The sequence below is a fragment of the Heterodontus francisci genome, chromosome 21, assembly GCF_036365525.1.
Source record: "Heterodontus francisci isolate sHetFra1 chromosome 21, sHetFra1.hap1, whole genome shotgun sequence".
NCBI lineage: Eukaryota > Metazoa > Chordata > Chondrichthyes > Heterodontiformes > Heterodontidae > Heterodontus > Heterodontus francisci.
Genome location: NC_090391.1, coordinates 42604056 through 42676144, shown reverse-complemented (window position 1 = coordinate 42676144; position 72089 = coordinate 42604056).

Genomic DNA, 72089 nt, shown 5'->3' with positions numbered 1-72089 from the left:
TTTTGGAAGGTTGAATACTGGTGGGAAGTATACAGTAAATGGCAGAACCCTTAGGAGTATTGACAGGCAGATAAATCTGGGCGTACAGCTCCACAGATCAGTGAAAATGGCAACACAGATGGATAAGGTAGTCAGGTAGGCATACGGCATGCTTGCCTTCATCGATCAGTGCATTGAGAATAAAAATTGGCAAGTTATGCTCCAGCTGTAGATAACCTTACTTCGGCCTCACTGGAATATTGTATACAATTCTGGTCGCCACACTACCAGAAAGATGTGGAGGCTTTGGAGAGAGTACAGAAGAAGTTTACCAGGACGTTGCCTGGTCTGGAGGGTATTAGCTATGAGGAGAGCTTGGATAAACTCGGATTGTTTTCACTGGAACGTCGGAGGTGAAGGGGCGACATGATAGAGGTTTACAAACTTATGAGTGGCGTGGACAGAAGTCAGAAGCTTTTTCCCAGGATGGATGAGTCAGTTCATGGGGGACATAGGTTTAAGGTGCGAGGGGCAAAATTTAGAGGGGATGTGCGAGGCAAGTTTTTTACAGAGGGTGGTGAGAACCTGAAACTTGCTGCCGGGGCAGGTGGTGGAAGCAGGTACGATAGTGACGTTTAAGAGGCATTTTGACAAATACATGAATAGGATGGGACTAGAGGAATACAGACCCCGGAAGTGCAGGAGGTTTTAGTTGAGACAGACATCATGATCTGCACAAGCTTGGAGGGGCGAATGGCCTGTTCCTGTGCGGTACTGTTCTTTGTTCTTTGATTCCCAATTCATTTATCTTATCTCAAACTGTTTCACAGCATCCTTCCAGGGATGGGAGACATGAACCTTTGAACATGAGATTCACATGTTAGTTTGCCATTGTCTGATGCACTCTGTTGTATTTAAGGTAGTTCGAGGGACATTATGTTAAGTTTCTTTGAAGCAGTCATCCATGTCACAGCTCACAGTTGAGAGACATCGAGAGGTTTAATTTGTTGATCCCTTTTAAATATCTTTTGGCAAGAAATGAACAGGTTTAAAATAATCTTAACTGAAAACTGTCTTACAATCAGAGCATAGGGTTAGCATAGAGAATGTAGTGTATTGACTCGATTAATACTTGAAATGTGAGCTTCTGCATGTAATACATGAGCTAAGATTTATTATTTTAAAATCGTCTGCATGCCGACGGGATATTGTGTTGACTTTATAATTCTTGGCTTTTTAACACTGTAAGTGAGTACTTTGGATGATATAATTCTTGAAATGTGGATTGTTGTTGAAAAGAAATTGAATGAATATTATTAATTTCAAGTAATGAGCATGACGAGTATGCAATTCCAGCTGCTATTTCAAATGTGAGACATAAAACGGAGCTCAGTCTGAAAGATCTTCCGACCTGGTCTTTTGTTTGTATCTCTTTATTCCTCTTTTTTAAGGACTAAATATGAAATGTAAATGAAATATGCATATATAACCGAGAACCGGACAGTGCAGCGAGACACTATCCTGTTTAGTACTACAGAAGAAGAGTTAAGAATACATTCAGATTGATAACACAAAAATTAAGGTGTCAGCTGGCAAAACTCCTGCTGTAAGTGTCGAGCAAAGATCATTTGTACAAGACTGAGTCATTCTGTAGGTTTTTCCTTTAGAACTGACAATAAATTCAAAAAGTTTGTTGCCTCAGAAAAGATATTAATTGGACTGCTTGTTTCAAGTGTTGATTTTCTGACAGCAGAAAGTTACACTCTCCAGGCTCTTTGCTAGTTGTAGTTATAAAATGATACACTTTCACTCTACTCTGTTTGTTAAACCCACTGCCTAAACCTACCTTCATCTTTTCTTGCTATCTGTTTCTGTCTCTCAATTTTCTCTGCCTCTCTGAGTATATTTCGCTCCCTCTGTCTCTTCATCTGTGAGTTTTTCTGTCTCGTCACCAAGCGACAGCATGTAGATGAAAAACAGGAGGGGTGCAAGAATTGATCCTTGGGGTTAAGCCAAGGTTAACGGTATGGGCGCAGGAAGAGGAGCTATTGCAAGTGATACTCTGGCTACAATGTGATCGACAAGATTGAACCCATGCAATAGCAGTCCCAACCAGCTGGACAATGGTGGCGATACGCTGGAGAAGGATGGTGTGGTCAATCATGCCAAACCCCATGAGTATCATCACTTCCGATACAATTCTTTGTATGAGAGGTTCGAAGATACCAACATGTAAAAAAGACTGCAATCACCAATTAAATAAATTGCCTTGTATGCAAAAAAATGGATGTGTTTGTCCTGGTTTCTCAGCGTAAATGTTTCTCTGTTCCATTCTCCTACCCTGCGTGTGCCTCTAATTCCCTTTGCTTGACGTCTAATTCCTACAGTTCTCTGCTGTACTCTGCATCTATGTGTGATACCTTCGGGAAGAAGGCAAACGTGCAATGTTGCTAAAGTACCAAAGAGGGGCAGCAAAAGCAGATAACGAAGAATAGAAGACCACAACCACGTTCGTTTTCTCACAATTCCCGAAAAGACCCTGTGATGTTCAGTGGGTCATTTCGTCTTTTTCCGACATTTCAAGAAGGACAGCTAAATTGCTTTGCAATGTCACCTGAAGAGACCTAATACTGGAAGATTCTTTAACAGTTGGTCAGGGGTTGGATTGTGTGCTAATTTGGAGCAATACAACAGCAGTATACTGCAGATACTTGAAACCTGAATTAAAAATAGAAAAGGCGGAAAATATTCAGCAGGTCAGGCAGCAGATATGGAAAGAGAAACTGAATTGAATTACCTTTCATCAGGAGTGGAACAGATTGCTGAACTTAGTGTTTGAAAAAAATATATACATTGGCACCAAGTGACATACACAGTGAGTGTGCCCCAATATGGCTGGATCTCTGAACTACTGGTGGGCCTCTGCATATGCATTGATACTACCAATTTTCCCTTTCATGAGGTTCAGCAATAAGACTGGCATAAGCACTCAGTTCTTGACTTGGCTGTTCAGGTGAAGAGTGTGATATGATTTAATTACTACTGCTTCTCTTAATCATCGGTTGAAATGGACTTCATGTGTGAATGTCAAAAGAGACCAGGACAGACTCAGCTGTGATGTACACCATGATAAAATAGTCTTCTGCTGTTCAATGATGTGTCTCATATAAAGAATGACTACATGGACCAGATGAGAGACAACAGCTAACAACCACGGAACTGCACCACAGCATGACTAGATGTTACAAACAGAAGAATAATCCAAAACTAAAAGCTCCGTATCTGAAGGCACAGAACATGCATCACAATGTAGAAGAACTGATAGCGCACATTGAAGCAAATAAACATGATCTGCTAGCCATTATGCAGACATGGCTTCAGGATGATAAGAACTGGGTTCTGAATATCGAGGGGCATATGGCATTCAGGAAGCTAGGTAAAGGTGGAGAGGTAGCACTGTTAATCAAGGATGGCACTGGTGCTATATTTAGAGTTGGCCTTGCTTCAGGAGATCAGGATGTAGAATCGGTTTGGTTGGAGGTGGGGAACAGTAGGGGAAAGAAGCGACTCGTGGGAGTGTCCATAGGCCCCCTAACACTAGCCATAATGTCCCTAACAGTAACCATAATGTAGGATGAAGTGTACAAGAAGAAATATTGGGTGCTTGCGATAAAGGGATGACAATAATCATGGGTGATTTCAATCTACATATAAACTGCAAAAATCTGATTCACAATAATAGTCTAGATGAAGAGTTCATAGAATTCTTTCGGGGCAGTTTCTCAAAGCAGCACGTACTGGAACCACCCAGATTGCAGGTTATGTTAGACTTGGCCTTGTGTAATGTGACAGGATTAATGAATGACTTCAGATTAAAAGCGCCTCAATGTAGCAGCGAACACAATATGATTGTATTTGACTTCCAGTTTGAAAGAAAGAAGAGTGGGTCAAATACCAATATTTTCAACACAATTAATGCAATTATGTGAGCATAAAAACTGAGCTAACTGAAGTCACTCAGCTGGGAGAGCGGTCAATGGAGAAGCAGTGGCAGTCATTTCAGGGAATATTTGAGAATTGCCCCTAGTATAGGTAGGTGGCAGGGAAATATAGGGACAGGTGGGGATGTGGCAGGAATATGGGATTAGTGTAGGATTAGTATAAATGGGTGGTTGATGGTCAGCACAGACTCGGTGGGCCGAACGGCCTGTTTCAGTGCTGTATCTCTAAACTAAACTAAACTAAACATATATATTCCCACTGTTAAAAAAAATTCTAAAACAGAGACTCGATGGGCTAAAGGGCCTGTTTCAGTGCTGTATCGCCAAACTAAACTAAACTAAACATATATATTCCTACTGTTAAAAAAAAATTCTAAGACGAGTGATTAACTACAGATGTTAAGGAAAGCATCACAATTAAGGGGAACAAAAAAACGGATAACAGCGCAAAGTTGAAGGGCAGGTAAGATGATTGGTCAGAATATAAAGAACGGCAGAGAAAGAGTAAAATAGGGAGAAAGAAAGGAGAATATGAGAGGAAGCTAGCTAGAAATGTAAAAACGCATAGCAAGAGCTCGACAGGCACTTAAATAGAAAAAAAGAGTAACTAAAGTGAGCGTTGTTCCTCCAGGGATTGAGAATGGAGATCTTATAGTAGATAGGAAGGACATGTGGATGAAATGAACAAATATTTTGCTTCTGTCTTCACTACAGAGAATACAAAAATATTCCAAAAGTAGCTGGAAATCAAGAGGTGGAAGCAAGATGGGAACTCGGTGAAATTACAGTCACCAAGGAAGCGGTACAGAGCAAACTTTTGAGCTGCGGGCTGACAAGTCCCAGGTACCTGTACTACTTCATGCTAAGGTCTTAAAGGAGGTTGCTATTGAAGTAGTTGATGCACTGTTGTTAATTTTTCAAATTCGCAAGATTCTGGAAGGTTTCCATCCGACTGGAAAGTAGCACATATAACGCCATTGTTCAAGAAGGGGGTGGGGGGAAGTTCAGGGAGGCACAAAATATAGATTTGGGTTGTTTAAAATCTCTTTCTTTTCGTTTTGGTGACTGCAGCTTGACAGTAGCGGAGGTGCGAGAGCGAGCTGACAGCTGGGAAGTCAATTTCAGCGGAAGTTTAAAAGTTAATTCCCTTTTGTTTCTGGAGGACCAGGGGACTGCTGGGGAAGTAAAAACTATATATTTGGGTGGAGGCGGTACCCGAAACACGACACGTGTAGTGTCTCCTTTCCACCCTCCTCCTCTAACCAAAAAAAAGGACTCTGTTGTGTTGATAAGGTAAGCTTTTTATTTAAGAAGTTCTATCCGTTGGATTGCTAACCGAACAAGTTTTGACATTTTGTTTGTTTTTTCAGTAGATTTGTTGGGAATTTAGAATAGAGGGAATGGAAGTTAAGGCAGTTGTATGTTCCTCCTGCAGAATGTGGGAGGTAAGGGTTGCCAAGAGTGTCCCTGCTGACTGCATCTGCGGGAAGTGCACCCAACTCCAGCTCCACGAGAACCGCGCTACGGAACTGGAGCAGGAGCTGGATGAACTTCGGATCATTCGGGAGGCGGAGGGGGTTATTGAGAGGAGTTATGAGGAGGTAGTCACACCTCAGGTAAAAGAAGTAGGAAGATGGGTTACCGTCAGGGGAAGGAGAGGGAACCAGCAGGCAGTGCAGGGATCCCCTGTGGCCGTTTCCCTCAACAACAGGTATACCGTTTTGGATACTGTTGCGGGGGACGACTTACCAGGGGTAAGCAATGGGGTACAGTATCTGGCACAGAGTCTGTCCCTGTTGCTCAGAACGGAAAGGGGAAGAGGATCAGAGCATTAGTCATTGGGGACTCCATAGTTAGGGGAACAGATAGGAGGTTCTGTGGGAACGAGAGAGACTCACGGTTGGTATGTTGCCTCCCAGGTGCCAGGGTTCGTGATGTCTCGGATCGTGTTTTTGGGATCCTTAAGGGGGAGGGGGAGCAGCCCCAAGTCGTGGTCCACATAGGCACCAACGACATAGAGAGGAAGGGAGGTGGGGATTTAAGGCAGAAATTCAGGGAGCTAGGGTGGAAGCTCAGAGCGAGAACAAACAGAGTTGTTATCTCTGGGTTGTTGCCCGTGCCACGTGATAGCGAAGCGAGGAATAGGGAGAGAGAGGAGTTGAACACGTGGCTGCAGGGATGGTGCAGGAGGGAGGGTTTTGGTTTCCTGGATAATTGGGGCTCTTTCTGGGGTAGGTGGGAACTCTACAAACAGGATGGTCTTCACCTGAACCAGAGGGGTACCAATATACAGGGGGGAGATTTGCTAGTGCTCCTCGGGGGGGTTTAAACTAATTCAGCAGGGGAATGGGAACCTAAAATGCCAGTGTACAGGATGTTGAGAGTAGTGAGGTCAGGGATAAGGTTACAAGGACGCAAGAGGGCACTGGCAAGCAAGAACCTGGTTTAAAGTGTGTATACTTCAACGCCAGGAGCATCCGGAATAAGGTGGGTGAGCTTGCAGCATGGGTTGGTACCTGGGATCTCGATGTAGTGGCCATTTCGGAGACATGGGCAGAGCATGCGCAGGAATGGATGTTGCCGGTTCCGGGATTTAGATGTTTCAGTAAGAACACAGAAGATGGTAAAAGAGTGGGGGGTGTGGTATTGTTAATCAAGGAGAGTATTACAGTGACAGAAAGGACGTTTGAGGACTCGTCGACTGACGTAGTATGGGCCGAGGTTAGAAACAGGAGAGGTGAGGTCACCCTGTTGGGAGTCTTTTATAGACCTCCAAATAGTTCCAGAGATGTAGAGGAAAGGATATCGGAGATGATTCTCGACAGGGGCGAGAGTAACAGGGTCGTTGTTATGGGGGACTTTAACTTTCCAAATATCGACTGGAAATACTATAGTTCGAGTACTTCCGATGGGTCAGTTTTTGTCCAGTGTGTGCAGGAGGGTTTTCTGACACAGTATGTAGACAGGCCAACCAGGGGCGATGCCACATTGGATTTGGTACTGGGTAATGAACCCGGCCAGGTGTTAGATTTAGATGTAGGTGAGAACTTTGGTGATAGTGATCACAATTTGGTTCGGTTTACCTTAGCGATGGGCAGGGACTGGTATATACCGCAGGGCAAAAATTATAGCTGGGGGAAAGGAAATTATGATGCGATTAGGCAAGATTTCGGATGCGTAGGATGGAGAAGGAAACTGCAGGGGATGGGAACAATCGAAATGTGGAGCTTATTCAAGGAGCAGCTACTGCGTGTCCTTGATAAGTATGTACCTGTCAGGCAGGGAAGAAGTTGTCGAGCGAGGGAGCCGTGGTTTACTAAAGAAGTTGAAGCGCTTGTCAAGAGGAAGAAGAAGGCTAATGTTGGGATGAGACGTGAAGGCTCAGTTAGGGCGCTTGAGAGTTACAAGCTAGCCAGGAAGGATCTAAAGGGAGAGCGAAGAAGAGCAAGGAGAGGACACGAGAAGTCATTGGCGGAAAGGATCAGGGAAAACCCTTCGGCTATCTATAGGTATATCAGGAATAAAAGAATGACGAGAGTTAGATTCGGGTCAATCAAGGATAGTAGTGGGAAGTTGTGTGTGGAATCAGAGGAGGAAGGGGAAGCGTTAAATGAATATTTTGCGTCAGTATTTACAGTAGAGAAAGAAAATGTTGTCGAGGAGATTACTGAGATTCAGGCTGCTAGGCTTCATGGGATTGAGGTTCACAAGGAGGAGGTGTTAGCAATTTTGGAAAGTGTGAAAATAGATAAGTCCCCTGGGCCAGATGGGATTTATCCTAGGATTCTCTGGGAAGCTAGGGAGGAGATTGCAGAGCCTTTGTCCTTGCACTTTATGTCGTCTTTGTGGACAGGAATAGTGCCGGAAGACTGGAGGAGAGCAAATGTTGTCCCCTTGTTCAAGAAGGGGAGTGGAGAAAACCCTGGTAAATATAGACCTGCGAGCCTTACTTCGGTTGTGGGTAAAATGTTGGAAAAGGTTAAAAGAGACCGGATTTATAATCATCTTGAAAAGAATCGGTTCATTTGCGATAGTCAGAACGGTTTTGTGACGGGCAGGTCGTGCCTCACAAACCTTATTGAGTTTTTCGAAAAGGTGACCAAACAGGTGGATGAGGGTAAAGCAGTGGATGTGGTGTATAAGGATTTCAGTAAGGCGTTTGATAAGGTTCCTCACGGTAGGCTATTGCAGAAAATACCGAAGTATGGGGTTGAAGGTGACTTCGAGCTTTGGATCAGAAATTGGCTGGCTGAAAGAAGACAGAGGGTGGTGGTTGATGGCAAATGTTCATCCTGGAGTTTAGTTACTAGTGGTGTACCGCAAGGATCTGTTTTGGGGCCACTGCTGTTTGTCATTTTTATAAATGACCTGGAAGAGGGTGTAGAAGGGTTGGTTCGTACATTTGCGGATCACACTAAGGTCGGTGGAGTTGTGGATAGTGCCGAAGGATGTTGTAGGGTACAGAGGGAGATAGATAGGCTGCAGAGCTGGGCTGAGAGATGGCAAATGGAGTTTAATGCGGAAAAGTGCGAGGTGATTCACTTTGGAAGGAGTAACAGAAATGCAGAGTTCTGGGCTAATGGGAAGAATCTTGGTAGTGTAGATGAACAGTGAGATCTTGGTGTCCAGGTGCATAAATCCCTGAAGGTTGCTACCCAGGTTAATAGTGCTGTTAAGAAGGCATATGGTGTGTTAGCTTTTACTAATAGAGGGGTCGAGTTTCGGAGCCACGAGGTCATGCTGCAGCTGTACAAAACTCTGGTGAGACAGCACCTGGAGTATTGCGTGCAGTTCTGGTCACCGCATTATCGGAAGGATGTGGAAGCTATGGAAAGGGTGCAGAGGAGATTTACTAGGATGTTGCCTGGTATGGAGGGAAGGTCTTACGAGGAAAGGCTGAGGGACTTGAGTTTGATTTCGTTGGAGAGAAGGAGGAGGAGAGGTGACTTAATAGAGACATATAAGATAATCAGAGGGTTAGATAGGGTGGATAGTGGGAGTCTTTTTCCTCGGATGGTGATGGCAAACACGACGGGACATAGCTTTAAGTTGAGGGGTGATAGATACAGGACAGATGTCAGAGGTAGTTTCTTTACTCAGAGAGTAGTAGGGGCGTGGAACGCCCTGCCTGCAACAGTAGTAGACTCGCTAACTTTAAGGGCATTTAAGTGGTCATTGGATAGACATATGGATGAAAATGGAATAGTGTAGGTCAGATGGTTTCACAGGTCGACGCAACATCGAGGGCCGAAGGGTCTGTACTTCGCTGTAATGTTCTAAAATAAAAACAGTTAGCTTGTCATCTGTCGTGAGGAAGGTGTTATTATCGATCATTAAGGAGGTTATAACTGGGGACTTAGAAAACCTCAATGCAGTTGGGAATAGTCAGCATTGTTTTCTGAAAGGGAAAACATATTTTACGAATTTATTGGAGTTCTTTGAAGGAATAGCGTGCTTTGTGGATAAAAGAAAGCCCGTTGACGTACTATCCTTGGATTCCCAGAGGGCATTTGACAAGTTGCCATATTAAATGTTATTGCAAAAAGTAGGAGCTCATGCTGTAGGCGGTAACATATTAGCTTGGATATAAGATTAGCTGGCTGGCAGAAAGCAGATGCTATCCATAAATGGGGCTTTTTATGAGTTTCAGGATGTGATGAGTAGAGTCCCGCAGGGGTCTGTTTTGTGGACTCAACTTTTTACAATTTATATAAAAGGTTTAGATGAGGTGATGATGGCATGTCGCTAAATATAGGTAGGAATGCATGTTTTGAAGTGATAACAACGAGGTTGCAGACCGAGATAGATAGTTTGAGTGAGTGGCCTAAAATCTGGCAGACGATGTATAATGTGGGAACATGTGCAGTTGTTCACTTTGGCAAGAAGAATTAAAAAAGGAAGAGTATTAATTAAACGGAGAACGACAGCAAAATCCAGAGGTGCAGAGGTTTCTACATGTTCTGGTGGATGAGTCACAAAAACTTAGCATGCAGGGGCAGCCCTAATAAAGAAGGCGAATAGAATGCTGTCCTTTGTTGCGAGCAGAATTGGAAATAAAAGTCAGAATGTCATGCTTCAGTTATACCGGGGAAAGCTGAGACCACATCTCGAATACTGTGTGCAGATCTGGTCTCCTAACTTAAGGAAGGATGTAAATACATTTGAGGTGGTTTGGAGGATATTTGCCAGATTGATACCTGGAATGAAAGTGTTGTCTTTTGAGGACAGGTTGGGTAGACTGGGCATATTTTCAATGACGTTTAGAAGAGTGAGGAGAGACTTGATTTAACTATATAAGATCCTGAACGGTCTTGACAAGGTGGATGTGGAAACGATGTATCCCCTTGTGGGTGAGTCCAGAACTCGGCGGGACTGTTTTAAAGTTTGGGTTCGCCATTTTAGGACAGAGATGAGGAGATATTTTTTCTTTCTTTCAAAGGCTTGTGCGACTTTGGGACTCTCTGCCTCAGATGGTGGTAGACACGGGGTTATTGGTTATTAAATATTTTTAAGGCGGAGGTCGATATATTCCTGTTAGGCAACGCAATCAAAGGTTAACTGGAGTATATGGGAATGTCTAATTTGAAACAGAAACAGATCAGCTATGATCTAATTGAATGGCGCAGTAAGCTCAAAGGGCCAAATGATCGACTGCTCGTAATTCGTATGCTTGTATGTTCTCTCCCTTCGTAGCGCGTCTTTGATTGTCACTCCTAGTCCACCTCTGTTGGAATAATCTGTATTTCTCTCCCTCCCTCGTTGATTTTTTTGCCTCACTTTCACTCCATTTTCTTATTCATCCCTTCACTTCCCTGTGTATCTCGCTCACCCTCTATCAAAGCTTATGTGTACCCCTCTGTTTCTTTCTTCATCACTGTATCCCTATCAGTTGTCCCTGGCTCATACTAATATCTGCTTATTGTTTTTCTGTCCCTGTGCCTATATCCTGCTCTCCTGGAGATTCTCATTCTTTCTGCCTTTCTCTCCTTTCGTCTCGTTATGGTATATACTTCATATCTCTCCTATTCTCTCTCCCTTTCTTTCTTTCTCTCTCACTCTATGCCCCTTTATGCCTGCACAGTTCCCCTTTATGTAGTCTGTTTTTCGCCTTGTATATTTTTGAATTTCTCGTTTCTGTTTAAATCAGAATTTCCCTTTTTGCCTTGTTGCATTCTTATTTCTATATTTTACTCTCGACTGTTTTTTGCAATTTAATTTCTCCCTGTCGATTTCTGTTTCTTTATCCATCTTTTCATCTCCACCCTTTCCATGAGTTTTACTTCCTGCATCACTTTTCATCTCTCTTTCTCTCTCGCACTCTCTCCCCCTCTCTCTATATTGCCCTTTTCCCTCCTTCTCTGTCCATATTGTTATCACGTTGTCAAGGTTTTTGTTTTTTGGTATTTTGTATTTCTCAGCCTATCCTTCTGGTTGTTTTTTCTTCAGATGTCCAAATGTTAATTTTCTCCCTCAAGCATCTCCCCATGTATTGCTCCACCCGTCTCTCTGTTTTTCTATTTACCTATCTGCCATTCTTCCTATCAACATATTTTTGCAATTACATGTAAATACGTCTGGACACTTTATACAAAGAATTGTATTCGAAATGCAGGGGCCGTTATGGCGTTTGACACAGTAGACCATACCATTCTCCTCCTCCACCTTGCCACTGTCATCTAGTTGGGTGAGACTGCTCTTGCCCAGTTCCATTTTTTTTACATCTTATCACACGAAGAGTATCTCCAGTTTGAGGAATGCCCACTACGTAAATAGATAGGAAAAGTTGGGAGCTTTCCTTGGAGAAGAGAAGACTGAGAGCAGATGTGATGAAGATATTTAAAAGCAAGAGGGGTCTGGATAGAGTGGATTGGAAAAAATGGCCCAATAAGCATAAGGATTACGAAGTAAAGGGCACATAATTGTAGTAATTGACAAAAGAAGCCATGGCGACATGAAGAAAAACATTTTCATGGAGCCTGTAGCTGGGATCCGGAGTGCAGTGCTGGAGGCATGTCCAATCGCGGCACTCAAGAGGGAATTGGATGGTTATTTGAAAAGCAAAAATGTGCAGGGCTATCGGGATGAGGTGGGTCAGTGGCACAAGGTAAATTGCTCCTTCAGAGAGCCAGTACAGACAGGTCTAGCCGAATGGCTTCTTTTTGTGCTGTAATTCACTGAATTTCAGTGATTCAGTGCTGTATGTGCATGTGTGTATGTGTGTGTGTGTGTGTATATATATATCTAGGTGGCCACTGCTGAGACTGCAGCCCAGCCTACCGGGAAGGACGCAAAGTAACCGGGACAGAAAGTAAGTTTGGGCAGCCTCAGCAGGGGAATAGGTCGTTCCCTGCTGAGGCTAGAGTGGTCGTTAGGGGAAGGAGGCGTCTTGGATCCCGGGGTTGGGTTGAGATTGTCAGGCATCACCACACCATCCACTCCGTGCGAAAGGCCGGCAGCTGCAGCTGCACATTCGCTTGCCACGGGTAAAATACCCGTTGAGGATGGGCGAGGATCCTTAAGTGGCCAGACCTCTATAAACCTGGTCGGAGCTGGAAGCGGGGCGGCTAGGTATCCCGGAGCCTGCTGCTCAATTTTACGCCGTCCCTACGCCACCATCCGACCCTTTGAGGCGGCGTAAAATTCTGGCTTTGGAGGTTGACAGACGGAATGTTTGGGAAGTTGAGCAAAATGAAGCAGCAGATTAGATGGAGCAGGAGGAGAGGTTGGAATCTCGGAGACAGAAACTGCAACAGTGTGTTGGAGTAAATGTACTCTACAGATCCCATAATGGCAGCAGAATTAATATATTCAACATTGATGTCTGCTGCTATTCGTAGTAGGATTGCTCGCAGAGTGCAAAATATGCTCATTTTTTGTTTGCAAGTTGAGTTACATTGAATTTAAAACGTTATTAAAATCCTAATTAATAGTTTTGAACGGTGAATACCTACCTCATGCATATTTATTAATAAGTAAAAGGAACATCCCACAAAATATATTGAAGCCCTGACCGAGATTAAACACACAGTAAGCGAATGCAGCAGTGAAGTCCATCCAATCGAGCAACATCCTCATCATGCCTTCAACACACAGTTACTCTTATTATTGTTGTGGAAAGTGCAACAGTTCATCCTCGTGAATAATTCACCTTATGCCCTCTCTCCCTCGCTTTCTTACCTCTCTCTACCCCTATGCCTTTTCTCTCTAACAAAGAGAAAACAGAACAAAGAAAATTACAGAACAGGAACAAGCCCTTCGGCCCTCCAAGCCTGCGCCGACCCAGATCCTCTATCTAAACATGTCGCCTATTTTCTAAGGGTCTGTATCTCTTTGCTTCCTGCCCATTCATGTATCTGTCTAGATACATCTTAAAAGACGCTATCGTGCTCGCGTCTACCACCTCCACTGGCAACGCGTTCCAGGCACCCACCACCCTCTGCATTAAGAACTTTCCACGCATATCCCCCCTAAACGTTTCCCCTCTCACTTTGAACTCGTGACCCCTAGTAATTGAATCCCCCACTCTGGGAAAAAGCTTCTTGCTATCCACCATGTCTATACCTCTCATGATTTTGTACACCTCAAGCAGGTCCCCCCTCAACCTCCGTCTTTCTAATGAAAATAATCCTAATCTGCTCAACCTCTCTTCATAGCTAGCACCCTCCATACCAGGTAACATCCTGATGAACCTCCTCTGCACCCTCTCCAAAGCATCTACATCCTTTTGGTAATGTGGCGACCAGAACTGCATGCAGTATTCCAAATGTGGCCGAACCAAAGTCTTATACAACTGTAATATGACCTGCCAACTCTTATACTCAATACCCCATCCGATGAAGGAAAGTATTAGCAATACAGTGGGCAGGGAGTTACCATCAACAAGTCTCATGGCACCAGGCACCTGAAAGATCCCCTCCAAGCCACACGCCATCCTGTCTTGGAACTATATCGCCATTCCTTCAGTGTCACTGTTTCAAAATACTGGAACTCCCTTTCTAACAGTGCTATACATGTACCTGAACCTGAAGAAAACAGCTCACCACTAGCTTCCAGGGTAAGTAGGGATGGGGACTGAAAGCTGGCCTAGCCAGCGACGGCTACATCCCATGAACGAAAAAAAACTCTTTGTAAATGAGAATGTAATTGATACATTTCAGTTTCCCAATCTTTATTTCCTAAAACCAAGGCAGGTTAGAGCACTGTTTGGACTGCAGTAGATGTGAAATTGTAGAGAGAGTTAGACAGTAAAGCATATTTGACGAGAACTGACAGAGATTGGAGAAATGGGCAGATGCGTGGCAATGATATTTTACGCAGGGGAATGTGAAGTGAAGAACTTCCGGAAGACAAATGTGTAGAGAATTGATAAAGAAAATTAACAAAGCATTCAGGAACAGAGTGCACATACATCATGCCTTAAAGGTGGCAGGACAAGTTGATAAAATTGTTGAAACAACATCTTTAGCGTTAGAAATACATAGGATTATGGGAGCAGGAGTAGGCAATGATTGAGCTTCCACAGCCCTCTGGGGTAGAGAATCCAAAGATTCACTACCCTCTAAGGGAAAAAATGCCTCCTCATGTTGGTGTTAAATGATCTATCCCTTATTCTAAGACTTTGTCCCTTGGTTCTACACTAACCAACCAGGGGAATCACTCCATCAACATCCACCCTATCCTGCGTCATGCCTGTAAGAATTTTGTAAGCTTTAATGAGATCATCTCTCATTCTTCAAAAGTCTGGAGAAAACACATCCAATTTCCTCAAACTCTCCTGATAAGACAATTCCGCCATCCCAGGGATTAGTCTGATGAACCTGCTTTGCACTCGCTCTGTAGCAAGTATTTCTTCCCTAAAAAGAGGAAACCAAAACTGTACACAATAGTCCAGGTGTGCTTCCACAAGGCTCTCTGCAATTGCAGAAATAATATCCTTTACTGCTGGACTCAAAACCCCTGCAATGATGGCCAACATACCATTTGCCTTCCTAGTTGCTTGAAGCACCTGCATGCTAGCTTTTAGTGACTCATGAACGCAGCCAGGTCCCTTTGTGCATCAACAATTCCCAAGCTCTCGCCATTTAAGAAATACAGGTGGTATGTAGAAAAGGACTTCGTGCTAAACATTTGCGATCATTGGTTCAGCCTCAGCTCCAGAATTGTGTCCCGTTTTGGGCGCCACACTTTGGGAAGGGTGTTACAGTCTTGGAGAGGATGTCAGGCATAAGGAAATTAAGTTATGTAGAGAGACTAGAGAAGTTAGGAATGTTCTCCTTATGGAAGATTACCTTAAGGGACGATGTGCCATAAAAGCACCAAGGATGGAGGCGTTCCTTTATATGTGATAATTAGAAAAGGTGAGGGGGGAAAACACAGTTGTGTGTCAAACATGCTGTAGTCAGTTTTCCTTGGATTTGAAGGGCAGTTCCAGAGACAACGTTTGTTATGGGGAGAAAGAACGTTTCAGCATGACAAGGGCATTACATGTGGGAGAATGGGAGCATTTGAGAAGATTTATAATTGTTGCTTTCTCATGGCAAGTGGAAGTGAAAGAGACAGGCAGCTGGGAGTGTGAAAATGCATTGTCAGTCAATGAGGAAGAGTTTAGTCCAAAAGGCGAAAGAAGAGGTGAATTGCTTTGAAGTGATTAGGGAGATGTGTGGAAAGAGGTTGTAAGTTAAATGGTTGGATAGAGACTTTCCATTGTCCCAGACCATAGGAGTACAGATGATGTATGAGATGGCAAAGCGCGGGGAGAGAGGGTCATTGTGAATTGCAGTGTGAGGCTCAAAACCCCATTATTGCAATGATGGATGTAGAAATGGAGGGACTTGGGTTGACAATTCTGAATTGTGATTCAAGCACTGGTGATTAAAGGAGAAATGGCACAATTTCCACACCGTGTTCATGGATGGACATTAGTCTCCTATTGTGTAGATCGATCTCGCAGTGATATGTTCAACTCTAGCATTCTGAATGAGGAACTGGGAAATGAATAATGAGATTTCAATGTTGCTACAATTCACTGGAAAGCGGTATGTTTAGAATTCGTTTACTCACTGTCACAAATATCACACCGTGGGCGTTACTGGTGTTGAAGGCAGATTAGAAGTACAATACCAATAAGAAAGGAGCCTGAGGATATTTCAGATTGATGTTAGCAGTGGCATCAAATACTGACACTTTCAGCAGCACTTCACCCAGACAAACAGGAAAGTGACCCCGATGGTAATAACAGTGCTTGAGAGACAAACGTGTGCTTTAATATATTGAATTAAAAAACAGGCTGTGGAAATGTTTCGGATATGCTTTCAACAGAAGCTCATATTAATCACTACTTTGAAGACCGTTAGTATTAGAGGAGAAATACTAGAAATATTCCCAGCAATCATTTGCTAATAAAACTGAATAATGTAGATTGGGGGCGGCTGTTTGTGGGTAAATCAACATCTGACATGTGGTAGTCTTGATTAGAATCCATGACCGGCATATTCCTGTGTGGATGAAGGATAAGTTTGGCAGGTTTCAGCAACGTTGGATAACGTGGGATATTGTGAGCCTAGTCAAAAATAAAAAGGAAGCATTCACAGGGCTAGAAGACTGGGAACAGACAAAGCCCTTGAGGAATATAAAGAAAGTAGGAAGGAACTTAATCAAGGAGTCAGGCGGGCTAAAAGGGGTCATGAAAAGTCATTGGCAAACAGGACTAAGGAGAATCCCAAGGCTATTTATACGTATATAAAGAGCAAGGAAACCAGGGAAAGGGGTGGCCCACTCAAGGACAGAGGAGGAAATCTATGCGTGGAGCCAGAGGAAATGGCCGAGGTATGAAATGGGTATTTTCATCAGTATTCATCAAAGAAAAGGACTTGGTGGATGATGAGTCTAGGGAAGGGAGTGTAGATAGTCTGGTCATGTCGGTATTAAAAAGGAGGAGGTGTTGGGTGTCTTGATATGTCCCCAGGGACTGATGGGATCAAACCCAGAATATGAGGGAGGCAAAGGAGGAAATTGCTGGGCCTTGACAGAAATCTTTGTATCCTCATTGGCTACAGGTGAATTCGCAGAGGACTGTAGAATAGTCAATGTTGTTCCTTCGATTAAAAGGGTAGCAAGGATAATCCAGGAAATTACAGGCCTTACGTCAGTGGCAGGGAAATTATTGGAGGGGATTCTTCGGGACCAGATTTACTCCCATTTGGAAACAAATGGACTTATTAGCGAGAGATAGCATTGATTTGTGCAGGGGAGGTCGTGTCTCACTAAATTGATCGATTTTTTGAGGAAGTGACGAAGATAATTGATGAAGTTAGGGCAGTGAATGTTGTCTATATGGACTTCAGTAAAGCCTTTGACAAGGTCCCTCATGGCAGACTGGTACAAAAGGTGAAGTCACACGGGATCAGAGGTGATCAGACAGAATAGATACAGAACTGGTTCGTTCAAAGAATATGGAGGGGAGAAGTGGAAGGGTAACTTTCTGACTGGAGGGATGTGACTAGTGGTGTTCTGCAGGGATCAGTGCTAGGACCTTTGCTGTTTGTAGTATATATAAATGATGTGGAGGAACGTATAGCTGCTCTGATTAGTAATTTCGTGGATGACACAAAGGTTGCTGGAGTTGCGGAAAGTGATGAGGATTGTCAGAGGTTACAGCAGGATATAGATCGGTTAGAGACTTGCGCAGAGAAATTGCACATGGTGTTTAATCTGGAAAAATGTGAGGTAATGCATTTTTGAAGATCTAATACAGGTGGGAAGTATACAGTAAATGGTAGAACCCTTAGGAGTATCGACAGACAGAGAGCTCTGGGCGCACAGGTCCACAGATCACTGAAAGTGGCAACCCAGGTGGATGAGGTAGTCAAGGCGGCATATGGCATGCTTGCCTTCATTGGTCGAGGAATCGAGTATAAAAATTGGCAAGTCATGCTGCAATTGTACAGAACCGTAGTTAGGCCACACTTGGAACATTACGTACAATTCTGGTCGCCACACTACCAGAAAGATCTGGAGGCTTTGGAGAGGGCACAGAAGAGGTTGACCAGGATGTTGCCTGTTCTGGAGGGTATGAGCAATGAGTACAGGTGCATAAACTCGGATTGTTTTCACTGGAACGACGGAGGTGGAGGGGAGACATGATAGAGGATTACAAAGTTATGAGTGCCATGAACAGAGTGGAAAGTCAGATGCTTATTCCCAGGGTGGAAAAGTCAGTTACTAGGGGACATAGGTTTAAGGTGCGAGGGGCAAAGTATAGTGGGGATGTTTGAGGCATGTTTTTTCCACAGAGGGTGGTGTGCGCTTGGAACTTGCTGACGGGGAAGGTGGTGGAAGCAGGTACGAAAGCGATGTTTAAGAGGCATCTTGACAAATGCATGAATAGGAAGGGAATAGAGGGATACGGACCACGGAAGTGCAGATGGTTTTAGTTTGGACAGGCATCATGATTGGCGCTGGCTTGGAGAGCCTAATGGCCTGTTCCTGTGCTGTACTGTTCTTTGCTCTTTGTTCTTCGTCATGATCTGTTGTACTCTCTGGGCTATTGCATTCCTTAGCGCTGTTGCATTGCAAGTGGATGTTTGACAACAAAAGCTATTGCGCTACACGAGGCATTTGCAAAGGAAAATACCTTTGTATTGTAAGGCACCATCAGCATGTCAGAGGCAACATTATTGCAACATACCATATAAATGTAAGAGGCTGTTGCATTGCTAAGGGGTATCGCATTGCAAGGTTTTTTTCGAAAGTGATGTCGGTACACTAAGGGTCCAATGCACTGTATGAAGATGTTGCACTGGATCAGGATATCGCAGTGCAAACAGCTATTGCACTCCAAGTAGTTATTATCCTTAGAGGGGCAACTGTACCTCAACAAACTCTTGGCATGCCAGGGACTGTCCAGTTCAACAGACTATTGCCTTGCTTCAGGCTTTTCCATTCAAAGTGGATGTTGCATTGGAAGAGGTTGTTGCATTGCAAGGGGTTATTGTGTTGCAATATGCCTTTACTTTTTAAGGGGCTTTAACATGGCAAATGGACATTGCATTGAAAGGTGAATTTGTATCAAGGGTCATATGGATTGCAATAGGCTTTTGTTAGAATTAGAATTAGTATTAGAACATTACAGCGCAGTACAGGCCCTTCGGCCCTCGATGTTGCACCGACCTGTGAAACCATCTGACCTACACTATTCCATTTTCATCCATATGCCTATCCAATGACCACTTAAATGCCCTTAAAGTTGGCGAATCTACTACTGCTGCAGGCAGGGCGTTCCACGCCCCTACTACTCTCTGAGTAAAGAAACTACCTCTAACATCTGTCCTATATCTATCACCCCTCAACTTAAAGCTATGTCCCATCGTATTTGCCATCACCATCCGAGGAAAAAGACTCTCACTATCCACCCTATCTAACCCTCTGATTATCTTATATGTCTCTATTAAGTGACCTCTCCTCCTCCTTCTCGCCAACGAAAACAACATCAAGTCCCTCAGCTTTTCCTCGTAAGACCTTCCCTCCATACCAGGCAACATCCTAGTAAATCTCCTCTGCACCCTTTCCAAAGCTTCCACATCCTTCCTTTAATGCGGTGACCAGAACTGCACGCAATACTCCATTTGCGGTATCACCAGGGTTTTGTACAGCTGCAGCATGACCTCGTGGCTCCGAAACTCGATCCCCCTACTAATAAAAGCTAACACACCATATGCCTTCTTAACAGCCCTATTAACCTGGGTAGCAACCTTCAGGGATTTATGTACCTGGACACCAAGATCTCTCTGTTCATCTACACTACCAAGAATCTTCCCATTAGCCCAGTACTCTGCATTCCTGTTACTCCTTCCAAAGTGAATCACATCGCACTTTTCCGCATTAAACTCCATTTGCCATCTCTCAGCCCAGCTCTGCAGCCTTTCTATGTCCCTTTGTACCCTGCAACATCCTTCGGCACCTTCCACAACTCCACCGACCTTAGTGTCATCCACAAATTTACTAACCAACCCTTCTACACCCTCTTCCAGGTCATTTATAAAAATGACAAACAGCAGTGGCGCCAAAACAGATCCTTGCGGTACACCACTAGTAACTAAACTCCAGGATGAACATTTGCCATCAACCACCACCCTCTGTCTTCTTTCAGCTAGCCAATTTCTGATCCAAAGCTCGAAATCACCTTCAACCCCAAACTTCGGTATTTGCTGCAATAGCCTACCGTGGGGAACCTCATCAAACGCCTTACTGAAATCCATATACACCACATCCACTGCTTTACCCTCATCCACCTGTTTGGTCACCTTCTCGAAAGTCTCAATAAGGTTTGTGAGGCACGACCTACCCGTCACAAAACCGTGCTGAATATCGCTAATGAACTTATTCTTTTCAGGATGATTATAAATCCTGTCACTTATAACTTTTTCCAACATTTTACCCACAACCGAAGTAAGGCTCACAGGTCTATAATTACCAGGGCTGTCTCTACTCCCCTTCTTGAACAAGGGGACAACATTTGCTATCCTCCAGTCTTCCGGCACTATTCCTGTCCACAATGACGACATAAAGAGCAAGGACAAAGGCTCTGCAATCTCCTCCCTAGCTTCCCAGAGAATCCTAGGATAAATCCCATCTGGCCCAGGGGACTTATCTATTTTCACACTTTCCAAAATTGCTAACACCTCCTCCTTGTGAACCTCAATCCCATGAAGCCTAGTAGCCTGAATCTCAGTATTCTCCTCGACAACATTTTCTTTCTCTACTGTAAATACTGACGCAAAATATTCATTTAACGCTTCCCCTATCTCCTCTGATTCCACATACAACTTCCCACAACTATCCTTGATTGGCCCTAATCTAACTCTAGTCATTCTTTTATTCCTGATATACCTATAGAAAGCCTTAGGTATTTTCCCTGATCCTATCCACCAATGACTTCTCGTGTCCTCTCCTTGCTCTTCTTAGCTCTCCATTTAGATCCTTCCTGGCTAGCTTGTAACTCTCAAGCGCCCTAACTGAGCCTTCACGTCTCATCCTAACATAAGCCTTCTTCTTCCTCTTGAAAAGCGCTTCAACTTTTTTCGTAAACCACGGCTCCCTCGCCGGACAACTTCCTCCCTGCCTGACAGGTACATGCTTATCAAGGACACGCAGTAGCTGCTCCTTGAATAAGCTCCACATTTCGATTGTTCTCATCCCCTGCGGTTTCCTTCCGCATCCTACGCATCCGAAATCTTGTCTAATCGCATCATAATTTCCTTTCCCCCAGCTATAATTTTATGCCCTGCGGTATATACCTGTCCCTGCCCATCGCTAAGGTAACCCGAACCGAATTGTGATCACTATCACCAAAGTGCTCACCTTCATCTAAATCTAACACCTGGCCGGGTTCATTACCCAGTCCCAAATCCAATGTGGCATCGCCCCTGGTTGGCCTGTCTACACACTGTCAGAAAACCCTCCTGCACACACTGGACAAAAATTGACCCATCGAAAGTACTCGAACTATAGTATTTCCAGTCGATATTTGGAAAGTTAAAGTCCCCCATAACAACTACCCTGTTACTCTCGCCCCTGTCGAGAATCATCTTCGCTATCCTTTCCTCTACATCTCTGGAACTATTCGGAGGTCGAAACAGACTCCCAACAGGGTGACCTCAACTCTCCTGTTTCTAACCTCGGCCCATACCAGCTCAGCAGACGAGTCCTCAAACGTCCTTTCTGTCGCTGTAATACTCTCCCTTATTAACAATGCCACACCACCACCACCACCAACCTCTTTTACCACCTTCTCTGTTCTTACTGAAACATCTAAATCCCGGAACCTGCAACATCCATTCCTGCCCCTGCTCTCCCCATGTCTCCGAAATGGCCACTATATCGAGATCCCAGGTACCAACCCATGCTGCAAGCTCACCCACCTTATTCCGGATGCTCCTGGTGTTGCAGTAGACGCACTTTAAACCAGATTCTTGCTTGCCAGTGCCCTCTTGCGTCCTTGTAACCTTATCCCTTCCCTCACTACTCTCAACATCCTGTGCACTGGCACTACAATTTAGGTTCCCATTCCCCTGCTGAATTAGTTTAATCCCCCCCCGAAGAGTACTGGCAAATTTCGACCCCCAGGATATTTGTACCCCTCTGGTTCAGGTGAAGACCATCCTGTTTGTAGAGGTCCTAACTACCCCAGAAAGAGCCCCAATTACCCTGGAAACCAAAACTCTCCCTCCTGCACCATCCCTGCAGCCACGTGTTCAACTCATCTCTCTCCCTATTTCTCGCTTCACCATCACGTGGCACGGGCAACAACCCAGAGATAACAACTCTGTTTGTTCTCGCTCTAAACTTCCACCCTAGCTCCCTGAATTTCTGTCTTAACTCCCCATCTTTCTTCCTACCTATGTCGTTGGTGCCTATGTGGACCACGACTTGGGGCTGCTCCGCCTCCCCCTTAAGGATCCCAAAAACACGATCCGAGACATCACGAACCCTGGCACCTGGGAGGCAACACACCAACCGTGAGTCTCTCTCGTTCCCACAGAACCTCCTATCTGTTCCCCTAACTATGGAGTCCCCAGTGACTAATGCTCTGCTCCTCTTCCCCCTTCCCTTCTGAGCAACAGGGACAGAATCTGCACCAGATAACTGCACACCATTGCTTACCCCTGGTAAGTCGTCCCCCGCAACAGTATCCAAAACAGTATACCTGTTGTTGAGGGAAACGGCCACAGGGGATCCCTGCACTGCCTGCTGGTTCCCTCTCCTTCCCCTGACGGTAACCCATCTACCTCGTTCTTTTACCTGAGGTGTGACTACCCCTCCATAACTCTTCTCAATAACCCCCTACGCACCCCGAATGATCCGAAGTTCATCCGGCTCCAGCTCCAGTTCCCGAACGCGGTTTTCGAGGAGCTGGAGTTGGGTGCAGTTCCCGCAGATGCAGTCAGCAGGGACACTCTTGGCGATCCTTACCTCCCACATTCTGCAGGAGGAACATTCAACTGCCTTAACCTCCATTCCCTCTATTCTAAATTCCCAACAAATCTACTGAAAAACCAAAAAAAATAAAAGTCAAAACTTGTTAGGTTAGCAATCCAACAGACAGAACTTCTTAAATAAAAAGCTGACCATATCAACACAACAGAGTCCTTTTTTTTGGTTAGAGGAGAAGGATGGGTGGAAGACACTACACGTGTAGTTTCTCGGGTACAGCAACCACCCAAATATATGGTTTTTACTTCCCCAGCGGTCCCCTGGTCCTCCGAAAACAAAAGGGAATTAACTTCTAAACTTCCACTGAAATTGACTTCCCAGCTGCAAGTTCACTCCCGCACCTCCGCTACTGTCAAGCTGCAGTAACCAAAACTGAAAGAAAGAGATTTTAAACCACACAAATATATAGTTTTTACTTACCCAGCAGTCCCCAGTTCCTTCGAAAACAAAAGGGAATTAACTTTTAAACTTACACTGAAATTGACTTCCCAGCTGCAAGTTCGCTCCCGCACCTCCGCTACTGCCAAAGCTGCAGTCACCAAAACTAAAAGAAAGACATTTTAAACCACAGAAATATATAGTATTTCTGACCCAGCAGTCCCCTGGTCCTTCGAAAACAAAAGGGAATTAACTTTTAAACTTACACTGAAATTGACTTCCCAGCTGCAAGTTCGCTCACGCACCTCCGCTACTGTCAAAGCTGCAATCACCAAAACCAAAAGAAAGAGATTTTAAACCACCCAAATATATAGTTTTTACTTACCCAGCAGTCCCCTGGTCCTTCGAAAACAAAAGGGAATTAACTTTTAAACTTACACTGAAATTGACTTCCCAGCTGCAAGTTCGCTACCGCACCTCCGCTACTGTCAAAGCTGCTGCCACCAATACTAAAAGAAAGAGATTTTAAACCACCCAAATATATAGTTTTTACTTACCCAGCAGTCCCCTGGTCCTCCGAAAACAAAAGGGAATTAACTTTTAACTTACACTGAAATTCACTACCCAGCTGTAAGTTCGATCTGCACCTCTGCTACTGTCAAAGCTGCTGCCACCAAAACTAAAAGAAAGAGATTTAAAACCAGTCAAACATACAGTTTTTACTTACCCAGCATTCCCCTGGTCCACCGAAAACAAAAAGGAATTAACTTTTAACTTACACTGAAATTGACTTCCCAGTGCAAGTTCGCTCTGCACCTCTGCCACTGTCAAAGCTGCTGCCACCAAAACTAAAAGAAATAGATTTTAAACCACCCAAATATATAGTTTTTACTTACCCGCAGTCCCCAGTTCCTTCGAAAACAAAAGGGAATTAACTTTTAAACTTGCACTGAAATTGACTTCCCAGCTGCAAATTCGCTCCCGCACCTCCGCTACTGTCAAAGCTGCTGCCACCAATACTAAAAGAAAGACATTTTAAACCACCCAAATATATAGGTTTAACTTACCCAGCATTCCCTTGGTCCTCCGAAAACAAAAGGGAATTTACTTTGAACTTACACTGAAATTGACTTCCCAGTTGCAAGTTCGCTCCTGCACCTCCACCCCTGTCAAAGCTGCTGCCACCAAAACTAAAAGAAGGAGATTTTAAACCACAGAAATATATATAATTTGTACTTACCCAGCAGTTCCCTGGTCCTCCGAAAACAAAAGGGAATTGACTTTGAACTTACACTGACATTGACCTCTCAGCAGCAAGTTCGCTTCCACACCTCCGCTACTGTCAAAGCTGCTGCCACCAAAACTAAAAGAAAGTGATTTCAAACCACCCAAATATATAGTTTTTACTTCCACAGCAGTCCTCTGGTCCTCCGAAAACAAAAGGGAATTAACTTTTAACTTACACTGAAATTGACTTCCCAGCTGTAAGTTCGCTCCCGCACCTCGGCTACTGTCAAAGCTGCAGTCACCAAAACTGAAAGAAAGACATTTTAAACCACAGAAATATATAGTTTTACTGACCCAGCAGTCCCCAGTTCCTTCGAAAACAAAAGGGAATTAACTTTTAAACTAACACTGAAATTGACTTCCCAGCTGCAAGTTCGCTCCCGCACCTCCGTTACTGTCAAAGCTGCAGTCACCAAAACCAAAAGAAAGAGATTTTCGACCACCCAAATATATAGTTTTTACTTACCCAGCAGTCCCCTGGTCCTCCGAAAACAAAAGGGAATTAACTTTTAACTTACACTGAAATTGACCTCTCAGCTGCAAGTTCGCTTCCGCACCTCCACCCCTGTCAAAGCTGCTGCCACCAAAACTAAAATAAAGAGATTTTAAACCACCTAAATATACAGTTTTTACTTACCCAGCAGTCCACTGGTCCTCCGAAAACAAAAGGGAATTAACTTTTAACTGACACTGAAATTGACTTCCCAGCTGTAAGTTTGTTCCTGCCCCTCCGCTACTGTCAAAGCTGCTGCCAGCAATACTGAAAGAAAGAGATTTTAAACCACTCAAATATATACTTTTTACTTCCCCAGCAGTCCCCTGTTCCTCCGAAAACAAAAGGGAATTAACTTTTAACTTACACTGAAATTGACTTCACAGCTGCAAGTTCGCTCCTGCACCTCCACCCCTGTCAAAGCTGCTGCCACCAGAACTAAAAGAAAGAGATTTTAAACCACCCAAATATTTATAATTTGTACTTACCCAGCAGTCCCCTGGTCCTCCGAAAACAAAAGGGAATTGACTTTTAACTTACACTGAAATTGACCTCTCAGCTGCAAGTTCGCTCCCGCACCTCTGCTACTGTCAAAGCTGCTGCCGCCAAAACTAAAAGAAAGTGATTTTAAACCACCCAAATATATAGTTCTTACTTACCCAGCATTCCCCTGGTCCTCCGAAAACAAAAGGGAATTAACTTTTAACTTACACTGAAATTGACTTCCCAGCTGTTAGATCGCTCCCGCACCTCTGCTACTGTCAAAGTGGCTGCCACCAAAAGTAAAAGCAACTTATTTTAAGCGACACAAATATATAGTTTTTACTTACCCAGCAGTCCCCTGGTCCTCCGAAAACAAAAGGGTATTAACATTTAACTTACACTGAAATTGAACTCTCAGCTGTAAGTTCGCTCTGCACCTCTGCTACTGTCAAAGCTGCTGCCACCAAAGCTAAAAGAAAGTGATTTTGAAGCACCAAATATATAGTTTTTACTTACCCAGCAGTCCACTGGTCCTCCGAGAACAAAAAGGAATTAACTTTTAACTTACACTGAAATTCACTTCCCAGCTGTAAGTGCGCTCTGCACCTCTGCTACTGTCAAAGCTGCTGCCACCAAAACTAATATAAAGTGATTTTAAACCACCCATATATATAGTTATTACTTACGCGCATTCCCCTGGTCCTCCGAAAACAAAAGGGAATTAACTTTTAACTTACACTGAAATTGACCTCTCAGCTGCAAGTTCGCTCCCGCACCTCCGCTACTGTCAAAGCTGCTGCCACCAAAACTAAAAGAAAGAGATTTTAAACCACTCAAATATATACTTTTAACTTACCCAGCAGTCCACTGGTCCTCCAAAAACAAAAGGGAATTAACTTTTAACTTACACTGAAACTGACTTCCCAGCTGCAAGTTCGCACCTGCACCTCCACCCCTGTCAAAGCTGCTGCCACCAAAATTAAAGAAGGAGATTTTAAAAAACCAACATATATATAATTTGCACTTACCCAGCAGTCCCTTGGTCCTCCGAAAACAAAAGGGAATTAACTTTTAACTTACACTGAAATTGACCTCTCAGCTGCAAGTTCACTTCCGCACCTCCGTTACTATCAAAGCTGCAATCAGCAAAACTAAAAGAAAGAGATTTTAAACCACCCAAATATATATAATTTGTACTTACCCAGCAGTCCCCTGGTCCTCCGAAAACAAAAGGGAATTGACTTTTAACTGACACTGAAATTGACCTCTCAGCTGCAAGTTCGCTTCCGCACCTCCGCTACTGTCAAAGCTGCTGCCACCAAAACTAAAAGAAAGAGATTTTAAACCACCTAAATATACAGTTTTTACATACCCAGCAGGCCCCTGGTCCTCTGAAAACAAAAAGGAATTAACTTTTAACTTACACTGAAATTGACTTCACAGCTGCAAGTTCGCTCCTGCACCTCCAACCCTGTCAAAGCTGCTGCCACCAGAACTAAAAGAAGGAGATTTTAAACCACTCAAATATATATAATTTGTACTTACCCAGCAGTCCCCTGGTCCTCCGAAAACAAAAGGGAATTGACTTTTAACTTACACTGAAATTGACCTCTCAGTTGCAAGTTCGCTTCCACAACTCCGCTACTGGCAAAGCTGCTGCCACCAAAATTAAAAGAAGGAGATTTTAAACCACCCAAATATATATAATTTGTACTTACCCAGCAGTCCCCTGGTCCTCCGAAAACAAAAGGGAATTAACTGTTAACTTACACTGAAATTGACTTCCCAGCTGTAAGTTCGCTCCTGCCCCTCCGCTACTGTCAAAGCTGCTGCCACCAATACTAAAAGAAAGAGATTTTAAACCACTCAAATATATACTTTTTACTTCCCCAGCAGTCCCCTCTTCCCCCGAAAACAAAAAGGAATTAACTTTTAACTTACACTGAAATTGACTTCACAGCTGCAAGTTCGCTCCTGCACCTCCACCCCTGTCAAAGCTGCTGCCACCAAAACTAAAAGAAGGAGATTTTAAACCACCCAAATATATATAATTTGTACTTACCCAGCAGTCCCCTGGTTCTCCGAAAGCAAAAGGGAATTGACTTTTAACTTACACTGAAATTGACCTCTCAGCTGCAAGTTCGCTTCCACAACTCCGCTACTGTCAAAGCTGCTGCCGCCAAAACTAAAAGAAAGTGACTTTAAACCTCCCAAGTAAATAGTTTTTACTCACCCAGCAGTCCTCTGGTCCTCCGAAAACAAAAGGGAATTAACTTGTAACTTACAGTGAAATTCACTTACCAGCTGTAAGTTCGCTCCGCACCTCTGCTACTATCAAAGCTGCTGCCACCAAAATTAAAAGAAAGAGATTTAAAACCACCAAAATATATAGTTTTTACTTACCCAGCATTCCCCTGGTCCTCCGAAAACAAAAAGGAATTAACTTTTAACTTACACTGAAATTGACTTCCCAGTGCAAGTTCGCTCTGCACCTCAGCCACTGTCAAAGCTGCTGCCACCAAAACTAAAAGAAAGAGATTTTAAACCACCCAAATATATAGGTTTTACTTGCCCGCATTCCCCTGGTCCTCCGAAAACAAAAGGGAATTAACTTTTAACTTACACTGAAATTGACTTCCCAGCTGTAAGTTCGCTCCACCCCTCCGCTACTGTCAAAGCTGCTGCCACCAAAACTAAAAGAAAGAGATTTAAAACCACCCAAATATATAGTTTTTACTTACCCAGCAGTCCCCTGGTCCTCCGTTAACAAAAGGGTATTAACTGTTAACATACAATTAAATTGAACTCTCAGCTGTAAGTTCGCTCCCGCACATCTGCTACTGTCAAAGCTGCTGCCACCAAAACTAAAAGAAAGTGATTTTAAAGCAGCAAATATATAGTTTTTACTTCTCCAGCAGTCCACTGGTCCTCCGAGATCAAAAGGGAATTAACTTTTAACTTACACTGAAATTGACTTCCCAGCTGTAAGTTGGCTCTGCACCTCCGCTACTGTCAAAGCTGCTGCCACCAAAACTAAAAGAAAGAGATTTTAAACCACCCAAATATATAGGTTTTACTTACCCGCATTCCCCTGGTCCTCCGAAAACAAAAGGGAATTAACTTTTAACTTACACTGAAATTGATTTCCCAGCTGTAAGATCGCTCCCGCACCTCTGCTGCTGTCAAAGCTGCTGCCACCTAAACTAAAATAAAGTGATTTTAAACCACCCAAATATATAGTTTTTACTTACCCAGCAGTCCCTTGGTCCTCCAAAAACAAAAGGAAATTAACTTTTAACTTACACTGAAATTGACCTCTCAGCTGCAAGTTCGCTCCCGCACCTCCGCTACTGTCAAAGCTGCTGCCACCAAAACTAAAAGAAAGAGATTTTAAACCACTCAAATATATATAATTTGTACTTACCTAGCAGTCCCGTGGTCCTCCGAAAACAAAAGGGAATTAACTGTTAACTTACACTGAAATTGACTTCCCAGCTGTAAGTTCGCTCTGCACCTCCGCTACTGTCTAAGCTGCAGTCACCAAAACTAAAAGAAAGAGATTTTAAACCACAAAATATATATTTTGTACTTACCCAGCAGTCCCCTGGTCCTCAGAAAACAAAAAGGAATTAACTTTTAATTTACACTGAAATTGACCTCTCAGCTGCAAGTTCGCCTCTGCACCTCCGCTACTGTCAAAGCTGCTGCCACCGAAACTAAAAGAAAGAGATTTTAAACCACCAAATATACAGTTGTTACATACCCAGCAGTCCCCTCATCCTCCGAAAGCAAAAAGGAATTAACTTTTAATTTACACTGAAATTGACTTCCCAGCTGTAAGTTCGCTCCCGTACCTCCGCTACTGTCAAAGCTGCTGCCACCAAAACTAAAATAAAGAGATTTTAAACCACCCAAATATATATAATTTGTACTTACAAAGATGTCCCCTGGTCCTCTGAAAACAAAAGGGAATTGACTTTTAACTTACACTAAAATTGACCTCTCAGCTGTAAGTTCGCTTTCGCACCTCTGCTACTGTCAAAGCTGCTTCCACCAAAACTAAAAGAAAGAGTTTTTAAAGCACCCAAATATATAGTTATTACTTACCCAGTATTCCCCTGGTCCTCCAAAAACAAAAAGGAGTTAACTTTTAACTTACACTGAAATTGACTTCCCAGCTGTAAGTTCGCTCTGCACCTCTGCTACTGTCAAAGCTGCTGCCACCAAAACTAAAAGAAAGAGATTTAAAACCACCCAAATATATAGTTTTTACTGACCCAGCATTCCCCTGGTATTCCGAAAACAAAAAGGAATTAACTTTTAACTTACACTGAAATTGTTCGCTCCTGCACCTCCGCTACTGTCAAAGCTGCAGTCACCAAAACTAAAAGAAAGAGATTTTAAGCCACACAAATATATAGGTTTTACTGACCCACATTCCCCTGGTCCTCCGAAAACAAAAGGGAATTAACTTTTAACTTACACAGAAATTGACTTCACAGCTGTAACTTCGCTCCCACACCTCCGCTACTGCAAAGCGACTGCCACCAAAACTAAAAGAAACTGATTTTAAGCCACCCAAATATATAGTTTTTACTTACCCAGCAGTCCCCTGGTCCTCCGAAAACAAAAGGGTATTAACTGTTAACTTACACTGAAATTGAACTCTCAGCTGTAAGTTCGCTCCCGCACCTCTGCTACTGTCAAAGCTGCTGCCACCAAAACTAAAAGAAAGAGATTTTAAACCACCCAAATATATACTTTTTACTTCCCCAGCAGTCCCCTGGTCCACCGAAAACAAAAAGGAATTAACTTTTAACTTACACTGAAATTGACTTCCCAGCTGCAAGTTCGCTCCTGCACCTCTACCCCTGTCAAAGCTGCTGCCACCAAAACTGAAAGAAGGAGATTTTAAACCACCCAAATATATATAATTTGTACTTACCCAGCAGTCCCCTGGTCCTCTGAAAACAAAAGGGAATTAACTGTTAACTTACACTGAAATTGACTTCCCAGCTGTAAGTTGGCTCTGCACCTCCGCTACTGTCAAAGCTGCTGCCACCAAAACTAAAAGAAAGAGATGTTTAAACCACCCAAATATATAGTTTTTACTTACCCAGCATTCCCCTGGTCCTCCGAAAACAAAAAGGAATTAACTTTTAAATTACACTGAAATTGACTTCCCAGCTGTAAGATCGCTCCCGCTCCTCTGCTACTGTCAAAGCTGCTGCCACCAAAACTAAAATAAAGTGATTTTAAACCACCCAAATATACAGTTTTTACTTACCCAGCAGTCCCTTGGTCCTCCAAAAACAAAAGTGAATTAACTTTTAACTTACACTGAAATTGACCTCTCAGCTGTAAGTTCGCTCCCGCACCTCCGCTACTGTCAAAGCTGCTGCCACCAAAACTAAAAGAAGGAGATTTTAAACCACCCAAATATATATAATTTGTACTTACCCAGCAGTCCCCTGGTCCTCCGAAAACAAAACGGAATTGACTTTTAACTGACACTGAAATTGACCTCTCAGCTGCAAGTTCACTTCCGCACCTCCGCTACTGTCAAAGCTGCTGCCACCAAAACTAAAAGAAAGAGACTTTAAACCACCTAAATATACAGTTTTTACATACCCAGCAGTCCCCTGGTCCTCCGAAAACAAAAGGCAATTAACTTTTAACTGACACTGAAATTGACTTCCCAGCTGTAAGTTCGCTCCTGCACCTCCGCTACTCTCAAAGCTGCTGCCACCAATACTAAAAGAAAAAGATTTTAAACCTTTCAAATATATACTTTTTACTTCCCCAGCAGTCCCCTGGTCCTCCGAAAACAAAAAGGAATTAACTTTTAACTTACACTGAAATTGACCTCCCAGCTGCAAGTTCGCTCCTGCACCTCCACCCCGTCAAAGCTGCTGCCACCAAAACTAAAAGAAAGAGATTTTAAACACCCAAATATTTATAATTTGTACTTACCCAGCAGTCCCCTGGTCCTCCGAAAACAAAAGGGAATTGACTTTTAACTTACACTGAAATTGATCTCTCAGCTGCAAGTTCGCTCCCGCACCTCCGCTACTGTCAAAGCTGCTGACACCAAAACTAAAATAAAGTGATTTCAAACCACCCAAATATATAGTTTTTACTTACCCAGCATTCCCCTGGTCCTCCGAAAACAAAAAGGAATTAACTTTTAAATTACACTGAAATTGACCTCTCAGCTGCAATTTCGCTCCCGCACCTCCGCTACTGTCAAAGCTGCTGCCACCAAAGCTAAAAGAAAGTGATTTTAAAGCACCAAATATATAGTTTTTACTTACCCAGCAGTGCACTGGTCCTCCGAGAACAAAAAGGAATTAACTTTTAACTTACACTGAAATTCACTTCCCGGCTGTAAGATCGCTCACACACCTCTGCTACTGTCAAAGCTGCTGACACCAAAACTAAAATAAAGTGATTTTAAACCACCTAAATATACAGTTTTTACATACCCAGCAGTCCCCTGGTCCTCCGAAAACAAAAGGCAATTAACTTTTAACTTACACTGAAATTGACTTCCCAGCTGTAAGTTCGCTCCTGCCCCTCCGCTACTGTCAAAGCTGCTGCCACCAATACTAAAAGAAAGAGATTTTAAACCACTCAAATATATACTTTTTACTTGCCCAGCAGTCCCCTGTTCCTCCGAAAACAAAAAGGAATTAACTTTTAACTTACACTGAAATTGACTTCACAGCTGCAAGTTCGCTCCTGCACCTCCACCCCTGTCAAAGCTGCTGCCACCAAAACTAAAAGAAGGAGATTTTAAACCACCCAAATATATATAATTTGTACTTACCCAGCAGTGCCCTGGTCCTCCGAAAACAAAAGGGAATTGACTTTTAACTTACACTGAAATTGACCTCTCAGCTGCAAGTTCGCTTCCACAACTCCGCTACTGTCAAAGCTGCTGCCACCAAAACTAAAAGAAAGTGACTTCAAACCTCCCAAATATATAGTTTTTACTCACCCAGCAGTCCTCTGGTCCTCCGAAAACAAAAGGGAATTAACTTGTAACTTACAGTGAAATTCACTTCCCAGCTGTAAGTTCGCTCTGCACCTCTGCTACTATCAAAGCTGCTGCCACCAAAACTAAAAGAAAGAGTTTTAAAACCACCAAAATATATAGTTTTTACTTACCCAGCATTCCCCTGGTCCTCCGAAAACAAAAAGGAATTATCTTTTAACTTACACTGAAATTGACTTCCCAGTGCAAGTTCGCTCTGCACCTCAGCCACTGTCAAAGCTGCTGCCACCAAATCTAAAAGAAAGAGATTTTAAACCACCCAAATATAGAGGTTTTACTTACCCGCATTCCCCTGGTCCTCCGAAAACAAAACGGAATTAACTTTTAACTTACACTGAAATTGACTTCCCAGCTGTAAGTTCGCTCCGCACCTCTGCCACTGTCAAAGCTGCTGCCACCAAAATTAAAAGAAGGAGATTTTAAACCACCCAAATATATATAATTTGTACTTACCCAGCAGTCCCCTGGTCCTCCGAAAACAAAAGGGAATTAACCATTAACTTACACTGAAATTAACTTCCCAGCTGTAAGTTCGCTCCGCCCCTCCGCTACTGTCAAAGCTGCTGCCACCAAAACTAAAAGAAAGAGATTTAAAACCACCCAAATATATAGTTTTTACTTACCCAGCATTCCCCTGGTCCTCCGAAAACAAAAGGGAATTAACTTTTAACTTACACTGAAATTGACTTCCCAGCTGTAAGATCGCTCCCGCACCTCTGCTACTGTCAAAGCTACTGCCGCCAAAACTAAAAGAAAGTGATTTTAAACCACCCAAATATATAGTTTTTACTTACCCAGCAGTCCCCTGGTCCTCCGAAAACAAAAGGGAATTAACCATTAACTTACACTGAAATTGACTTCCCAGCTGTAAGTTCGCTCCGCCCCTCCACTACTGTCAAAGCTGCTGCCACCAAAACTAAAAGAAAGAGATTTAAAACCACCCAAATATATAGTTTTTACTTACCCAGCATTCCCCTGGTCCTCCGAAAACAAAAGGGAATTAACTTTTAACTTGCACTGAAATTGACTTCCCAGCTGTGAGATCGCTCCCGCACCTCTGCTACTGTCAAAGCTGCTGCCGCCAAAACTAAAAGAAAGTGATTTTAAACCACCCTAATATATAGTTTTACTTACCCAGCAGTCCTCCGGTCCTCCGAAAACAAAAGGGAATTAACTTGTAACTTACAGTGAAATTCACTTCCCAGCTGTAAGTTCGCTCTGCACCTCTGCTACTATCAAAGCTGCTGCCACCAAAACTAAAAGAAAGAGTTTTAAAACCACCAAAATATATAGTTTTTACTTACCCAGCATTCCCCTGGTCCTCCGAAAACAAAAAGGAATTATCTTTTAACTTACACTGAAATTGACTTCCCAGTGCAAGTTGGCTCTGCACCTCAGCCACTGTCAAAGCTGCTGCCACCAAATCTAAAAGAAAGAGATTTTAAACCACCCAAATATATAGGTTTTACTTACCCGCATTCCCCTGGTCCTCCGAAAACAAAAGGGAATTAACTTTTAACTTACACTGAAATTGACTTCCCAGCTGTAAGTTCGCTCCGCACCTCTGCCACTGTCAAAGCTGCTGCCACCAAAATTAAAAGAAGGAGATTTTAAACCACCCAAATATATATAATTTGTACTTACCCAGCAGTCCCCTGGTCCTCCGAAAACAAAAGGGAATTAACCATTAACTTACACTGAAATTAACTTCCCAGCTGTAAGTTCGCTCCGCCCCTCCGCTACTGTCAAAGCTGCTGCCACCAAAACTAAAAGAAAGAGATTTAAAACCACCCAAATATATAGTTTTTACTTACCCAGCATTCCCCTGGTCCTCCGAAAACAAAAGGGAATTAACTTTTAACTTGCACTGAAATTGACTTCCCAGCTGTAAGATCGCTCCCGCACCTCTGCTACTGTCAAAGCTGCTGCCGCCAAAACTGAAAGAAAGTGATTTTAAACCACCCAAATATATAGTTTTTACTTACCCAGCAGTCCCCTGGTCCTCCGAAAACAAAAGGGAATTAACCATTAACTTACATTGAAATTGACTTCCCAGCTGTAAGTTCGCTCCGCCCCTCCGCTACTGTCAAAGCTGCTGCCACCAAAACTAAAAGAAAGAGATTTAAAACCACCCAAATATATAGTTTTTACTTACCCAGCAGTCCCTTGGTCCTCCAAAAACAAAAGGGAATTAACTTTTAACTTACACTGAAATTGACCTCTCTATGCAAGTTCGCTCCCGCACCTCCGCTACTGTCAAAGTTGCTGCCACCAAAACTAAAAGAAGGAGATTTTAAACCACTCAAATATATATAATTTGTACTTACCCAGCAGTCCCGTGGTCCCCCGAAAACAAAAGGGAATTAACTGTTAACTTACACTGAAATTGACTTCCCAGCTGTAAGTTCGCTCTGCACCTCCGCTACTGTCTAAGCTGCAGTCACCAAAACTAAAAGAAAGAGATTTTAAACCACCAAATATACAGTTTTTACATACCCAGCAGTCCCCTGGTCCTCCGAAAGCAAAAAGGAATTAACTTTTAATTTACACTGAAATTGACCTCCCAGCTGTAAGTTCGCTCCCGTACCTCTGCTACTGTCAAAGCTGCTGCCACCAAAACTAAAAGAAAGAGATTTTAAACCACCCAAATATATATAATTTGTACTTACACAGCTGTCCCCTGGTCCTCTGAAAACAAAAGGGAATTAACTTTTAACTTACACTGAAATTGAATTCACAGCTGTAAATTCGCTCCCGCACCTCCGCTACTGTCGAAGCTGCTTCCACCAAAACTAAAAGAAAGAGATTTTAAAGCACCCAAATATATAGTTTTTACTTACCCAGTATTCCCCTGGTCCTCCAAAAACAAAAAGGAATTAACTTTTAACTTACACTGAAATTGACTTCCCAGCTGTATGTTCGCTCTGCACCTCTGCTACTGTCAAAGCTGCTGCCACCTAAACTAAAAGAAAGAGATTTAAAACCACCCAAATATATAGTTTTTACTGACCCATCATTCCCCTGGTCCTCCGAAAACAAAAAGGAATTAACTTTTAACTTACACTGAAATTGACTTCCCAGTGCAGGTTTGCTCCTGCACCTCCGCTACTGTCAAAGCTGCAGTCACCAAAACTAAAAGAAAGAGATTTAAAACCACCCAAATATATAGGTTTTACTGACCCGCATTCCCCTGGTCCTCCGAAAACAAAAGGGAATTAACTTTTAACTTACACTGAAATTGACTTCACAGCTGTAACTTCGCTCCCACACCTCCGCTACTGTCAAAGCGACTGCCACCAAAACTAAAAGAAACTGATTTTAAGCCACCCAAATATATAGTTTTTACTTGCCCAGCAGTCCCCTGGTCCTCCGAAAACAAAAGGGTATTAACTGTTAACTTAAATTGAAATTGAACTCTCAGCTGTAAGTTCGCTCCCGCACCTCCGCTACTGTCAAAGCTGCTGCCACCAAAACTAAAAGAAGGAGATTTTAAACCACCCAAATATATAGGTTTTACTCACCCGCATTCCCCTGGTCCTCCGAAAACAAAAGGGAATTAACTTTTAACTTACACTGAAATTGACTTCCCAGCTCTAAGATCGCTCCCGCACCTCCGCTACTGTCAAAGCTGCTGCCACCAAAACTAAAAGAAAGATATTTTAAACCACTCAAATATATACTTTTTACTTCCCCAGCAGTCCCCTGGTCCACCGAAAACAAAAAGGAATTAACTTTTAACTAACACTGAAATTGACTTCCCAGCTGCAAGTTCGCTCCTGCACCTCCACCCCTGTCAAAGCTGCTGCCACCAAAACTGAAAGAAGGAGATTTTAAACCACCCAAATATATATAATTTGTACTTACCCAGCAGTCCCCTGGTCCTCTGAAAACAAAAGGGAATTAACTGTTAACTTACACTGAAATTGACTTTCCAGCTGGAAGTTCGCTCCGCACCTCCGCTACTGTCAATGCTGCTGCCGCCAAAACGAAAATAAAGTGATTTTAAACCACCCAAATATATAGTTTTTACTTACCCGGCAGTCCCTTGGTCCTCCGAAAACAGAAGGGAATTAACTGTTAACTTACACTGAAATTGACTTCACAGCTGTAAGTTCGCTCCCGCTCCTCCACTACTGTCAAAGCGGCTGCCACCAAAACAAAAAGAAACTGATTTTAAGCCACCCAAATATATGGTTTTTACTTACCCACCAGTCCCCTGGTCCTCCGAAAACGAAAGGGAATTAACTGTTAACTTGCACTGAAATTGAACTCTCAGCTGTTAGTTCGCTCCCGCACCTCCGCTACTGTCAAAGCTGCTGCCACCAAAACTAAAAGAAAGTGATTTTAAACCACCCAAATATATAGTTTTTACTTACCCAGCAGTCCCGTGGTCCTCCGAAAACAAAAGGGAATTAACTTTTAACTTACACTGAAATTGACTTCCCAGCTGTAAGTTGGCTCTGCACCTCCGCTACTGTCAAAGCTGCTGCCACCAAAACTAAAAGAAAGAGATTTTTAAACCACCCAAATATATAGTTTTTACTTACCCAGCAGTCCCCTGGTCCTCCGAAAACAAAAGGCAATTAACTTTTAACTTACACTGAAATTGACTTCCCAGCTGTAAGTTCGCTCCTGCACCTCCGTTACTCTCAAAGCTGCTGTCACCAAAACTAAAAGAAAAAGATTTTAAACCACTCAAATATATACTTTTTACTTCCCCAGCCGTCCCCTGGTCCTCCGAAAACAAAAAGGAATTAACTTTTAACTTACACTGAAATTGACTTCCCAGCTGCAAGTTCGCTCCTGCACCTCCACCCCTGTCAAAGCTACTGCCACCAAAACTAATAGAAGGAGATTTTAAACCACCCAAATATATATAATTTGTACTTGCCCAGCAGTCCCCTGGTCCTCCGAAAACAAAAGGGAATTGACTTTTAACTTACACTGAAATTGACCTCTCAGCTGCAAGTTCGCTCCCGCACCTCCGCTACTGTCAAAGCTGCTGCCACCAAAACTAAAAGAATGTGATTTTAAACCACCCAAATATATAGTTTTTACTTACCTAGCAGTCCTCTGGTCCTCCGAAAACAAAAAGGAATTAACTTTTAACTTACACTGAAATTGACTTCCCAGCTGCAAGTTCGCTCCCGCACCTCCGCTACTGTCAAAGCTGCTGCCACCAAAACTAAAAGAATGTGATTTTAAACCACCCAAATATATAGTTTTTACTTACCCAGCAGTCCCCTGGTCCTCCAAAAGCAAAAGGGACTATACTGTTAACTTACACTGAAATTGACCTCTCAGCGGCAAGTTTGCTCCCGCACCTCCGCGACTCTGAAAGAAGCAGCTGCCACCAAAACTAAAAGAAACTGATTTTAAGCCACCCAAATATATAGTTTTTACTTACCCAGCAGTCCCCTGGTCCTCAGAAAACAAAAGGGTATTAACTGTTAACTTAAACTGAAATTGACTTCCCAGCTGTACGTTCGCTCCCGCACCTCCGCTACTGTCAAAGCTGCTGCCACCAAAACAAAAAGAAAGTGATTTTAAACCACCCAAATATATAGTTTTTACTTACCCAGCAGTCCCGTGGTCCTCCGAAAACAAAAGGGAATTAACTTTTAACTTACACTGAAATTGACTTCCCAGCTGTAAGTTGGCTCTGCACCTGCGCTACTGTCAAAGCTGCTGCCACCAAAACTAAAAGAAAGAGATTTTTAAACCACCCAAATATATAGTTTTTACTTACCCAGCATTCCCCTGGTCCTCCGAAAACAAAAAGGAATTAACTTTTAAATTACACTGAAATTGACTTCCCAGCTGTAAGATCGCTCCCGCACCTCTGCTACTGTCAAAGCTGCTGCCACCAAAACTAAAAGAAAGAGATTTCAAACCACCTATATATACAGTTTTTACATACCCAGCAGTCCCCTGGTCCTCCGAAAACAAAAGGCAATTAACTTTTAATTACACTGAAATTGACTTCCCAGCTGTAAGTTCGCTCCTGCACCTCCGTTACTCTCAAAGCTGCTGTCACCAATACTAAAAGAAAAAGATTTTAAACCACTCAAATATATACTTTTTACTTCCCCAGCAGTCCCCTGGTCCTCCGAAAGCAAAAAGGAATTAACTTTTAACTTACACTGAAATTGACTTCCCAGCTGCAAGTTCGCTCCTGCACCTCCACCCCTGTCAAAGCTCCTGCCACCAAAACTAATAGAAGGAGATTTTAAACCACCCAAATATATATAATTTGTACTTGCCCAGCAGTCCCCTGGTCCTCCGAAAACAAAAGGGAATTGACTTTTAACTTACACTGAAATTGACCTCTCAGCTGCAAGTTCGCTCCCGCACCTCCGCTACTGTCAAAGCTGCTGCCACCAAAACTAAAAGAATGTGATTTTAAACCACCCAAATATATAGTTTTTACTTACCCAGCAGTCCTCTGGTCCTCCGAAAACAAAAAGTAATTAACTTTTAACTTACACTGAAATTGACTTCCCAGCTGCAAGTTCGCTCCCGCACCTCCGCTACTGTCAAAGCTGCTGCCACCAAAACTAAAAGAATGTGATTTTAAACCATCCAAATATATAGTTTTTACTTACCCAGCAGTCCCCTGGTCCTCCAAAAGCAAAAGGGAATATACTGTTAACTTACACTGAAATTGACCTCTCAGCGGCAAGTTTGCTCCCGCACCTCCGCGACTCTCAAAGCAGCTGCCACCAAAACTAAAAGAAACTGATTTTAAGCCACCCAAATATATAGTTTTTACTTACCCAGCAGTCCCCTGGTCCTCCGAAAACAAAAGGGTATTAACTGTTAACTTAAACTGAAATTGACTTCCCAGCTGTACGTTCGCTCCGCACCTCGGCTACTGTCAAAGCTGCAGTCACCAAAACTAAAAGAAAGACATTTTAAACCACAGAAATATATAGCTTTACTGACCCAGCAGTCCCCATTTCCTTCGAAAACAAAAGGGAATTAACTTTTAAACTAACACTGAAATTGACTTCCCAGCTGCAAGTTCGCTCCCGCACCTCCGTTACTGTCAAAGCTGCAGTGACCAAAACCAAACGAAAGAGATTTTAGACCACCCAAATATATAGTTTTACTTACCCAGCAGTCCCTTGGTCCTCCGAAAACAAAAGGGAATTAACTTTTAACTTACACTGAAATTGACCTCTCAGCTGCAAGTTCGCCCCCGCACCTCCACCCCTTTCAAAGCTGCTGCCACCAAAACTAAAAGAAGAAGATTTTAAACCACCCAAATATATATAATTTGTACTTACCCAGCAGTCCCCTGTTCATCCGAAAACAAAAAGGAATTAACTTTTAATTTACACTGAAATTGACCTCCCAGCTGTAAGTTCGCTCCCGCACCTCCGCTACTGTCAAAGCTGCTGCCACCAAAACTAAAAGAAAGAGATTTTAAACCACCCAAATATATTATAATTTTTACCTACCCAGCAGTCCCCTGGTCCTCCGAAATCAAAAGGGAATTAACTTTTAACTTACACTGAAATTGACTTCACAGCTGTAAGTTCGCTTCCGCACCTCCGCGACTGTCTAAGCGGCTGCCACCAAAACTAAAAGAAACTGATTTTAAGCCACCCAAATATATAGTTTCTACTTACCCAGCAGTCCCCTGGTCCTCCGAAAACAAAAGGGTATTAACTGTTAATTTAAACTGAAATTGACTTCCCAGCTGTACGTTCGCTCCACACCTCGGCTATTGTCAAAGCTGCTGCCACCAAAACTAAAAGAAAGAGATTTCAAACCACCTATATATACAGTTTTTCATACCCAGCAGTCCCCTGGTCCTCCGAAAACAAAAGGCAATTAACTTTTAACTTACACTGAAATTGACTTCCCAGCTGTAAGTTCGCTCCTGCACCTCCGTTACTCTCAAAGCTGCTGTCACCAATACTAAAAGAAAAAGATTTTAAACCACTCAAATATATACTTTTTACTTCCCCAGCAGTCCCCTGGTCCTCCGAAAACAAAAAGGAATTAACTTTTAACTTACACTGAAATTGACCTCTCAGCTGCAAGTTCGCTCCCGCACCTCCGCTACTGTCAAAGCTTCTGCCACCAAAACTAAAAGAATGTGATTTTAAACCACCCAAATATATAGTTTTTACTTACCCAGCAGTCCCCTGGTCCTCCAAAAGCAAAAGGGAATATACTGTTAACTTACACTGAAATTGACCTCTCAGCGGCAAGTTTGCTCCCGCACCTCCGCGACTCTCAAAGCAGCTGCCACCAAAACTAAAAGAAACTGATTTTAAGCCACCCAAATATATAGTTTTTACTTACCCAGCAGTCCCCTGGTCCTCCGAAAACAAAAGGGTATTAACTGTTAACTTAAACTGAAATTGACTTCCCAGCTGTACGTTCGCTCCGCACCTCGGCTACTGTCAAAGCTGCAGTCACCAAAACTAAAAGAAAGACATTTTAAACCACAGAAATATATAGCTTTACTGACCCAGCAGTCCCCATTTCCTTCGAAAACAAAAGGGAATTAACTTTTAAACTAACACTGAAATTGACTTCCCAGCTGCAAGTTCGCTCCCGCACCTCCGTTACTGTCAAAGCTGCAGTGACCAAAACCAAACGAAAGAGATTTTAGACCACCCAAATATATAGTTTTTACTTACCCAGCAGTCCCTTGGTCCTCCGAAAACAAAAGGGAATTAACTTTTAACTTACACTGAAATTGACCTCTCAGCTGCAAGTTCGCCCCCGCACCTCCACCCCTTTCAAAGCTGCTGCCACCAAAACTAAAAGAAGAAGATTTTAAACCACCCAAATATATATAATTTGTACTTACCCAGCAGTCCCCTGTTCCTCCGAAAACAAAAAGGAATTAACTTTTAATTTACACTGAAATTGACCTCCCAGCTGTAAGTTCGCTCCCGTACCTCCGCTACTGTCAAAGCTGCTGCCACCAAAACTCAAAGAAAGAGATTTTAAACCACCCAAATATATTATAATTTTTACCTACCCAGCAGTCCCCTGGTCCTCCGAAATCAAAAGGGAATTAACTTTTAACTTACACTGAAATTGACTTCACAGCTGTAAGTTCGCTTCCGCACCTCCGCTGCTGTCAAAGCTGCTGCCACCAAAACTAAAAGAAAGTGATTTTAAACCACCCAAATATATAGTTTTTACTTACCCAGCTGTCCCCTGGTCCTCCGAAAACAAAAGGGAATTAACATTTAACTTACACTGAAATTGACCTCCCAGCTGTAAGTTCGCTCCCGTACCTCCGCTGCTGTCAAAGCTGCTGCCACCAAAACTAAAAGAAAGTGATTTTGAACCACCCAAATATATAGTTTTTGCTTACCCAGCAGTCCCCTGGTCCTCCAAAAGCAAAAGGGAATATACTGTTAACTTACACTGAAATTGACCTCTCAGCGGCAAGTTTGCTCCCGCACCTCCGCGACTCTCAAAGCAGCAGCCACCAAAACTAAAAGAAACTGATTTTAAGCCATCCAAATATATAGTTTTTACTTACCCAGCAGTCCCCTGGTCCTCCGAAAACAAAAGGGTATTAACTGTTAACTTACACTGAAATTGAACTCTCAGCTGTAAGTACGCTCCCGCACCTCCGCTACTGTCAAAGCTGCTGCCACCAAAACTAAAAGAAAGAGATTTAAAACCACCCAAATATATAGTTTTTACTTCCCCAGCAGTCCCCTGGTCCTCCGAAAACAAAAGGGTATTAACTGTTAACTTACACTGAAATTGAACTCTCAGCTGTAAGTACGCTCCCGCACCTCCGCTACTGTCAAAGCTGCTGCCACCAAAACTAAAAGAAAGAGATTTAAAACCACCCAAATATATAGTTTTTACTTCCCCAGCAGTCCCCTGGTCCTCCAAAAGCAAAAGGAAATTTACTGTTAACTTACACTGAAATTGACCTCTCGGCGGCAAGTTTGCTCCCGCACCTCCGCTACTGTCAAAGCTGCTGCAACCAAAACTAAAAGAAAGTGATTTTAAACCACCCAAAAATATAGTTTTTACTTGCCCAGCAGTCCCCTGGTCCTCCAAAAACAAAAGGGAATTATCTTTTAACTTGTACTGAAATTGACCACCCAGCTGCAAGTTCACTCCCGCACCTTCACTGCTGTCAAAGCTGCTGCAGCCAATACTGAAAGAAAAGCATTTTTGAACAGAAATAAAACACAGAAAGATCCCAGGGATCGTTCTCTCACTCACTGACATAAAACAATCTCTCAGTGACTCCCCATCTTACAAACACATCCCCCGACACAGAGCCAGAGAATGGGAAGTGATTGGAATGTGAGACAGGGTTTTAGGATCTGAGTCCCTGCACATTGTCATGTTCATACAGGTAACAGAGACAGCTCTGAGCAGAGACATGAGAAGGTGCTGCTTCCTGATGATCTGCAAACTATTCACTCCAAATCCCATTGTGGACAGCATTGCTGCAATTTACAGACAGACATTTGTAGCAATCAGCTCCATTCTGTTCCCAGTCACTGTGAAATTCTCTATTTAAACTGAGATGAATGTTCCAACAGTTAATCACTGACCCAGCATTTAATTCCGGCTGTGTTTGCTGACAACGCAGCCACGAGGTGGCGTTGCACTGTCGCATGCAGCCGATGCAACTAAGTCCTCACAGTCAGGGGCGTTCAAGCAGCAGTCGGGGCAAAAAACGGTGCTTCTCAAATAATCACACAAAGCCAACGTAAACACATGGCAGCACACAAAGGCCGGAGAGATCGGCTGACTGGGGAATGGCCTGAGCACGGGGTGGGGGTGGGGGAGAATCCCCAGTAAGAGCGGGTGGTGGGTGCAGGAGGAGATCGCACCCGGCATCACAAAGTTCATTGGCCGTCCCTTCGCGCGACCACGCCCCCGCTCTCTCCCAATCACCCTGCTCTCACACACACCCCGCTCTCTCCCTGCTCATTCCATCACACCCCGCTCTCTCCCTCCCTCACATTTCGATCTCTCCCCACTCTCTCCCTCACACCACGCTCTCTCTCCACTCTCTCCCTCACACCCCGCTCTCTCCCTAATCTCTCCCACACACATCTCTCTCTCCCCAACACCCCGCTCTCGCCCTGCTGTCTCCCTCACACCCCACTCTCTCCCTCACACCCTGCTCCCTCAGGCACAACCTGCTCTCTCCCCCACACCCTGTTCTCTCCCCAACACCCCGCTCTCTCCCCCACACCCCGCTCTCTCCCCCACACCCCGCTCGCTCCCCCACACCCTGCTCTCGACCCACACCCCGCTCTCTCCCCCACACCCCGCTCCCTCCCCCATCCGCGCTCCCTCCCCCACTCCCCGCTCCCTGCCCCACGCCATGCTCTCTCCCCCACACCTCACTCTCTCCCTCACACCCTGCTCTCTCCCGCACACCCTGCTCCCTCACGCACACCCTACTCTCTCCCGCACACCCTGCTCTCTCCCCCACACCCTGCTCTCTCCCCCACACCCCACTCTCTCCCTCACACCCCTCTCTCTCCCGCACACCCTGCTCTCTCCCCCACACCCTGCACTCTCCCCCACACCCCGCTCTCTCCCCCACACCCTGCTCGCTCCCCCACGCCCTGTTCTCTCCCCCACACGCCGCTCTCTCCCCCACACCCCGCTCTCTCCCCCATCCCCGCTCCCTCCCACACTCCCCGCTCCCTGCCCGACACCCTGCTCTCTCCCCAACACCTCACTCTCTCCCTCACATCCTGCTCTCTCCCACACAACCCACTCTCTCACTCACACACTGCTCCCTCCCCCACGCCCCGCTCTCTCCCTGACACCCCACTCTCTCCCTCACACCCTGCTCTATCCCCCACACCGCTCTCTCCCTCACACCCCGCTCTCGCCCCCACACCCCGCTCTCTCCCCACTCTCTCCCTCACACCCAGCGCTCTCCCTGCTCTCTCCCTCACACCCCGCTCTCTCCCCCACACCTGGCTCTCTCCCCCACACCTAGCTCTCTCCCCACTCTCTCCCCGACACCCTGTTCTTTCCCCCGCACCCCGCTCTGTTCCTGCTCCCTTCCTCACACCCAGCTCTCTCCCCGCTCTCTCCCCACACCCCGCTCTCTCCCCCACACCTCGCTCTCTCCCCACTTTCTCCCCCACACCCTGCTCTCTCCCCCATAGCCCGCTCTCTCCCTGCTCCCTGCCTCACACCCCGCTCTCTCCCCCACACCCCGCTCCCTCCACCAAACCCCGCTCGCTCCCCCACACCATGCTCTCCCCCCCACATGCCACTCTCTCCCTCACACCCTGCTCTCTCCCCCATACCGCACTCTCGCTCGCACCCCACTCTCTCCCCACTCTCTCCCCCACACCGAGCTCTCTCCCCCACACCGAGCTCTCTCCCCCACACCTAGCTCTCTTCCCCACACCGAGCACTCTCCCCACTCTCTCCCCCACACCCTGCTCTCTCCCCACACTCTCCCTCACACCCTGCTTTTTCCCCCGCACCCCGCTCTCCCCCTGCTCCCTCCCTCACACCCTGCTCTCTCCCCGCTCTCTCCCCCACACTCCGCTCTTTCCCCCACACCTAGCTCTCTCCCCACTCTCTCCCCCACACCCTGCTCTCTCCCCCATAGCCCGCTCTCTCCCTGCACCCTGCCTCACACCCCGCTCTCTCCCCACGCTCCTCTCTCTCCCTGCACCCTCCCTCACACCCTGATCTCTCCCCACTCTTTCCCTCACATCCCACTCTCTTCCTGCTCTCTCCCCCACACCACACTCTCTCCCCACTCTCTCCCTCACACCAGCTCTCTCCCCACTCTTTCCTTCACACCACCCTCTCACCCCAAACACAGCTCTCTCCCCATACTCTCGTTCACACCCCACTCTCTCCCCACTGTCTCCCTCACGCCCCAATCTCTTCCCCACACCCCGCTCTCACCCTGTGCCCTCCCTCACACCCCGCTCTCTCCGCACTCTCTCCCCCACTCCCTACTATCTCCCCCACATCCCGCTCTCTCCCTGCTCCCTCCCTCACACCACGCTCTCTCTCCCACTCCCCGCTCACTCCCCACTCTCTCCCCCACACCCAGCTATCTCCCCACTCTCTCTCCAACAGCCAGCTCTCGCCCCACTCTCTCCCTCACACCCTGCTCGCTCCCCCACTCCTTCTCTCTCCCCACTCTATACCTCACACCCAGCTCTCGCTCTCCAATCTCTCCCTCACACCCCGCTCTTTCCCCGCTCTCTCCCTCACTTCCCGCTCTCTCCCTGACACTTCGCTCTCTCCCGACTGTCTCCATCACATCCATCTCTCTGCCTGACACTCTGCCCTTGCCCCACTCTCTCCCCCACAACCCGCTCTCTCCGCGCTTCTCTGCTTGCTCTCTCTGCTGGGTTACAAGATGGCGTCAACTGGCATCCACGCATGCCCCAACCGCTTCTGGCAAATTGGAACGCAGCGCACGTACAGAGTGCAGAAGCCCGTTTGCGCATTGGTGCAGTCGGATGATGTCTCCCATCAGCTGCATTGTCAAGAATCACTGTGTTTAATTTAACTACAAATCAAGACACACTCAAGTGTTAGACATGCGCTTGGGTGTGGTGTGGCGGGGAGCTTCTTTACAGAGGGTGGGAGTCAGGCAGTAACGAGGCACTGCAAACCCCTCTAGAACCTATGTGTCTCCCTCTGTGTTTACCCTGTCATTTCCTTCTCTCTCTCTCTCGCTCTCCCTCTGTTTCTCTGTGTGTCTCTACATCTGTTTCTGCATCATTGTAAAACGACACAAACACTGGGAGCAGAGTGGAGTGGTGGCCCGCGGACCTGCATGGAACCTGATCCGGATCACACTGAGACTCGAGAAAGAGGGAAAAATTTACAGTGACATCATGGGAATTCTGCAAGTTGATTGCTTGTGTAAGTAACAGCTGTTAATGCATTTAAATTGCTGAAAATGGGGAAGATTTAAAAAAACTCAGCTGATAAGGTGAGTAGTACTGCTTAAATTAGAGTAATTTATTAAGGACTGTAGATTGCACTGGTTAGTGTTTGTTGTAGAACAAGACGCCGAGTGTAATCAGTATCTTTTAAAGGGAGTAAGTAAATTAATTTAAAGGTAAGTCATGGCAGGAGCGCTTGCACCCGTGATATGCTCCTCCTGCACTATGTGGCAATCAGGGACGCTTCCAGTATCCCGGACAACCATGTGTGCAGGAAGTTTATCCATCTGCAGCTACTGACTACCCGCATTATGGAGCTAGAGCTGCGGGTGGATTCACTGTGGAGCATCCGCGATGCTGAGGACGTCGTGGATAGCACATTTACAGACGTGGTCACACCGCAAGTAATGGTAGCACAGGCAGGAAAGGGATGGGTGACTACCAGGTGGAGTAGTAGGCGCAGGCAGGTAGTACAGGAGTCCCCTGTGGTCATCCCCCTCTCAAACAGATAGACCACTTTGGATACTACTGGAGGGGTGGGGGGGTGGGAGTGAAATGACCTCCCAGGGGAAAGCAGCAACAGCCAGGTCTATGGCACCAGGGATGGCTCTGCAGCACAGCAGGGGGCATAAATGAGTGGAAGAGCTATAGTGATAAGGGTTTCTATCGTAAGGGGTACAGATAGGCGTTTCTGTGGCACCAGGATGGTATGTTGCCTCCTTGGTGCTTGGGTCAAGGATGTCACGGAGCGACTTCAGGATACTCTGAAGGGGGAGGGTGAGCATCAAGAGGACGTGGTACACATTGGTACCAACGACATAAGTAGAAAAATAGATGAGGTCCTATAACAAGAATTTAGGGAGCGAGGTAGCAGATTAAAAAGCAGGACCTCTAAGGTTGTAATCTCTGGATTACTCCCGGTGCCACGTGCTAGTGAGTTTAGAAATATGAGGATAGAGCAGATGAATGCGTGGCCAAGGAGATCGTGCAGGAGGGCGAGGGGTTGTGGGGGGTGGGTGGGGAGTGGTTAAACTAATTTGTCAGTAGAATGAAATACGGAGTGGAGGTACAGTAGGGGGCAACGTAGAGCAGAAAGTGAGTCTGCCTGGAAGGCACATCAAATCTCGACCTGGTAAGGCACAAAGGGAAAATGCAAGATTGTATTGCATCTATTTCGATGCAAGAAGTCTTACTAGTAAGGCAGATGGACTGAGGGCGTTGATTAGCATATGGCATTATGATATTATTGCTATCAGAGAGACATGGTTGAGGGAGGGTCCGGACTGGCAGCTCAATATTCCAGGGAAGAGAATCTTCAGGCGCAACAGGGGAGGGGATAAAAGAGGAGGTGGCATTGCACTGTTGATCAAGGAGTCAATTCCTGCAGAAGGTTCCTCAAATGAGGCCACATGGGTGGAACTTAAAAAAAAGGGTGCAGTCACTTGGCTGGGAGTGTACTGCCTCTCTGACAGTGCAGCATTCCTCCAGTACTGTCTCTGCTGACAGGGCCGAGTTCCCCCCAGTAATATCCCACCGATAGTCCGGTACCTCTTCAATACTGACCTTCCCACAGTGCAGTACTGTCTCTGTATTTACTCTTACACCTGTGTAGCACGCCCTTAGTAATTCACCTCAAAAAGGGCATCGCTCCCACATTGCTGCCCCTCCAACAGTGTGGTTTCCCACCCTATGGCGACACTGGCTATGCAGAGATTCCTCAATACTGCCCCTTCAACAGGGAATCGCTCTCTCAGTACTGCTCCCACCAACAGTACAGTAGTCCCTCTGCACTGCTCCCTCCAGCAGAAGGAGTAGGCCATTCGGCCCTTCCAACCTGCTCCCCCAGTCAATAAGATCATGCATGATCCAATCTCGACCTTGAGTCCACTTCCCTCCTCGCAAACCCCACCGCACTCTTCCCCACAACATAACCGTTGTCTCTCATGTTAATCGATATTTGTCGATCTCAGCCTTGAATACATTCAATGACTAAGCTCCACTGCTCGCTCGGGTAGAGAATTTCAAATACTAACACCAGTCTGAGAGGAAATTCCTCCTCACGTCCGACTTAAATTGGTGAGCTATTAATATGAAATTGTGCTCCCTAGTTCTAGATTCCCCCACGAGAAGAAGCTTCCTCTCAACTTCTACCCTGTCAGGTCTCCTCAGAATCCTTTACTTCGCAGTAAGATCTACTCTCAATCTTCAAACGCCGTTGAGTATGGACACAACTGGTCTAACATTTCCTCATAAGAGAAACCTCTCATCCCAGGATTCAACCCAATGAACCTTCTCTGATGTGCTTCCATTACAAGTATATCGCTCCTTAAATAAGGTGACCAAAACTGTAGACAATGCTCTAGCTGCCTTCTCACAAATGGCCCGTACAATTGTAGCAATGGTTCACTACTTTTATACTTCATCTCCCTTGCAAAGAATACCAACAATCCATTTACCATCCGAATTACTTGCTGTACTTGCATGCTGACATTTTCTGATTCCTGTACATGGACACCCAGGTCCTCATACCGCAGCATTCTGCCGTCTCTCACCACATAAATAATAGTCCTCTATTCTGTCATTCCCACCGAAGTGGAAACCTCACATCGTACTCCACGTTATACTCCATCTGCCACATTTTTCCCCACTCACTTAACTTATCTATTTCCCTTTTCAGACTATGTTTACCCTGATCACAAAAATGAAAGCAAAATACTGCGGATGCTGGAAATCTGAAATATAAACAAGAAATGCTGGAATCACTCAGCAGGTCTGGCAGCATCAGATGCTGCCAGACCTGCTGAGTGATTCCAGCATTTCTTGTTTTTATTTACCCTGATCACAACTTGCTTTCCTACCAATCTTCACCTCCTCAAAAAATTTGGCTACAGGACTGTGTGTCACTTCATCTAAGTCATTAATAATGATTGTAAAACTTTGAGGCTCCAGCACTGATCCTGTTATATTCCACGAGTTACAGCTTTCCACCCTGAAAATAACCCATTCATCCCGACTCTCTGCTTCCAGTTATTTAGCCAATCCTCTTTTTATGCTGATATATCGACTGTAAGGCTATTTCCAGTGGCGTCCCACAGCGCTCGCTAATAGATCCACAACTTTTTGAGCTATATATTTAGGATTTGGACGTAAATGTAGGGGGCATGATCAAAAAGATTTCAGGTGATACAGAAACAAATGGCCGTGTGGTTGATCGACAGAAGAATAGCTGCAGACTTCAGGAAGATGTTAATGGACTAGCCAGGTGGACAGAAAAGTGGCAAATAGTGTTCAAAGCAGGGACGTGTGAGGTGACGAATTTGGGGAGGATGAGCGAGGCAAATGAATGCACAATTAATACGAGAATCCTTCCAGGTGCAGAAGAAGTATGGGATCTTTGAGTGAATGTTCACAGATCCATGAAGATAGCAGGGCAGGTCGCTAAGTGAGTTAAGAAGACAAAGGGAATACGTTTCCTTTATTACCCGAGGTGCAGAATAGAAGAGAGTTTATGCTGTAACCATATAAGTCATTGGTTGGTCCAAACCGTGAGTTATTTGTGCAGTTCCGGTAACCACATTACAGAAAGGATTTAATTGCACTAGAGAGGGGACAGAGCAAATTTACGAGGATGTTGCCAGGTCTGGAAAAAATGTTGCTGTGAGGAAATATTGGATAGGCTGGGACTGTTGTGCTTGGAACAGAGAAGTCTGAGGTGAGGTTAGATTGAAATGTTGTTTGAGGGGCCTGGATAGAGTGTACGTGATGGGCCTATTTACCTTCTCAGAGAGGTCAGTGACAAGGGGGCATCGATGTAAAGTGAAATAAAAACAGGAAATGCAGGGAAATACTCAGCAGGTCTGGCAGCATCTGTGGAGAGAGAAGCAGAGTCAACTTTGCATGACGGTGACCCCTCAATAGAACCTTCATCATTGACCTGAAACATGAGACAGGGAAGGTTGTAGGGGTGGAGGAGGTTACAGAGATCTGGAGGGTTGTAGGGCTAAGGACTTTACAAAGAGAGGGAGGGCTGTAGAGCCTGGAGTTAGTGACAGAGTTAGGGAAGGTTGCCGGGCCTGGAGGAGGTGACAGAGATAGGACATGTTGTAGGGGCTGGAGGAGGCAGCAGAGATAGGGAGGTCTGTAGGGGGGTGGAGGTGGTTACAGAGCTAGGGAAGGTTGTGGTACTAGAGGAGGTGACAGAGATAGGGAGGATTGTCGGGCCCGGAGGAGGTTACAGAGAAAGGGTGGGCTGTTACGGCTGGAGGAGGTTACAGTGATAGGGAGGGTGATATGGGCTGTAAGAGGTTACAGTGATCGGGAGGGTTGTCGGGGTTGGTGGAGGTGACAGAGCTAGGGAGGGTTGTAGGGGCATGAGAAGGTTACAGAGCTAGGAAGGGCTGTTGGACTGGCGTTGGTTACAGAGATAAGGGCTGGAGGAAGTTACAGAGATAGGTAGGGTTGTAGATGCTGGTGGTTGTTACAGATATCGGGAGGGTTGTAACCGCTGGAGATGGTGACTGAGCTATGGAGAGTTGTGGGGCTGGAGCTGGTTACTGAGATAGGGAGTATTGTAGAGCCTGGCGTAAGAGACAGAGCTAGGGAGGGTTCTGGGGCTGGAGAAAGTTACAGAGAAAGGTAAGGATGTAGGGGCTGGAGGATTTTACAGAGCTAGGGAGGATTGTATGGACTGGAAGATGTAACAGGGTTCGGGAGGTTTGTTGGGGCTGAGAAGGCTACAGAGAAAGGTAGGGTTGTAGGGGCTGGAGGATGTGACAGAGCTAGGGAGGTTTGTTGGGGCTGAGAAGGTTGCAGAGATAGGTAGGGTTGTCGGGGCTGGAGGATGTGACAGAGCTAGGGAGGGCTGTAGGGGCTGGAGGAGTTTAGTGCGATAGGAAGTGTTGCAGAGGATGGAGGAGGTTACAGAACTAGGGAGGGTTGTTGGACTGTAGGAGGTTACAGAGCTAGGGAGGGCTGTCGGGGCTGGAGATGATTAGTGCGATAGGAAGTGTTGCAGAGGATGGAGGAGGTTACAGAACTAGGGAGGGCTGTAGGGACTGGAGAAGTTTAGTGCGATAGAAAGTGTTGTAGAGGATGGAGGAGGTTACAGAGCTAGGGTGGGCTGTAGGGGCAGGAGATGTTTAGTGCGATAGCAAGTGTTGTAGAGGATGGAGGAGGTTACAGAGATAGGGAGGGCTGTAGGGGCTGGAGAAGTTTAGTGCGATAGGAAGTGTTGTAGAGGATGGCGGCGGTTACAGAACTAGGGAGGGCAGTTGGACTGTAGGAGGTTACAAAGATAGGGAGGGTTGTTATGGAAGGAGGAGGTTACAGAAAAAGGGACGGTTGTAGGGGCTTGTGGAAGTTACAGTGATCGGGAAGCATGTAGGAGCTGGAGTAGGTGACAGAGGTAGTGAGGGATGTAGGGTTTGGAGTAGGTGACAGAGGTAGGGTGGGTTGTCAGGGCTGGCAGATGTGACAGGATAGGAATAGATGTAGGGGCTGGAGAACGTGACAGAGATAGGGACGTTTATAAGAGCTGGTGGAGGGTAGAGAGAAAGAGAGGGTTGTAGGGGCTGGTGGAAGCCACCGAGATAGGGGGTGCTGTGGTGCTGAATGGCAACTGAACTAGGGAGGGTTGTCGGGGCTGGAGGAAGTTACTGAAATAGGGAGAGTTTGAGGGGCTGGAGGAGATGACAGAGATAGGGAATGTTGTGGGACTGAGGAGGTAACAGAGATAGGGAGGGTTGTAGTGGATGGAGGTGGTTACAGTAAAACAGAGGGTTGTAGGGACTTGAGGAGGTGACAGAGATAAGAAGAGTTGTAGGGGCTGGAGGAGGTCACAGCGGTATGGAGTGTTGTGGGGCTGAGGAGGCAACTGAGCAAGAGAGGGTTGTTGAGGCTGGAAAAGGTTACAGCAACAGGGAAGGTTGCAGGGGCTTGAGGAGGTGACAGAGATAGGGAGGGTTGTAGGGGCTGGAGGAAGTCACAGAGGCAAGGAGTGTTGTGGTGCTGAAGAGGCAACTGAGCTCAGGAGGATTGTAGGAGCTGGAGGAAGTTACTGAAATAGGGAGGATTGGAGGGGCTAGAGGAGGTGACATAGATAGGGAGGGTTGTATGGGCAGGAGGAGGATACAGAGATAGGGAGGATTGTAGGAGGCTGCACAGATCGGGAGGGTTGTAAAGGCTGGAGGAGATTACAGAGCCAGGGAGTGTTGAAAGGACTGGAGAAAATGGCAGAGATAGGGATAGTTATAGGGGCTGGGAAGGTTACAGAGATAGGGAGGTTTGTAGGTGCAGGAGGAGATCACTGAGATAGGGAGTGCTGCAGGGGCTGGAGGAAATGACAGAGATCGGGATAGTTGTAGGGGCTGAGGAGGTTACAGAGAAAGGGAGGGTTGTAGGTGCAGGAAGAGGTCACAGAGATAGGGAGTGTGTCGGGACGGGAGGAATGGCAGAGATAGGGATAGTTGTAGGGGCTGAGGAGGTTACAGAGATAGGGAGGGTTGTCATGTTTGCTATAGGTGATAGAGTTCGGGAGGGTTGTAGGTGCAGGAGCAGGTCATAGACATAGGGCGGTTTGTAGGGGCTGGAGGATGTGACAAGGTAGGGCGGGTTATAGGGGAGGCAGAAGTTTACAGACGTATCGAAGGTTGTAGCTGCTGAGGAGGTAACAGAGATAGGGAGTGTTAGGGTGCCGAGGAGGTAACGAAGCTAGGAGGGTTGTAGGGGATGGAGGAGGTTACGGAAATAGGGAGGGTTGTAGGGGATGGAGGAGATTACAGAAATGGAGAGGGTTGTCGGAGATGGAGGAGGTTACAGAAATAGGGAGGGTTGTCGGGGATGGAGGAGGTTACAGAAATAGGAAGGGTTTTATGGGTTGGAGGAGGTGACAGAGATGGGGGGATTGGGTGCTCAATGGACACAGGTGTGGTCCAGGAGGATTGGCGAACAGCTGACATTTAACCTCTGTTTAAAAAGGGAGCGAAGGATTGCAGACCAGTCCGTTTCACCTCAGTTGTGGGAAAATGATTGGAATATTTTCTGAGAGACAGGATAAACTGTCACTTCGAAAGGCACGAGTAAATGGAGGGTAGTCAGCATGGATTCGTTAAGGGAATGTCTTGTTTGACCAACTTGATTGATATTTTTGAAGAAATTCCAAGAAAGATCGATGAGGGCAGTTCAGCTGATGTTGTCTCCATCGATTTCATCAAGGCTTTTGATAAAGTTCCAAAGGGCTGCACAGTGGCGCAGTGGTTAGCACCGCAGCCTCACAGCTCCAGGGACCCGGGTTCGATTCCGGTGTGGAGGTACTGCCTGTGTGGAGTTTGCAAGTTCTCCCTGTGTCTGCGTGGGTTTTCTCCGCGTGCTCCGGTTTCCTCCCACAAGCCAAAAGACTTGCAGGTTGATAGGTAAATTGGCCATTATAAATTGTCACTCGTATACGTAGGTGGTAGGGAAATATAGGGACAGGTGGGGATGTTTAGTAGGAATGTAGGATTAGTATAAATGGGTGGTTGATGTTCGGCACAGACTCGGTGGGTCGAAGGGCCTGTTTCAGTGCTGTATCTCTAATCTAATCTAATCAGGACAGACTGGTTAAAAAAACTAAAATCCCTGGTATCGAGGGAAATGCAGCAAGTGTCTCAGTGGCAGGACACAAAGTGTAATTGTTGACGGGTGTTTTAGCGACTGGAGGGCTGTTTCCAGTTGCCTTCTGCAGGCCTCAGTACCGGGTCCCCTGATTTTTGTGGTCCATATGAACGTTTTGGATGGAAATGAAGGGGGCATGATCAAGAAGTTTGCAGACAACACAAAGATTGGCCTTGGAGTAGATAGCAGGGAGTATAGTTGTCGGCTGCAGGAAGATATTGATGATCTGGTAAGAAGGGCAGAAAAGTGGCAAATGGAGTTCAACTCAGAGAATTGTGAGGTGATGCAGTTGGGGAGGTCAAACAAGACAACTGAATGCACGATTAATGGGGAAATACTGAGAAGTACAGAGGGAACTTGGAGTGAAGGTCCACAGATCCCTGAAGGTAGAAGGACAGATCGATAAGGTGGTGAAGAAGGCATAAGGAATTCTTTCCTTTATTAGCCGAGGTAGAGAATATAAGAGCAGGGAGGTTATGTTGGAACTGTATAATTCATTATTTAGGTCACAACTTGAGTACTGAGTGCAGTTCTGGTCACGTCACTACAGAAAGGATGTAACTGCACTGGAGAGGGTACAAAGGGAATTTACGAGGATGTTGCCAGGACAGGAAAAATGCAGCTATGAGGAAAGATTGGATAGGCTAGGTTTGCTCTCCTGGGAACAGATCTGTTTGAAATGTACAGAATGTTGAGGGGCCTGGATAGAGTGGAGGTGAAGGTTCTATTCTCCTCAGCAGAGAGGTCAGTGACTAGGGGGAATAGATGCAAAGTGATTGCCAAAATAATCAGAGGGGAGATGAGGCAAAATGTTTTCACCCAGAGACTGATGTGGGTCTGGAACACGCTGCCTGAAAAGGTAGTTGAGGCAGAGATCCTCAACTCATTCAAAAGGAATCTGGATAAGCACTTCAAGTGCTGTAATCTGCAGGGTTACGGGCCAAATGCTGGAAAGTGGGATTAGAATAGGTGGATTATTTTCCGGCTGGCACAGACACAATGGGCCAAGTGGCATCTTTCTGTGCCTTAAGCTTTCTCTGATTCTATTTCTATGATTTAAAGTTTCAGATCAATTAGCCAAGAACTGACTATCTCTGATTTATATTTAGCCCTACAGCCAGAATAATACCTTTGCTACAATAAACGTAGCATCGAATTCCAATGATCAGTTCCAGCTCCTCTCTCTGGCCCAGATAACAGACAGTTCCACAATTTAGGAATGAACAACACAAAACTCCCCCATTTCCAATGAGCAACCCCAGATTCTCTCTCTTTCTCTCTCTCTCTCTCTTGTCCAGTAACATAGGAATTCTGCAATTGGGGAATGGACATATATCAAAACTCCATTTAACTATGTAACCTGCTCTCTCTGGCCCAGAAAACACACAGTTCCAAAAGGTGAATGACAAAAGTCTACAGTGTCTATTTTACAATGGGAGATCCTCTCTCTGGCCCAGATAAAAGGCAGAGCTGGAATGTGGCAATGTCTGGATAACAAGAAAATGAGAGAGAGAGAGAAACAGACAGACTGACGGGGTGCCAGACCATATGGACGAAGGAGACAGGTTGCCAGACCACATGAACGAAAGAGACGAGGTGACAGAGAGTGAGTTAATGGAAGCAGACAGATTGATATCGAAATACAGACAGGGAGTGAGAGAAAGGATTGAATAGAAAGAGAGAGAGTAGAAAAGTACAGAGCACCAAACAGTGAGGGAGAGACGTGGGGGAGACGGTGGGGGGGGGGGGGGGCGGGGTAGAGACGGGGGTGGGGTGGAGAGATGGAAAGTGACAGTGAGTCAGACAGGGCACAAAACCCAGAGATAGATAGAGAGAGAGAGGGAGAGAAAGAGGGAGAACGAAACTTGGGCAGTTAGAGCATGAAATAAAGAGAAATAGACTGACGTGGAATGAGAGAGTAAATCAGACACGCAGAGAGACAGACATCGAACGAGTGAGAGAGAGGGGGAGTGACAGTGAGACAGACAGAGTATGGGACAGAGACAGACAGACACAGAGAGAAAGTCAGACTGATGGATCTGAATTTGCTCAACGTGAGTTTTGAGCTGAGGTTGGAATTGGCATGTGTCACTGCCTCCCGACCATTTTCCAATATCTGTGTGGGTCCTGTAAGGGGGATCAGACATTTTCAAACAGCAGTAATGTTCCCGACAAGGGCTTAGAGTTAAATGTTTTACTTCAACAAAACAGGTCCACTGGTCAAACTGGTTCTGTCCTCATTGTGCTGAACTAACATGTTCCTCGGGGACAGGACCCCAAGGAACATATTGAACAACATCCCAACAAGTAACATTTTTATTTATTCTTTCATAGGATGTGGGCGTCGAAGGCCAGGCCAGCATTTATTGTGCATCCCTAATTGCCCTTGAACTGAGTGGCTTGCGAGGCCATTTCGAGGGCATGTAAGAGTTAACCACATTGCTGTGGATCTGGAGTCACATGTAGGCCAGACAAGGTAAGGACAGCAGATTTCCTTCCCTAAAGGACATTAGTGAACCAGATGGGGTTTTACAACAAATGACTATGGTTTCATGGCCATCATTAGACTAGCTTTAAATTAAAACATATTCACTGGTGAAGCAAACTGCTGAGCTGGGTTGTGTTTGCGTGGAAGGGAGTCCCAGTTCAAATCCCAAATCGTCTCCATCACTCTCTCTCCAGTGGAAGGGATATTTCTCTCAGTCTGGTGTGTGTGGGTTGTGTGCTCGCATTGTGAGCTCAATCAATATCACTTTTGATCCTTTGCTTGCGAAATGGCATTTGTTTGAATTGGGATATTACTGAGAGATTGTCAGTACAACTGAGAGAAAACAGTTTTGGGATCTTGCTGCACCTATTCCTGAGAATCTTTTGCTCTGATTTATCCAATTTAATTTATTCTACTGCACTGCTCCTGGGGGCATTTGTTTTACTTTGAAAACTATAATGACAATATGTGGAGAGAGTGTCTCCACATGTCCAGGCTGTGCATCCGCCTTCGACAGTGTCCTTCACCCAAAGGCAGGATTCAATATGTCTACCTGCATTTATGTCTGGCTTTTGATCCCTCATTTCAACATGCGCCTGTTGGATTGTGGCCCTTGATTTTTAAAATGTATTAAAGTTTTGGTTAATTTAGGCCTGGCCCGTCATTACGACACGAACAAGTTCATCCTTGATGCAGTCATTTAGGAAGGATAGGTGGAGGGGAAAAGGAGGTGTGATAGTGCTGTTAATGCAGGAAGAGACAGTACATTAGTGATACAGTATCTTAGATTGAAGGAGCAAGATGTAGAATCAGTTTGGGTGCAACTAAGAAACAGCAAGGGGCTGCAAACATTGGTGGGAGATGTTTAGTAGACCATTAAACTACAGTGGTAATGTTGGACACGGTAAACATCAGGAAATTACAGCTGCATGTAACATGGGCAATACAGTAACAATGGACATCTTCAATTTACAGATAGATTGTGTTATCCTAATTAGCACTAATTCTGTGGAGGATGAATTCCTAGTTTGTGTATGAGATGGATGCCTGGAGCAGTATGTTGAAGAACCAACTCGGGATCGAGCTACTTCATATTTAGTATTTTGTAATGAGAAAGGACTAATTAATAACCTTGTTGTAAGGGTGCCATTATGAAATCATGACCACTATATGATCGAATTTTACATTTGAAAAAAAAGATATAGTTCATTCTGAAACTAGGATTTTAAATCTGAACAAAGGAAACTATGAAGATATGAAGGGCAAGTTGCCTATGGTGTATTGGGAAAATACATGAAACGATTTGACAGTAGCCAGACAATGGCTAATAGTTAAAGAAGTTATTTCACAGTTGACAGCAAATGTACATTCCCCGAAGAAACAAAAACCCAACAGAAAATGTGACTCAACCGTGGCTAACAAAATGAGTTAGTTATCATCAGGGGTAGAGTTAAATTTCAGACAAAATAAAAACTTCACCTGTCTGTCCCGGCATAAATGGCACAATTTGTGGCTCTTTTTTGTCTGCATTCAGATAATATAGACAGCAAAGTATATTACATGGTGGGATGCTACAGTACGGTTGGAAAAGCAACTTAAAAACAATTATCCACAAGTCTCGTCCAACTTAACTACAGATTAGACCCAGAAAGGTAATAAATGCCAACACTCCTGTGTTTGTTGGAGTACCTTCAGCTTTACTCTGTATGGCTTTCAGAAATTAAACATTACACATGCACGACAAGATTAAAGGTTACATGTAGGTTAGGATACATAGAAATCCAGTAAATTGGCACGAAAATCCCAGTGAATATTCCTGGAAAAATCAATGCTGCAAATGATCCCCAAAGACTCTCACCGAGTCTGTGTCTTTAATCTCACCAAGTTCTCACTGATCTAAGATCAGTCGTTCAGGAGGGATCTTCTTCCAATAGCTGGCCCGGCTATCTGGACTGCAGTGACAGATGAAGGAAAGAGACCCCCTTATAAGCAGGACTGACCCTCACTCTACCCTCGTGCACCATGTCACTGGGCTCAGTGTTAGGGTCTTTCCCTGCATGATCAATCACTGTGTGTGATCAATATATTTTCCTATCCTGCCTGGACCACCCCCCACACACAATGCATTTGATTCTACATTCCAAGCCTCACCCGTACCTAATTTCTTGCTATTAAAATACTCCATTTTATTCTCCATATCTTGCCTTCTTGTAATTCCAGGCCTTTGTTCATTTACTGTCCATATCTTGTCTTAGGAATGCAGCATATAGGACATTCCAGACCCATTTCTGTTGAGTGTTTACTTGTACAAGTGAATTGACCATTTTAATATTTTTAACTTACTTAACCCTTGTCTTCCTACAAAGATCAAGCTGGCAAATTCAACAGTGTCCACTTTGACTTCATCCCATCGTGTCTCAGTTTAGTTTATTTTAGTTTAGAGATGCAGCACTAAAACAGACCCTTCGGCCCACCGAGTCTGTGCCGACCATCAACCACCCTTTTATACTAATCCTACACTAATTCCATATTCCTACCACATGTTCCTATATTTCCCTATTACCTACCTATACAAGGGGCAATTGCTCGTGGCCAATTTACCTATCAACCAGCAAGTCTGTTGGCATGTGGGAGGAAACCGGAGCACCCGGAGGAAACCCACGCAGACACAGGGAGAACTTGCAAATTCCACACTGGCAATACCCAGAATTGAACTTGAGTCGCTGGAGCTGTGAGGGTGCGGTGCTAACCACTGTGCCACTGTGCACTCCCACAGGATAGCACGTAAAACTGACCAGTGCTGCACTGTAGGGATCAGTGCTGGGACCCTTGCTGTTTCTATTGGACATTAATGATTTAGTTGTGAGTATAGGAGGTATGATCAGTAAGTTTGCAGATGAGACGAAAATTGGTGGTGTCGTGAATAGTGAGGAGCAAGGCCTTAGATTACAGGACGATATCGGTGGGCTGGTAAGATGGGCAGAGCAGTGGCAAATGGAACTTAATGCTGAGAAGTGTGAGGTGATGAACTTTGGGAGGTCTAACAAGGCAAGTGAATATATAATGGTAGGACAATCAGAAGTACAGAGTGTCAGAGGGAACTTGGTGTGCTTTTCCACAGATCACTGATGGCAGCAGCACAGGTAGATCAGGTGGTTCGGAAGGCATATGGGATACGTGCCTTTATTAGCCGAGGCACAGAGTAGAAGAGCAGGGAGGTTATGACGGAGCTGTGTAAAACACTAGTTCAGCCACAGCTGGAGTACTCTGTACAGTTCTGGGCGTCAAACTATAGGAAGGATGTGATTGCACTGGAGAGGGTGCAAAGGAGATTCACCAGGATGTTGCCTGGGCTGGAGCATTTCCGCTATTAAGCGAGACTGGATAGGCTGGGGTTCTTTTCCTTAGAGCAGAGAAGGCTGAGGGAGGACATGATTGAGGGATACAAAATTATATGGGGAATTGATAGGTTAGATAGGAAGAAACTTTTCCCTTAGCGGAGGGGTCAATATCCAAGGGTCACCGATTTAAGGGTAAGGGACAGGAGGTTTAGAGGGGATTTGAGGACAATTTCTTTCACCCAGAGGGTGGTTGGAATCTGGAACGTTCTGCCTGTAGATGTGGTGGAGGCAGGGGCCCTCACAACATTTACGAAGTATTTAGATGAGTACTTGAAATGCCATAGCATACAAGGCTACGGGCCAAGTGCTGGAAAATGGGATGAGAATAGTTAGGTGCTTGATGGTGGACACGGACACGATGGGTCGAAGGGCTTGTTTCTGTGCTGTATAACTCTTTGACTCTTTGACTCAAACTGTCATCATAGTATTCAGCTGAAATTGATCAGTTACATTGTTATTTCAGTCCATATTTACAGTACACACGGTATCTTACTGTTGTAATAAAGTCATATAGTATCTATTCATCCCATTGGGGCAAAATTTCACTGGCTCAACAATCTCACCAAATACGAAAACATTCCACAATGCAAGACTCTCAAATTCAACACAAGTTTTATTTTCTGATGTGTTCTGTTTCTCTGAGGGATTACTGATGCTGATCCTACACAAGAGCGGTCGTCCCAATCCCGTGTGTCTGTCCTGCTCCCAAACCCGGCATCCGCTTATATTAAGGCAAGTGATACAGGAGTGTCTCAGTGACTGAGACAGGTGAGTCTTCAGCCTGAGCCAGGGACAATGAGTAACCCGGGTTAATCCGATACTCCAGAGAATGTTTAAACGGAGCTTTACTCTGCATCTAACCCGTGCTGTACCTTCTCTGAGTGTATTCGATGGGACAGGGTAGATCTGCAGAAGTTATCCCTTCGTTTCATCACTGGGAAATTGGAGAAGCCAGGGTTGTTCTCTGTGTCTCTCTCTGTGCTCCTCTCTATATCTCTCCCGCCTGCTATCTCTGACACTGGGAGAGAGACAGAGGGTTGGATATTAGAAATAGAATTGGAATTAGAACATTACAGCGCAGTAGAGGCCCTTCGGCCCTCGATGTTGCGCCGACCTGTGAAACCATCTGACCTATACTTTTCCATTTTCATCCATATGTCTATCCAATGACCACTCAAATGCCCTTACAGTTGGCGAATCTACTACTCCTGCAGGCAGGGCGTTCAACGCCATTACTATTCTCTGAGTAAAGAAACTACCTCTCACATCTGTCCTATATCTATCACCCCTCAACTTGAAGCTATGTCCCCTCGTGTTTGCCATTACCATCGGAGGAAAAAGACTCTCACGAGCCACCCGATCTAACCCTCTGATTATCTTATATGTCTCTATTAAGTCACCTCCCCTCCTCCTTCTCTCCAACGAAAACAACCTCAAGTCCCTCAGCCTTTCCTCGTTAGACCTTCCCTCCATACCAGGCAACATCCTAGTAAATCTCCACTGCACCCTTTCCATAGCTTCCACATCCTTCCTAAAATGCGGTGACCAGAACTGCATGCAATACTCCAGGTGCGGTCTCACCAGAGTTTCGTACAGCTGCAGCATGACCTCGTGGCTCCGAAACTCCATCCCCCTACTAATAAAAGCTAACACACCATATGCCTTCTTAACAGCCCTATTAACCTGGGTAGCAACCTTCAGGGATTTATGCAGCTGGACACCAAGATCTCTCTGTTCATCTACACTACCAATAATCGTCCCATTAGCCCAGTACTCTGCATTCCTGTTACTCCTTCCAAAGTGAATCACCTCGCACTTTTCCGCATTAAACTCCATTTGCCATCTCTCAGCCCAGCTCTGCAGCCCATCTATGTCCCTCTGTACCCTACAACATCCTTCGGCACTATCCACAACTCCACCGACCTTAGTGTCATCTGCAATTTTACTAACCCACCCTTCTACACCCTCTTCCAGGTCATTTATAAAAATGACAAACAGCAGTGGCCCCAAAACAGATCCTGGCGGTACACCACTAGAAACTAAACTCCAGGATGAACATTTGCCATCAACCACCACCCTCTGTCTTCTTTCAGCTAGCCAACTTCTGATCCAAAGCTCTAAATCACCTTCAACCCCATACTTCCGTATTTTCTGCAATAGCGTACCGTGGGGAACCTTATCAATCGCCTTACTGAAATCCCTATACACCACATCCACTGCTTTACCCTCATCCACCTGTTTGGTCACCTTCTCGAAAAACTCAATAAGGTTTGTTAGGCACGACCTATCCGTCACAAAACCGTGCTGACTATCGCAAATGAACAGATTCTTTTCAAGATGATTATAAATCCTGTCTCTTATAACATTTTCCAACATTTTACCCACAACCGAAGTAAGGCTCACAGGTCGATAATTACCAGGGCTGTCGCTGCTCCCCTTCTTGAACAAGGGGACAACATTTGCTATCCTCCAGTCTTCCGGCACTATTCCTGACTATGCAGACAGAGAGAGGGCTGCAGAGAGGGACAGGTTTGTAGAGAGTGAGATTGTTGGGATGCATTGAAAGGGAGAATGTAAGATATATTCATTTGATGCAATCCTTCACTGCTGTGTACGGAAATAGAGAAAGGTCGGGAAAGTGAGTGAAATATTGGTAGAGAGGGAAAAATGTATATTAGGTTGGAGCCCAGGTAGCCGGTTCTGATGATCCAGAATGAAAATGCTCCTTTGCAAACCTTCAGCAAGCTATTCCACCATGGGAGCCATCACACCCTCTTGATATTAGTGTGGAAATCTTGTAATCTATGCCCCTGCTAATTCCAGACTTTCCAATCTTTACTCGTAGTTAGAATTCTCCATTCCTGACAACATCCTCTGTAAATCTCCTCTGTACCCTCTCGAGACTGATCACACCCTTCCTGTCATGTGTTCACCAGAACTGTACTCCAGCTCTGGTCTAACTAGTGTTTTATACAGTTCTAACATAACCTCCCTGCTCCTATATTCTATTCATCGGCCAATAAAGGAAAATATTCCGTAAGCCTTCGTAACCACCTACCGAGGCGAACGGCGAGGTGGGGAAAGCCGACCGGCACTAGCTCCTTGACCCCCAAGATCTCCGGCTGAAATGTCGGGGCCAAGGAAGGCCAAGAGGAATCAGTCTTTGTTGGTATTTGCACAAGTCTTTTAGCTGTTCCTTCAGTTGGGAGGGTGGGGTGATGTCTTCACCTGGGTCAGCTGTAAGCTGCCCAGGCACACGCCTCTTCCGATGTAGAGATAATAAGTCTCTTCACCTGGGTAGCTCCAGCTGTCCCAGGCTTAGTAGTTGGGGTCGGAAGGGAGCTCCCTATCCAAAGATGTTAAATACAGGAGCGCCCTATTGAACAATACAGCCCCACCCAAGGTCTTCAGGTCTCTTCTTTCCCCACCCCCTGCAATCAATGAAAACAACTTCAGTACAAAACAAACTCACGAAAGAGCTTCCAGTTCTTCCTGTCCTCTGCCATCCTTCCTTTGTTGAAAATGTAGAAAAACCATTGCTTTAGTTTGAGTCTCTCCCCCCTGCAGCAGTCACAGTCTACAGCCTCCAAGCTCTGCACACAGGCACAGTCAGCTGCACCTCGTTGATGTACTCAAGATCCCAAATCAGAGAGCAGCCAATCTTTCTTTTTTTTGATGGGGACATTGTAGAGGGAGCTTTACTCTGCATCTAACCCCGTTTAATTTTTTTTCTCATCGAGGGGGCCTTTCTTCCTCAGGCCCACTTTTTGCACATATTTACAGTTTTTGTGGCCTTTGTACACCAGGCCCCTTTTACATATTTTATTTCGAGGGGGTTTTATTCCTCAGGCCCCCTTTATATACACACTGACAATTTTAAAATAACTTTATTAAAAACAGATAAATTAACAAAAAACTCAAATTAAAATGCCATTCTCGGCGTCAACGATGCCCTCCAGTCCCTGCGGTGCCCACCGGTCGCGGAAGGCCTCAAGCATACCGGCGGACACCGCCTGCCCCTTCTCCAGGGACACCCGGTCGCGAACGTAACCGCGGAAGAGAGGCAGGCAGTCGGGGAGGACGGAACCCCCGACGGCCCGCAACCTGGACCTGTAAATTGCCACCTTGGCCAGGCCCAGGAGCAGACCGACGAGGAGATCCTCCTCCCGGCCCAAGCCCCTCCGCACCGGGTGCCCAAAGATCAGGAGCGTGGGACTGAAGTGCAGCCAGAATTTGAGGAGCAGCCCCTTCAGATACTCAAAGAGGGGCTGCAACCTCGCACACTCCATGTAAACGTGGAACACGGACTCGTCCAGGCCGCAGAAAGTACAAGAGGCCTGGGAGTCCGTGAACCTACTTAAAAGTCTATTGCACGGGACTGCTCTGTGCAGCATCCTCCATCCCAAGTCCCCGATGTAAAGGGGGAAGACTCCCGCGTAGAGAGACCTCCATCGGGGCTTCCCCTCGCCGCCAGATGGCAACGCGGACCGCCAGGGCGTGTCCGGCCGGCTGACGAGGGCGAGGAAGTGGAGAGTGTGCAGGAGCAGCCCGTACAGGAAACCTCTCTGCGCCGATTGGAATGGCACGGAGGGCATTTCCGAGAGGCGGCTCGGGTTGTGCGGGACCGGCTCCCGAGGAGAGTTTCAGGGCCTGGGTCCGATGAACAGTTCCGACCGAGCGAGGGTCAGCTCAGCCGGGATCGCTCTGCACTACCGAGCCCCCTCGCCACCCGCAGTGAGGGGCGTCCCGGGGGTTTCGGCTACTCCTCCGCCCGCCGGACCGTCCCCGGAGTTGGCCGCCCGGACAGCCGAGCCGCTCTCCTCCGCCGGCGGGGGAGCACACTGATTGGAGGCAACCATGTTCCAGACTCGGAATAGATCCCGGTAAAAGACAGACAACTCCCTCAGAGAGGCACCGCTAACGGACTCCACCGGGAGCTGCGTGTCGTCTTGAAGGCAGTGACACTGGCGGAAAAAATACGTCGCCAGCGCACACCATCTGGGAGGACGCTCGACATACAGGTATCTCTGCAGGGTCCGAAGGCTGAGAGTCGCAGCCTGGGTGCGGACGCACACCAGCGACTGACCGCCCTCCTCAATCGGGAGACTCAGGACCGCAGCCGTGACCCAGTGTTTCCTCTTGCCCCAGAAGAAATCGACGAGTTTCTTCTGGATCTTGGTGGCAAATACAGGGGGCGGGGCCAAAGTGACCAACCGGTACCACAGCATGGAGGCCACCAGTTGGTTTATGACCAACGCTCGGCCCCTGTAGGAAAGCACTCGGAGCAGTCCTGTCCAGCGCCCCAGCCGAGCGGTGACTTTCGCCTCCAACTCCTGCCAGTTTGCCGGCCAGGCTTCCTCAGCGGGGCTGAGGTGGACTCCCAGATAGAGGAGGTGCGTGGTGCTCCACGCAAAAGGTGTCATCTCCTCCGGCAGGGAGTCCACCCGCCACGGACCAACCAGGAGTCCGGAACATTTCTCCCAATTGATCCACGCGGAGGACGCGGCAGAAAAGGTCTGCTGGCAGTCGCGCATCCTCCACAAGTCAACGGGATCTGTGATTGCGAGGAGCACGTCGTCGGCGTAAGCCGAGAGGACGACCCGCAAGGCTTGCTCGCGCAGAGCCAATCCCAACAACCTCCTGCGAAGCAGGCACAGGAAGGGTTCCACGCAGACGGTATACAATTGGCCGGACATGGGGCATCCCTGACGCACTCCTCTCCCAAAGCGAAGGGGCGCCGTCAAGGACCCATTAACTTTGACTAGACACTCTGCAGCGGCGTATAAAAGTCGGACCCAGGCCACGAAATGCGGCCCGAGTCCGAAAGCGCGCAGAGTCCCGAAAAGGTAATCGTGATCCACCCTGTCGAATGCCTTCTCCTGATCGAGGGAGAGGAAGGCGACCGACTGACCAGTCCTCTGGGAAAGATGGATCAGGTCCCGGACCAGGTGGATGTTGTCCTCGATGGACCGGCCCGGGAACGTGTAGGACTGGTCGGGGTGGATCATGTGGGCCAGCACGGAGCCCAGGCGGGTAGACATAGCCCGGGCAAAGATCTTATAATCCGTGCTGAGGAGGGAGACCGGACGCCAGTTTTTAAGCAGGCGGAGATCGCCCCTCTTCGGCAGCAGGACGATGACCGCCCTGCGCCACGAGAGGGGCATCTCCCCGGTCGCCAGGCTTTCCCTCAGGACCCGCGCGTAATCGTCCCCCAGGACGTCCCAGAACGCCCTGAGGAACTCCACGGTCAACCCATCCAGCCCTGGGGATTTGCCCCTCGAGAGCTGGTGGAGGGCGCCAGTCAGCTCCGCCAACGTGAGCGGAGCCTCCAATCCTTCGGCGCCCGCCGGGCTGACCTGCGGCAGGTCCTCCCACAAAACTATGCGCGCATCCTCGCAGGACGGATCCGGAGAGAACAACGCACTGTAATAAGTACGGACCAGGAGGCCCATTCCCTCCGGATCCGTGATGGAGGATCCGTCGTCGGCCAGCAGCTCAACGAGCTGCTTACAAACCCCCCGCCATTTTTCAGCGAGTAGAAGAAGGGTGAGGCGCGGTCCAAATCTTCCAGGATCTGAAGGTGCCTCACGAAGGCGCCTCGGGACCCTATGAGCTGCAGGCCACTCAGCGCGCCTTTCTTCTCTTTGTACGCCTGCCACAGGGCCGGATCCACGACGGCATGACCGAGGCGGGACTCCAAGTCGAGCACCTCCCTCTCAAAGCGCCCGATCTCGGCTTCCTGCCTCTTGGTCGACCCCTTCGCGTACTCCTGATCGAATACGCGGATGTGAGTCTTGCCCACATCCCACTATAGCCTCAAGGAGGGGAAGCCGCCCCGCTTCCTTCTCCAGTCGGCCCAGAATCGACAGAACGAGTCCCGAAATCGCTCGTCCTCCAGCAGCCGGTTGTTAAAGTGCCAGTACACGGATCCTGCCCACGTACGGAGTGGAGTGAACTTCGCCCACACCAGGCGAGGGTCTGAGCACGGCACCATCCGCATGGAGGCCGCCGAGACGCGTGAGACTTACGACTGCAAAAAGTACAGGCAGTCGATTCGCGACCCCCCTCCTCCAGACCTCCACGTGAAGGCGCTGGAGTCGGGATGGAGATTCTGCCAGACGTCCACCAAGTTAAGGGAGCTGATCAGAACCCTCAACTTCTCCACCGACGCTTGGCCGCGCTGGGGACCGGAGCGATCCCCCACCTCGAGGGTGCAGTTAAAATCCCCCCGAGGATGATGCACTCGCCGCAATCGATGGAGCTCAAGAGAGCGGACACGTCTTCAAAGAAGCACGCTTGCAACGCGCCGGGCCTGGGCACGTACACGTTCACAAAGTGGAGTGGCACGCTACCCAGGCGAAAGGCCAGGTGGAGCAAGCGGCCCGGCACTAGCCTCTTGACCCCCAAGGTCCCCGGCTGAAAAGTCGGGGCGAACAAGATAGCCACCCCACTAGAAATAGGGGTAAGGTGACACATGTAGACCCCACCCTGCCACTCCAGGAGCCGGGTGCCTTCTTCTCCTGGAACGTTGTGGGTTTCCTGCAGAAAGCTCACAACGTATCGCCCTTCCCTGAGGACTGAGAGATTGTGAAATCTGCGGTGAGACCCCCCTGCTGTCGTTGATGTTGAGGCTGGCTATGGTTATCTTTATGCCAAAGGTACTTAAAACCCGTCACCAACAGCTCACTGTGAGGAGGGAGTGGAAGTGCACCTGGCCTTCCACTCCCCCAGCAACACATTGAGGAACACATTAAAACGGCGCCTCTCAACCAGTTTCACGCCCGCGCGCTTGCCTGCTTTCTTCAGGGCGGCATGGACGGACTGTATGATCAGCGCCAGATTCGACCAACGGCCGAGGACCAGCTCAACTTTATCGCGGCAACACCTGCAAGCCGCGAGAAAACCCAAAGTTCCACCGTGGGGATAAGGGGAGATTCGGTGGGAGGCACGAGGGACTCCACCACCTCACTGGTGATGGAATCAAGGTCATCCTCCGTGCCCCACACCGAATCCCCATTCTCCTCCGGGACTTCACCGCCAGCGGCTGACACATCCACCACACACTCTGGGGCGGACGTCCCCGCCGCGCCAGCTGGTCCTGCCTCCGTCACAATCCCACCCCCAGGATCGATGGTGGAGGAGTCCTCTCTTGGTTCTACTGTGAAAATGGAGCCTGTGGGGGGCAACAGTTCTGGACTTCCCTCCACCTCCGTCCCCAGGCCAATGAGTGTGTGTGTGGATTGATTGGAGGGTGAGAGTGTGTTTGTGTGGATTGAATAGAGGGTGAGAGTGTGTGTGTGCGGATTGATTAGAGGGTGAGAGTGTCAGACAGGGGAGTTTAGATGGATTGCCTTTTAACAGGGGAGTATTTAGATGGATTGTCATTTAACAGTGGGGTATTTAGATGGGTTGACTTTTAACAGGAGGTATTTAGATGGGTTGACTTTTAACAGTGGGGTATTTAGATGGGTTGTATTTTAACAGAGGGTATTTAGATGGGTTGTCTTTTAACTGGGGGTTATTTAGAAGGGTTGTCTTTTAACAGGGGGTATTTAGATGGATTGTCTTTCAACGGGGGGTTATTTGGATGGGTTGTCTTTTAACAGGGGGTTATTTAGATGGGTTGTCTTTTAACAAGGGGGTATTTAAATGGATGTTCTTTTAATAGTGGGGTATTTTGTTGTATTGTCTTTTAAAAGGGGGGTTTAGATGTGTTGTCTTTTAACAGGGGGTATTTAGATGGATTGTCTTTTAACAGGGGGGTATTTAGATGTGTTGTCTTTCAACAGGAGTGTATTTCGATGGGTTGTCTTTTAACAAGGGGGTTTAGATGGGTTGTCTTTTAACAGGAAGGTATTTAGATGGGATCTGTTTTAACAGTGTGGTTTTCAGATGGATTGCCTTTTAACAGGGGGGTATGTAGATGGGTTGTCTTTTAACAAGGGGTTATTTAGATGGGTTGTCTTTTAACCGGGGGTTTTAGATGGGTTCACTTTTAACAGTGGGGTAATTAGATGGGTTGTCTTTTAACAGGGGGTTACTTAGATGGATTGTCTTTTAACAGGGCGTTATTTAGATGGGCAGGATCCCCAAAGACACATTGTACAGCGAGCTCGCCACTGGTATCAGACCCACCGGCCGTCCATGTCTCCGTTATAAAGACGTCTGCAAACGCGACATGAAATCGTGTGACATTGATCACAAGTCGTGGGAGTCAGTTGCCAGCATTCGCCAGAGCTGGCAGGCAGCCATAAAGACAGGGCTAAATTGTGGCGAGTCGAAGAGACTTAGTAGTTGGCAGGAAAAAAGACAGAGGCGCAAGGGGAGAGCCAACTGTGCAACAGCCCCAACAAACAAATTTCTCTGCAGCACCTGTGGAAGAGCCTGTCACTCCAGAATTGGCCTTTATAGCCACTCCAGGCGCTGCTTCACAAACCACTGACCACCTCCAGGCGCGTATCCATTGTCTCTCGAGATAAGGAGGCCCAAAAGAAAGAAAGAAATTTAGATGGATTGTCTTTTAACATGAGGTATTTAGATGGGCAGTCTTTTAACAGGGGGTTACCTAGATGGTTTGTCCTTTAACAGGTGCGTATTTCGATGGATTGCCTTTCAACAGGGGGATATTTAGATGGAATGTCTTTTGAAAGGGGGGGGGTCTTAGATGGGTTGTCTTTTAACAGGGGAGTATTTCGATGGGTTGTCTTTTAACAGGGGATTATTTAGATGAGTTGCCTTTCAACAGGGGGTTTAGATGGAATGTATTTTAAAAGGGTGGGGACTTATATGGGTTGTCTTTTAACAGGGGAGTAGTAGATGGGTTGTCTTTGAACAGGGGGTTATTTAGATGGATTTTCTTTTAACAATGGGGTATTTGGATGGGTTGTCTTTTAACAGCGGGGGATTTAGATGGTTTGTCCTTTACCGGGGGCGTATTTCGATAGATTGTCTTTTAACAGCGGGGTATTTAGATGGGTTGTCGTTTAACAGGGGATTTAGATGCAATGTCTGTTAAAAGGGGCGGGGGGGCTCAGATGGGTTGGCTTTTAACAGTGGAGTATTTAGATGGATTGTCTTTTCACAGGGGGTGTTTAGATGCATTGTCTTTTAAGAGGGGGGTATTTAGATGGGTTGTCTTTGAACAGTGGAGTATTTAGATGGGTTGTCTTTTTAACAGCGGGGGATTTAGATGGTTTGTCCTTTTCCAGGGGCGTATTTCGATAGATTGTCATTTAACAGCGGGGTATTTCGATGGATTGTCTTTTAACACGCTTTGTTTAGATGGTTTGTCCTTCAACAGGGGCGTAGTTCGATGGGTTGTCTTTTTACAGGGGATTAATTAGATGGGTTGGCTTTTAACAGGGGGATTTAGATGGAATGCTTTTAAAAGTGGGGGCTCAAATGGGTTTTCTTTTAACAGGGGGTAGTTAAATGGATTGTCCTTTAAGAGGGGGGTATTTAGATGGGTTGTCTTTTAACAGGGGATTAATTAGATGGGTTGTATTTTAACAGGGGGATTTAGATGGAATGCCTTTTAAAAGGGGGTTATTTAGATGGGTTGTCTTTTTACAGTGGGGTATTTGGATGGGTTGTCTTTTTAACAGCGGCGAATTTAGATGGTTTGTCCTTTACCAGGGGTGTATTTCGATACTTTGTCTTTTAACAGCGGGGTATTACGACAGATTGTCTTTTAACAGCGGGGTATTTAGATGGACTGTCTTTTAACGGGGGTTATTTTGATGGGTTGTCCTTCAACAGGGGCGTAGTTCGATGGATTGCCTTTGAACAGGGGGGTATTTAGATGGGTTGTCTTTTAACAGGGGATTAATTAGATGGGTTGCCTTTTAACAGGGGGATTTAGATGGAATGTATTTTAAAAGGGGGGCTCAGAAGGATTGTCTTTTAACAGGGGGTATTTAGATGGGTAGTCTTTTAACAGTGGGGTATTTAGATAGGTTGTCTGTTAACAGGGGGCTTTTAGATGGGTTGTCTTTTAACAGGAGGGTATTTAGATGGGTTGTCTTTTAACAGTGGGGTATTTAGCTGGGTTGTCTTTTAACATGGGGTATTTAGATGGATTGTCTTTTAACATGGGGTATTTAGATGGATTGTCTTTTAACAGTGGGGTATTTAGATGGGTTGTCTTTTAACAGTGGGTATTTAGATGGGTTGTCTGTTAACAGGGGGCTTTTAGATGGGTTGTCTTTTAACAGGGGGGTATTTAGATGGGTTGTCTTTTAACAGTGGGGTATTTAGCTGGGTTGTCTTTTAACAGGGGGGTATTTAGATGGGTTGTCTTTTAACAGGGGGGTATTTAGATGGGTTGTCTTTTAACATGGGGTATTTAGATGGATTGTCTTTTAACAGTGGGGTATTTAGATGGGTTGTCTGTTAACAGGGGGCTTTTAGATGGGTTGTCTTTTAACAGGAGGGTATTTAGATGGGTTGTCTTTTAACAGTGGGGTATTTAGCTGGGTTGTCTTTTAACTGGGGGTTATTTCGATGGATTGTCTTTTAACATGGGGTATTTAGATGGATTGTCTTTTAAAAGTGGGGTATTTAGATGGGTTGTCTGTTAACAGTGGGCTTTTAGATGGGTTGTCTTTAAACAGGAGGGTATTTAGATGGGTTGTCTTTTAACAGTGGGGTATTTAGCTGGGCTGTCTTTTAACTGGGGGTTATTTAGATGGATTGTCTTTTAACATGGGGTATTTAGATGGATTGTCTTTTAACAGGGGTTATTTAGATGGGTTGTCTCTTAACTGGGGTTATTTAGATGGATTGTCTTTTAACATGGGGTATTTACATGGATTGTCTTTTAACATGGGGTATTTAGATGGGTTGTCTTTTAACAGTGGGGTATTTAGATGGATTGTCTTTTAACAGTGGGGTATTTAGATGGGTTGTCTTTTAACATGGGGTATTTAGATGGGTTGTCTTTTAACAGTGGGGTATTTAGATGGGTTGTCTTTTAACAGTGG